The 72089-nt window shown below is 36.7% G+C and overlaps 1 protein-coding gene across 1 annotated transcript; it reads right to left on the reverse strand.

The window, feature by feature from the left end:
* Positions 1-24273: 24273 nt before the first annotated feature.
* On the reverse strand, positions 24274-60179 carry LOC119775267 (the record flags this gene model as incomplete). The annotated part of the gene is made up of 13 exons (XM_038273183.1): positions 24274-24721; positions 26183-26246; positions 26356-26511; positions 40003-40171; positions 43037-43251; positions 45601-45927; positions 46186-46256; positions 46823-46878; positions 46983-47104; positions 50278-50375; positions 52680-52839; positions 57661-57871; positions 59958-60179. Coding segments are annotated over 13 exons (1950 nt in total), but the record flags the coding sequence as incomplete, so codon positions are not given.
* Between the last annotated feature and the right edge of the window lie 11910 nt (positions 60180-72089).

Consider the following 72089-nt stretch of genomic DNA (forward strand, 5'->3'; position numbering starts at 1 on the left):
ATGCTGTTGATGAGAAAAAAATTCTATTAGAGATCCGATTATTATCTTTTTTCCTAGAAGCTACTGCATGTAGGAAACACAGAAAACAAATGGAAGCCAATACATAGAGTATTTAAAAAAAAACAAAAAACGAAGTCTGCAGATCAAAGGTTGTTGGGCTAAAATAAAATATGAAGAAAATTTTGTCCTGCCTTCATTTAGTTATGCTTTTGTGAACACAGTCCAGAGCAGTTCACATGCACATACATAATCAGCAACTGCAGAACCTACTCAGCTCCAGCACTTAACTGCTAAGTAGATGAGAATTTTTAAACTCATGTAAGTGGATCTATTGCCTTAAACAGGGTTGACAGTACAGATCAGACACTCAGTTTCGGCCCTTGAGGCCCGGTGTCCTGCACCTTTTAGATGTGTCTCTGCTTCAATACATCTAGTAGGAGATCGAAGGTAAATGGACCTCATTTTGAGAAATTTACAGATCCTGAAAGAGTGGAGTCTGAGCTTTCGCATGATGTCAATTGTGTAAATCTGAAAAGAAATAAAGAAAAAAAAAAAGACCATCTGAATGTTGGGGCTCTCCAAAGTACTATAAGAACAACATATTTTTAGAATCAACCTGAAAGCCAGCAGGGTATGGAATACCTGGAGAGTCACTGAAAAAGAAAACAGCAATTTTATTTTTGTATTTCATTTTCCACTATAAAATACTGGAATTTAAAAATGTATTTTCAATTCAAGTTTTTAAATAAAGATTAAAATACCAAAATTCATAACTCATAATGAAACTAAATAGCAGCCACTTTCTTACCAACTACATGTGCAAAAGTTGTTGTGAAAAAGAGAGTAATTACTGTTAAGAAGAAGATTGAAATTAACAGCTTAAGATCAATGCGGTTTATTGAAGCTTCATCCCTAAATTCTTTCCTTAAGGTTTTCCATTGACTGGCAAAACCAGATTAATGATAGTACTCAGGTTTAGTTCAGATTATCAATCTGTGACTACTCCCATCAAATCTAACGAAGGGAGATCTGCAGAACTAAATTAAACAGCAGCAGATATAATGAGAAACAATAACATACACTTTTACTCTCTGCTGTTCCTCTTTCAGCATTTTCTTTTTCCTTTTTTTCTGGTTTCCATCACTTTAGTCCAGGCCTGTGTCATGTGTTAATTTCTTTAGAGTATTTTTTGAAGCATTGTTGAAAGACAATGCCTGCCATTAACTTGTTTATTTTCACTGAAAATGTATTTATTATTACTTTTTACAGATTCAAGTTATTTTGTTGACCGTTGTAGGATTTTCTTGAATTAAATGAGGGGTACCAACAATTTGTCTACGTGTATATAAGATGAGCTTTATTTGGTTTAGATTTTTCAATACAAACACATTTTGACTGATTGAGTATGATGAACTATTCCATTTGTCTGAACATGTTGAGTGATGCAAAGAAGTGTAGAAGTAATCATTTATTAAATTTGGTATTATTATTTTTTGATGTTTAATTGCATTAAAAATGACATTTTGTACTCAGAGAAAGATGAAATATGTCATTCATAACAGCTTATGTACGTATATGCAGGACTTTTTTATGTCTTAGTAAGTAAACTGGAAGCATGAGAGCCTGTGATGCAAAATTAGTGGGCATAAATCCATGTAGTTTTTTTAGGCTTCCTTCACAGGAAGCCTTCACAGCTTATTAATATGAGAAGACTAATTCTTTTTCGGGAGTTGAATATTTTAATCAACCATAAGCTCTAAATTGTTCCACTAATCAATACCTTTATCTTGGGGATGGAGCTTGTAATATAAAAATTGCCCAGAAGCAGCACACACTGTCAAAAATGGAGGATATTGTTATGTTAAATATGACAGATGCATATTGCGAGGATAACCATGTTATACAGACACTTGTGCCCTCTTTATGAGTTAGTGGAGTCAGTAAAGATGTGCTTTCAGGTTAATGCACTTTCACTTATTTGATTGTTGGGACAATATTACCCCAGGATTAAATTAGCATTGGCTGGGCGAACCATAATTTCTTGCTGGCAGCTACTTTTGTACCAATGTCACATTAGACAAAAACCACACAGACAATTCCTTCTGACAAGAATGCCTACAGAATGGGAGACGTTTAGCAGCCTTGGAAACATCAAGATGTGTATAAACTCAAAATACAATTTTTTTCTTTTCTTTGGTCACAAACTTTAGTTTGTAGATACATGAGCAGCAAACGAACACATACTGCCAAAAAAATCCTACATTTATAAGACCATTTTAGAATACTGAAGAATATAATACCAAGCAGTGTGAATTTTTGAACAAATGAGTTTTGAGTCTTCATTGAAACAGCGGGAGGGAGTCAATGTTATGGATGTGTGGTGGGAAGGAAATTCAGATGGAGAGCGCAGACTAGATGAATGCTCCACTTCATATAACTCCAATGCCAAACTAATTTTATGCCAAATAGAAGCAGTTCAAATGCAGAAAAGTATAATTAGGTCTGTTCAAGCTCATAGATACATTCATTTACAGATTGACCACTGGTATATTAAAATGAAGTCAAGTTCAGTTTATCATGACAACTCATGAATGGGCAATTCTCCCTGCAAATGTGTGCCATAAATGTTAATATGCTCAATAAACCACTTTACACTTTAAGCAGACATTTTCTAAAATACAATGAATTAAAAAGAAAAATAAAGAGTTGAATTTTTTAAATACAGCTGTAATGTAGGGGTATACGCCCCAAAGGGTGGTGTTGTTGATGTAAGGGCATTTTCCTGGGTGTTAATCTTGTGAGGGAATGAGTTCACACTCATTAAAATGCTCCACAAGATGCACACGACTGCCTGAAATAACAGAGATTATGATTAACCTGGCAGATGAAGTAATGTTCATCTTACCAAACCCTCTCATTATTTTAATTTAGTCACACAGTAACTGTATGTACTGTGTAATTATTACCTCGTCTTTGAGGTATATGTCTTAGCAAGGGTTAACTCAATTCATACCTTAGCCTTAAACCTAAACCCAACACCAAGAAGAGAACGTTTTCTAACAGGGACCAGTCATTGGTCCCCACAAGTACCTATAAGTCCCCAAAATATAGCATATTCCTGGGAATTGTCCCCACAAAACAACAAAATCATGGAAATTGATCACATCGTTAGACTGCTGAAAATTGTGTAAAATTGGTTATTTTATTTATATAAAAATATATATATGTTAGAACTTTAAATATACAGTCATGTGTTTATATTACAATTTTTTATGTATTTATTACTGTTTTCAAGGCTGCACTTTATAAAATGACATTGTCTAGAGTTGTTTTAAACGAAATGTCTTTTTGTATACACTTGTGTATACAAAAAGACAAAATAAATCTGTCTAAACATCTAAAAAAAAGTCTAACATACCCACACACACATAATCCAATTTGTTGAAGGTAATATAAATACTTGGATTAATAAAGTTAATCCCACAATTAGGTCTCTGTCAAGCAGCTTCACTTTTACACTAAAATATGTGAAAGAGAACCAAAAAAAGAAAAAAAAAAACTATTCAAATGTTATGCATTGACCGTGTACCTCCTACAGTCAAAGCTAACAGAATGCTATAATGGAATGGTAGGAAAATTATTGCATGCAGAATTTTCTTCCAAAGCTTAACATTAGGAGGTTGAGTGGAAGAAAAAGTTGGTATCAAAAGGTAAATAAGCCCTTTTAATGGTGATGAAGAGAATGGTGAGGTCAAGCATTTTCTATAATTTGTTAAGGATTCCCAATGTGTGGGAATGTGGTTGGAGTTTATGTTGCCAGAACCAAGACTACAACACAAAATAATCCAGAAAATAAACTACAACTTTGACTTTCCTTGTCTTAAGCTAATTCTAAGAAACTGTTAGAATAAGACAAAAAGCATAGAGAGCTGCTAGATTTTCCAAATCCTTGTATCAAAATGATTTGAACATTTTATTTGGAAAGTATAAAGGTAACCATAAAACTTTGAAAATTATGAGTTCAGTCACTGATTCTTAAAATGCAGCTTGCACATTTTTGTAACTTTAAACTAATTATGAAAAGAAACCAATATTCTTTTTTTCTGAATATATACTGAAATCGTATCCGGTAATGTGAAGCCGTATCATTTATGATCTCATCTTGTGAGCTTATTACACTACTTTCCCTAAATTGGTCTCTGTTGACTAGATGAATGAGCCTAGCCATCAGGCTCTCTCTGCAAAACCTTCAATTATGTTTAACTGCAGTAATTTCAGCCCAGGCGTGAGAAAGCAACATAAAAAACAAACAAATTTTTTTTGAAATATAGGAATAATTCCAGATAATAACCCTTAATCATTTGTTCTTTTTTTTCTTCCCTTAAAGAGAAATATGAATGTTAAAAACAGAAGCCATAAAAGTCTGTAGAAAGTTCCGTTTTTTTTCTCCCCCCTGTACTTATTAGACATAGTGTTTTTTCCCCAATGGAATCATACTGGTAAAAATTTGGAATGTGACACAGGTTATAAATTCATCCCCCCTTGTGTTTTCCATAATTGAAATTTGCAGTGGGAGAAGTTCTGCAGTTGTATTATGGTTAAGCATTAGTGACAGTCAGTTTACATTACATTAAGTAGGAGACGGAATGCTGACATGTATAAAAAAGGAAGCAGTGCTACATCTCAGGTAAGAACCTCTAGGCACACTAAGATCATAATGAAGCGCTTAAAAGGTGGAACAGTGATATCAGTTATTGCTCAGTGACCCTGCAAATGTTTTTTTGTTGAATTTGCTTTTGCATAGGATTAGATAAATGTTTACCTAATCCATCTATCTATTATTTCTTTGCAAACAAGAGCATTCTGCACTTAACCTTGCAAACTGAATTATCACAGTATTTGTGCATTCACAAACACTCAAGAATCCATCTTTTAACGCTCCCACTACATCCACTTGAGACTGACCCAAATAGGGTAAGCCTATGAGGTTGCAGTATTATGAGTTAAAGTGGGACATATAGCTGTAGCAAAAGCAAGAACTGTCAAGCGCACAGCCAAACCAAAACAAACATGGCTAATACGCATGCAAATCTGCTGCTGTTACTTCTGGTTTGTCAGAATCAACAAATTTTTTTTTAAAGAACAGTAAGACCGTTACAAGCATAAATCTGGTTTCTCATGGCTGCTGATATTTTCATTTGTTACTGTAATTGGCTAAAATCAAACTTTGATAGGTGGCACTGGGTGTTGGCCTAGGGAGAGTTGGCCTGATTGGCTGGGGCATAGAGCTTGGAATCCTGAAGATGTGAGTTTGAAACCCACTCCCACCTGCCAGTCTGGGTCCCTGAGCAAAGATTCTTAACCCCACACTGCTCCCCAGGCACCGCAAATGGCAGCCTACTGCTCCCCAAGGGGATGGGTCAAATGCAGAGGGCGAATTTGTTGAGCTTTACTTAAGACACTGTAATGAGAATAAAAAAGCTGGAAAATGTTGCCTCTCCTTGCAAACGTCTGGTTAACATCCCTTCTTTCTCCAGACAAGTTCAGGGTGACCATTCTCAGATTAATAATATGAAGAACTTGTCTATTCTAAGTGCTACACATTAACAATCTGGCTTTCAAAGTTACCGTATTTTCACGACCAATAAGGCGCACCGTACTAAAAGGCGCAGTCTCAGTTATGTGTCCCATTTCTGTATTTAACACACACATAAGGCGCACCGGACTATAGGGCGCGTTTTTTATATACAGGTAGGCCTACATGTACTCTACTACCTTTAAATACCTCTACTGCGTATTTAAAAATACAGCGGGGGCAAAACTGAGTATGACTGTGCTTTATTCATGTATTTATTACAAAGTATTAATCAAACCTGGCAGCTGGCCGTGAGACAGACACATCGCAGATGACACAGCGCTGTGGTCACTCCTAAATTAACTTAAAATCCTGGAACCTGCCAACGGAATATGTTCGCTTTTATTACCGGTATTCTGGTGCCTGCAGTTTAAATTATTTAGATGAAAAACACCTGCCAGCCACCGCGTGAACCCGGAGGCTGCCCAGCCTAGAGGCTGCTGATGAAAGGATTTCTACTGTCGGTGCACCGCTGGTATGTGGGGGTCTGAGCGGCTCCGACAGAAATAGATAATCTGGATGAACTGACTGCAATTATTAAGTTTTCAGGTGGACTTTCTCACTTAAAAACATATTAAAACTACTTTATTCCCACTGATCACAGCAAATATAGCTGCAAGATTTAGATTATTTAGATGAAAAAACACCTGCCAGCCACCGCGCTGAAGAGGAGGAGACCCGGCCCAGAGGCTGCTGTTGAATTAAGTTTTCAGGTAGAAAAATAGAGCGCGAGCAAAACTGAGTATGATTGTGCTTTATTGATGTATTTATTACAAAGTATTAATCAAACCCATCAAAGTCATCCTCCTCTGTTTCTGAATTAAACAGCTGCGCTAAATCAGACATGCCAATTTCCCCTTCTTCGCTGTCAGAGTCACTTTCCGTGCAGCGCAGCTCCTCAGAAATAATGCCGGCTTTTGCAAAAGCTTGAACAACAGAGCCAGCAGACACGTTAGTCCAAGCATCTGCAATCCATCCGCAAACGGTGGCGTAACTTGCCCGGCGCTGCCTTCCACTTATCCTGAAACTGTGGTCTCCGTCTGTCATCCATCGCTCCCACGCCGCTCGCAGCCTTACTTTGAACGGCCGCTTCACACCAATGTCGAGCGGTTGAAGTTCCTTTGTCAGACCCCCGGGATAACGGCGAGCACAGCGTTCATTTGATTCACCTTTTTTTTCACATCGGCTGTGAGATGGGCACGCAGCGATGGTGATGCGTGGAAAAAACCACCTAGTCTCCTCACATACACCTCCCTCAGCCACGCTTTCATCATCTCCTCATCCATCCAGCCTTTTTCATTTAATATCATATGTCATCAGAGCGCTGTGTCTGTCTCGCTGTCAGCTCCCAGATCAGCTTCTCTGATTGGTTGATGCGGCGCGTCCAGCAGCAAAACTTCAATTTTTCCATCTCGAGCAGCAGCAGCGCGTTGGCGGTGCGTCAGATGCTTAAACGCTCCCGACGTGCTGCACCAAAACGCGCTGCGGGACCTTTTGCTGCACCTATATGCGCGTCAACCATTGACTTTGCATGTAAACTCGCTGCTTCTGCTGCACCTGCTGGGTCCGGTTCACACCAATGTCGAGCGGTTGAACAGCGAGCACAGCGTTAATTTGTTTCCCCATGTTTTTCACATCAGCTGTGAGATGGGCACGCATGGAGTTACATATTAACAGCGATGGTGAGGGGTGGAAAAAAAACACCTGGTCTCCTTACATTCAGCCACTCTTTCATCATCTCCTCAATGAGGTGGTCTCAAAAGTCGCAGTTACAACACACATAGGGCGCACCGCACCATAGGGCGCACCGCACATTTTGAGGGAAAAAAAGACGTTTAAGTGCGCCTTATAGTCGTGAAAATACGGTACCTACTATAGTACATAAGAATAGGTAAACGATTAAGCATTTACAAATGTCTTGATTATCTATTTCCCAGCTAATAGGCATTACTTATTTAAATTCTTAATTAAGAACATAAGCACCTACTGTATTATTTGATATTTCATAAGAGAATAAGGAAGCAAAGAAGAGAGACTAAATTAGTTTTGTGTTGGATTGCTTTTGTGTCCCCACTGTCCTCTTAATTTCACTACATTTACTTCTATGTTCCTGATGGTTTTCTGTTACAGTCTCATTCCCAGAAGGTAGATGTAGCTTTGTATTGCTCACTGCCATGGTTCCCAAATGGGCTGTGCCGTCGTATACCTGTTCACTTGCATGACAAATTCCAACCACTAACATATCCTGTCTGCGCAATAAAGAAGCAGAAGTGGAAAGAGGTTTACTCAGGGTCCTTATTGGTGGTAATACTTTGACAGCTTAAGGCTTTCTACAAACTTTATCATTTCTTTACTAGAACGAGTGAGATAAAGAGGTTTTGAGGTGGCATAGTTTTCTATATATTTTTTTATTGAATTTTATCTGGTTTATAGATATGCATTATTTTAACTTGACCACACACTTTTTGAATTAGGTTAGTTTTTGGTTAGTAAAAGCATAATTAGCAATCTCAAACTTTCTCTAACGTTCTTTTTTATTAATAGTATAGTTTGTCATCAGAGGGGGAAAAATTACATGTTATAAAGTTCCAGAACAAATCCTCAGCCTTTTGTTCATAGGTGGTTCATGCTTAATTCATGCATAATTGTGTTTTTAACATGAAATACCTAACAGATAATCCAAATTATTTTGAGACCCAGGTTTGCATTTGGGATGCTGATTCTACTATATTGCTTTATTTTTAATTAACCATCATTTACTTCTTTGATTAAAAATAGTAGATATCTTCTTCTCCAAAATCATCCACTGTAGAGTCATTCAACAACAGTTTTTTTTTTTTTTTTTTTTTCCATATAAACCACTGTCCAGGCTAGAAATTAGGGTGGTATGATTGATGGCTAAACTGAAAGTTTCCTAACAGTTTGAAGTTGAGGGAAGGAACATATTTTACAAAAACAGAAAACTGCTGACCTGAACACAATTCTTCTGGAGACAATAAAGGGAAGTTTAGTACTAGGTTATAACATTTCTTACCTTTTTTCTATTGACCTGTCTCAGCTTTTTAATATACTGCAGTTCAGAATACAGAATAAGTATTTCTTTACTGCTTAGCATTAATTGGCACAGCTGCATATTTCTGGACTCTTCTGCCCTGCCCACTCCTTTTGCATCTCAAAATGACAGTTTTCCTTCTACTTTTGGAGGAATGCAACATTCTACAGCTGTTAGTAATACTTATTTTCTTTTGTGACTTGTAATTAAATAAACCTATTTATTCATTATTTTAGTAACAACTCTGGTTCTCAGCCGTTTGGGCCATGTTTCCTTTGTTTAGATATTTTCTGATGTCTCTTATGGAACTCTCATGGCTTAGTTTTTGCACATCAGTTGAATGTTTGCTCTCAGGGAAAACAATTTTAACAGGAGCTACAAAAAGGAGCTACACAGAGGTTGCAAATCTTTGGCACCCCTGAGGGAGAACAAAAAACAGTTTGAGGGTCTATTGTATGTAAACATTCAACCATAACTCTTCAGATTATGAGACTGGTTCATATACCACATAAAAATGGTGGAAGCAATACTTCATTTATAATCTGCCCTCTGTATAACAGAGTCTCCATCTTTGACTTGCTCTCCAAGCATTTCCCCTTAAAAAAAAGGCCACCGTAAAAAGTCTATTAAGAAAGACTAGGACAAATATATATATATATATATATATATATATATATATATATATATATATATATATATATATATATATATATATATATATATATAGTGGCATTTATGAACAGAGCAAAAATAATGTCTTTCATCTTATATAAAGAAAAAAACCCTGTTTTCTAAACACTAAATGACATCATTTTTCATTGCCTTGGTTACTTAGCCACCCTGTGTCCGTAGCATCTCAAGGGGGACCAGTTTCAAAAGCATTGGATTCGCCGCTGGGGCTGCTTCCTCCTGTGCTGCTAATTAGCACTCTCATGGCTTCCCTACAGTGTACCGTGAAGTTGGTAGAAAAACAGACTTGAATATAGAATGAAAGTTTGCAAAGAAAATACAAACAGAATTTAAATGCATCTATATTCTGTCATCTCACATTTCCGTTGAACGGACAGAATCTAACACATGATGAAATATTTATTGAAATAAATTAACAGCATCACGGAGATCTGGCACAAGCCAATAGACTTTGATTTGTCATTTAAAGAGGCTACAAAAAACAAGGCATACATAATACTGTTATGACATGAGGCTTTGGCTTAGGCCATAGTTTCAGGTTATTTAATAGACTTGAAATTACTATTACATAAGATCAGGTGAATGTAAAAATACTGGCGTTTCTTAAGTCTCTGAGAGGCTAGAGTTGGGAAACAGAAAGACAGATACAGGGCTCAGCTGTTGCAATAAGAGCCCAGCATTGATCAGTCATAAAGAGGAAGAAGAAGGAAGACCTGAGCCGAAGGGAAGCCTCTTGATTTGCTGGTTCATCTACACTCTGACCCTCATGTGTTCTTATGAGAGGTGGATCATGGCTGAAAGGATGAGATCCTGGATAAAAGCCTCTGACATAATCTACTTTCTCAAGGTGGCTTGGTCTTGTCCAGCTGATAAAAACCTGTTGCTCCCCTGCATCTAAAGGAGTCAGCAGAGGTGGATCAGGCATCTGATCAGGATGGGCTCACCTTCTGAAGTTGTCTCTGTGGGAGGAGATGCTGAGGCAGATCCACGGGCTACTTGAGGGATTATTGCTTATTTAACAGGCAGGAACTGGGTTCCACACCCATTTGCTTTCAGATTTACATTTATCGCTTAGAAGAAGGAATTTACCTTGGTGACAGATATATCTCCAAGATTTTGATTACAGTTCACATAATAAGAACATGTCATTTATGAATAATTAATGGCTTCAAATCGAAAGAGTTTGAGATAATTTGAAGTTGCTCAGATGATGAATTATTCTACTTCCTGGAGTTTTTCCTCTCCACTGTCACCATTAGCATGCTTAGTGTGAGGGATTGCCTTCTAGTTGATGTAATCAGCTGGTTCTACTTAGCAGATGTGTCAAGTAAGGAAGTACAAATACTTTGTTACTGTAATTAAGTACACTTTTTCTAATCTATACTTTACTTCATTACTTATTTTTCTTCCTATTTCTGACTTCTACTCATTACATTTTCACACAAGTATCTGTACTTTCTATTCCTTACATTTTTAAAACAAATGTTACTCATTACTCCTGGCTTCGGTTTAATGTTTATGAATATTTATTTCATGTCATGTGCACCATCCAATGCAGATCATTGGCACCATCCACGTCTAGTGAAAACTAGTGTAATTGGATGAGTCATATTGAGGTTTCAGTTCATATAGTGGCATGTGGCTGTTTTTTTTTTTTTAAGTTACTTTATACTTTTATAATTCAAGTAGTTTTTGGAGCACAAACCTTTTAGTGTTTTTAAACTGCGTATTTATACTTCTATTTAAGTAACAAATGTGCCTACTTTTGACACCTCTGCTCCTTAGATAGAAAACTTTGAACCATTTTGACTGTATGATCTGCTTGAATTGTCTCTGTAAAGTGTCTTGAGATGACATATTTTGTGTATTTGTGCTATATAAATAAACTAAATTGAATTAAAGGCAGCCATCGGAGGGCAGATGCATTGTGGTCATAAAAGGATCAACATAATAAAATGCAGGTACGTTGTGGTGTTTAAACAAAGCCCAGTTTGTTCCAATGGGCCTTAAGTACACATAGAAAAATCTTCCCAACACTATTACACCACCACTGACAGTCCAAACTGTTAATAAGAGGTGGAGGTATCCATCCTCTACATGGTTTGCATAAATTTGTGGCTCTGGTATGTGTTGCTGCTGAAATGGAGCCTCATCTCATGGTTTTTCCTGTCTAATAATACGTATTTTAGTCTTAGTTTTGCTTATTGTTAGATCTGATTTAGAGCGGCTGCCTTCCCAGGCTTTATAGCACCAGCCTGTCTGTTCATCATTTTCTCCTATGATGCACTTTGTTTATATAACTCTAACAAAAAGATTCTGTTTTTACTGAAGCAGGACATGACATAGCAGATCAATTTAGGATATAATGGAAATCATCTTCCTTATCAGTGGGGGTACAAATTTAAAGCCAAAGAGTTTAAAAGTGTTGAACATAAGTGGAAATTGATGGGAAAATCATGGCTTAAGGACTTGATTTTATTTTCTATTTTCCAGAGAGAGTCATGGGGGTAGAGTCTGGGAGAAGGCCTTGAAGAAAATGTGATTCTAAAGCAATTTCAAATAGAAATGTGAAACACATGACATAAATATATTTGGTGATCTAAAACATTTATGCTGAGCTCAAGTTGTACGCAGTGCAACGGCTTTGCAGCAGCAGTGCGAGCGATGCATGGAACCCAAAACATTCAAATCATTATATACAGTCACACCAGACATGGGTCAACAAAGTGTTTCCTCAAAAATCGAAGTTCGGTCATGCGCTGCAGCGGTGTCCAGATCAAGCTCCTTTATTGCCCACGCCAAACAGGAAAAGCTGGACGTCAGACAGAAAAAACATGAATTTCAGAATAAAATCACACCACAAACCTATTTTAACTTGACCAGCAAAAAAAAACAAAACATAAAACAGACGGGTTAGAGAACGATAAGAAGGGATATTTTTCTGCACTGATAATGACTTTTGTCCAACAACTCACAGAAAAAACAGTAAAACCACAAGAACTTCTTTTTTTCTAAAATCATTTCTGCAGCTAGAGCTGCAGCAGGGACAGTTCAGTCACAGCATCTTTGTGCGGCATTCCTGTCCCACAACTTTACAGCAGCTGCAATGCATTTAGTAAGAGCCTGGGTATGACCGAAAAGCAAAAACAGATCAAATGTGTTGGAGGCAAAAAAGTTTTCACACCACATTTACATAGAAACTGTGATTTGTAATATTCTATTCCTTGTTTTAATATCAGATAGTGTTGATATGAAATCCCAATACATAAATCCTTTGATTTAAAAGAATGTCCTGAGTTTTTTTTTCTTTGGTTATAAGGGATCTAATGAAGAAATAAATAAAAGTGAGTCAGAGAAAATCTTAGAATTAGAGGGAAGAATGTTTATCCTCTCCGTGATCATGTAGCCGTCTGTCTCTCATTTAGCCCAAGGTTCTGATTAAGTCGTTTGTGTTTAAAGAGGAGGAAGCCTCTAATTCCCCTCCTTTCATCTAATTTAATTATGCACTGACATTCTCCCTTTATTCCTTGAAAGGATAAAAGCAGCTTAAGCTTTTATGTGGAGCTTTAATGACAGCAACGGAGAAACTTTACTCGTTGATTGCGTGGCCTTAAGTGTGTTTAGCCTTATCACACTGCTGTACCAAACATATGTGGAGGTACACCATCACAGGCACACAGGTTATTACAGAGCTGGATGCAGATGTTGTACACGCCTTTGCAGTTGAACACAAAAAAATCTTTTAATGTTTAACCACAGTGCAGTCGGCCAACTAAAAAGCTTCTCTGTTTAACATTCAGCTACACCACTGCCTCTGGGTGCATGTTGAATGTGCTGTTTTGAAGTCCTTGGAATGGTGGTCAGTGCTTAACACCCCTGCGTTGCAACAAGAAATGCTTCAAAAAGGCCGGTCAAGGCTTTTCTGTTTAGGCTTGCTGGGTTGTCTATATTTGGTGCAGGGATATATGTAGGTAAGGATTTTTTGAGGTGGGAAAATTCAGGGGTAAACCTGAAGCTACAGCATCATTTGCAAAAATCAAAGGCATCATAAGGCACCCTTCATTGGGTTATTTTGCACTAGGCTTGATCTACTTTGTCTCAAACAAAAGTTTAAAAAGCTCAGATTTTTAGATTTATTAATTTTTTTTGTTATTAACGCTTTGACTTTCATTGTAATAACCAGTTTTTCAAACTGAAGTGTGAATTGTAAAATGTGTTTGGGAATGTGTCAGATCATACATGTGTGCCAAGATGCACAGAGGATTTTTAGTAAAACAACTTTGGACACATAAAAGTCTGGTGAATCAGCACATAGCATATTGTGCACATTGTGAACCCATACTGTGAGTGTTTGAAAGCACAGCAGAAGTGAAGCTGCCTTGGTATAATCCTAGCTGAGCAGACCTCCTGGCACAAAGTAATACAGCATAGTAAATCAGTGTCTGGAGAACAAAATCAGTTAGCCAGAAATGGTGAGCTTCTATAATTAGATGTTAATTTAAGGGCAAAACCAGGACTAAATGGTGAGATTGCATCAGCTGTGGCACAGTGGGTAAGAGATGTTATCTAGCACATGGGAGGTTATGAGCTCCATTTCAGCCTCCATTCCAGCACATGTTCAAGTGCCCTTAGGTATGACACTAAATCCAAAGTGTTATGATCCTTGCGTGTGTAGGATTTGGTTTGCCTTTGTGTTTTGATCTAAGTTCTTTATTTTTGTTTGCAATATTCCATTCACATCTTGGTGCTCATTAAGCTGTTGACATATCAGTTAATTCCTTGTTTTTAGTCTTTTCATTTATTTGTTTGTTCTATTCTTTGTGCTTTTGGGTTTATTTCTCCAAGATGATTTAATCTTTTCCCTGTATGTTTGTAGTTTCTTTATCTGTGTCTGATTTCAGGGGCAGCATACTTTGAAAGGATGAGGAGGCCAAATATGTTCTCTTTTTTTCCTTATTTAAAGGATGGGTCTGTTTTATCTTTTGTGGCTCACCCTAATGATTCGTTGCAGGTGGAAGCAGAATTGAGCTGGGGCAGCAATCGCAGACAAGGAATTCAAAAATTGTGATATACAACTGGTATAAGTTTCTGTAACCTAAAATTAACTTTAAAGATACACTATATTGCCAAAAGTATTTGCTCACCCATCCAAATTATTGGAATCAGGTGTTCCAATCACTTCCATGGCCACAGGTGTATAAATTCAAGCACCTAGGCATGCAGACTGTTTTTACAAACATTTGTGAAAGAATGGGTCGCTCTCAGGAGCTCAGTGAATTCCAGCGTGGAACTGTGATAGGATGCCACCTGTGCAACAAATCCAGTCGTGAAATTTCCTCGCTCCTAAATATTCCACAGTCAACTGTCAGCTGTATTATAAGAAAATGGAAGTGTTTGGGAACGACAGCAACTCAGCCACGAAGTGGTAGGCCACGTAAACTGACGGAGCGGGGTCAGCGGATGCTGACGCGCATAGTGCGAAGAGGTCGCCAACTTTCTGCAGAGTCAATCACTACAGACCTCCAAACTTCATGTGGCCTTCAGATTAGCTCAAGAACAGTGCGCAGAGAGCTTCATGGAATGGGTTTCCATGGTCGAGCAGCTGCATCCAAGCCATACATCACCAAGTGCAATGCAAAGCGTCGGATGCGGTGGTGTAAAGCACGCCGCCACTGGACTCTAGAGCAGTGGACACGCGTTCTCTGGAGTGACGAATCGCGCTTCTCCATCTGGCAATCTGATGGACGGGTCTGGGTTTGGCGGTTGCCAGGAGAACGGTACTTGTCTGACTGCATTGTGCCAAGTGTAAAGTTTGTTGGAGGGGGGATTATGGTGTGGGGTTGTTTTTCAGGAGCTGGGCTTGGCCCCTTAGTTCCAGTGAAAGGAACTCTGAATGCTTCAGCATCCCAAGACATTTTGGACAATTCCATGCTCCCAACTTTGTGGGAACAGTTTGGAGCTGGCCCCTTCCTCTTCCAACATGACTGTGCACCAGTGCACAAAGCAAGGTCCATAAAGACATGGATGACAGAGTCTGGTGTGGATGAACTTGACTGGCCTGCACAGAGTCCTGACCTCAACCCGATAGAACACCTTTGGGATGAATTAGAGCGGAGACTGAGAGCCAGGCCTTCTCGTCCAACATCAGTGTGCAACCTCACAAATGCGCTTCTGGAAGAATGGTCAAAAATTCCCATAAACACACTCCTAAACCTTGTGGACAGCCTTCCCAGAAGAGTTGAAGCTGTTCTAGCTGCAAAGGGTGGACCGACGTCATATTGAACCCTATGGATTAGGAACGGGATGTCACTTAAGCTCATATGTGAGTCAAGGCAGGTGAGCAAATACTTTTGGCAATATAGTGTATTTTTTGGCAAGCTAAACTAAAATATCTGCTCAGTTGATTTTATTTAATTGAAAGAGAGATCTGGAGTTTTCCTGAGGAAAAATCCAGAGAAGGATTCTGATCCTTGGAACATTGCGTTTAATTCAGATGTCAGACATAATAAATTGATGTCCTGTATTAAAAAGGTTTCCACCTCTTCCAAGGTTTCTTTTGTGATGTGTGGCCTACTTCATATTATGTGCAATATTGTAAAATCCCTCCTTGATGTAATTTATTCTTCTGTGAACATGGAAGGTGTGTCTTCCCTTTAATGCAAAATACACACAAATAGCAATACAGTAAAGAGTGACTTTGCTCCGACTCTCATTATCTCCTGCTGCATACAGGAACAAACCATCAGAAGAAAATCTAAGTCCAACACAGATCATCTGTGTTATGATAAAGCCATGGCTCTATTTTGTATGGTGCTAAATTGCAGAAGCAAGCTTGGAGCGGATACATCCCTAGAAAAATGAAATAATTATATGATAATGTTCATCCAGGTCTTTTCTGTGAATAATTTATATGTCTGCATTTGTTTTATCCCCTCAACACACATAATAGTCTATTAAAAGTCTTCCTGTCCAACTAAGAACAACGTTGTCTTTGAAAACACAGTCAAACAATAATGATATCCTTAAAGAAAATGATAAAGTTAGTAATGGTAAAGGTTACCTTAACAGTGTTAAAAAATACAGCACTTGACTATAGAACAATATGTATGCAGGTTCTTTGCAGATGGGGTAACAACATCACTGACAAACTCATACATTATTTTTTAAAGATTTTTAAGTGTAACGGTGTGATTTACAAGATCATTAATGCAGTTGGTCAGATGTTCTGTCCCACTCAGTCCGGCCAACTGAGTTACGGCTTAATATGCCCCGGATATCCGTGGAAAAATCCCAACTTAATCCCTTGTCTTAGTTTTGTGAAATAGGGCCCTGGAGTTCCTTAAGGATTAAATACAAACAAGAATCAGAGAAATGGTCATGATCCAGACAGCGAAGTTAAATCCACTCAATGTTGTAAATTCTAAATTGGAATTTATAATCATTAACCCTATTTTTTCTTGTAAAAAATGCTTTCTACACAGAGCTAGTTTTTATTTTATTTTTTTTAGATTGCCCCTAGCTTCCACTTTTCCTCAGCTCTATGTAAATCATCAAATTAAAGAATGCTGAAGCATGTCCTGTATGATTTCAGTCCAGTTAATAATGAAAACTTTATTGAAATAATACTTTACATTTTTAAATGACTTTTTGGATTGTTGTACACACGTTTCTTAATTATATTATTAAAGACATCCAAACTTTTTCCTTTTCCATCTCATTGCTGACACAAAGTTTTTACTAATATCATGTTTAGATGATGGCAACTGTCTACACAGGAACTTATTTAGAGCCATTAGATAAAGTGACACAAATACCTATCAATAAACTGTTCATTTATTATTAGTTATAAATAAGGAGTTTGAGGCTGCCTAACTATAAAAAAACAAAAACAGTTTAAAATGCAACACAAAGGAACTAGGAGTCCACAGTTCCTGAAAACTGGAGGCTGTGGAGGTGGGTGGATTGTCTGTGTGTGTCATGGAGGACAGGGGGGGTCCAACAGGTGTTTCTCATTAAAACCGGAGGAAATCAGTCTAGTGCGGAGAGGAGGAAAGGAAGAGTGTTTGACAAGCTGAGCAGCAATATATTCCTGTGTTATTCATTAGTGTCTTACAGGCTGCTGATATTAATTATTCACTGTCCGGGAGGTTGTCTGTCCTCAGCATGCAGACATACACACAAGACGAACAAGCTGAGGGTGACAAACACACTATATCACCAGTGCCTGATTCCTTGTCTTCTTTAAGATGGAAAGATTCTTTGCCTCCCGTCATTGTTGCCACATGTTTTTGTTCGTTTGGTTTCTCAGTAGTGTTAGAAATCTCACTCTCTGTCTTGGTTTCATGAACCCAAATAATTGAAGCCCTTGTGTACAAGTAAAAAAATTCTAAAGACAGAACTATATGTTCGGCTCTTGTTGACACCAATGTACAGTTACAACTACTGCATGCTGTGTGTTAAGCCACATGTGAACTCAAGAAAAGGTCATCTTACCTGAAGAGAGAGAGAAATTACTAGATAAGATGTCCAGTGGTCCAACATCTTCTTTTCAGATTTAATGTTTAAATTATTTTCCCTTCTTTCTTGAATACAAAGTGGTTGAATAATGGTGGCATTGCACATTGGGAAAGGTGGAGTGAGGCAGTGAATAGCTACGTCTCACCTCTGGAGGCTTGAACTGACAGCTGCAGATATTTGGCTCATTGCTGTCTGTTCTTATATTGCAAATAAACATGTTGGATTACACATGTACAAAACTTACTTGTGCTCCATTACCCGTTTTCTGTTTATAATACATGTGTGTGACATATTTACAAAATATGTAAAGAATAAGGCGCTAACTAACTTCTAAGTGAATTGGAAGAATAGAAAGAAAGTTATGAACACACGTGAGTCAGGAGGTTATAAGACTGATTAATGGGACCTGCCTCCTTGAGCTTCATATGTAAAAAAAAAAAAAAAAAAAAAGATAAATAATACAAATAAAAAAGATAGATAAGACCAAATAAAAAAGTACTAATTGAATTTGACTATATTTATTGGTATGTTGACTGCTGTGGTATTAATTAAAGGGACATTGGGTAGGTTATTTGGCTTTTTATTTGGCAAAGATTAACTATTACTTTTATAAATACGTGTTCTCCAAATGTCAAATTATATCCCATTTTAAATGAAAGAATTCTCAAAGCTTTGAGTAAGGAGCTAATAAATCGTATGTTCACACTAGTGGGAATTGATCCATCCTGGAAGCACGATCCGTACCATCGGCTCATCTGCGCATCGAGATATATATCCGGGTCGCCCTCGATTTTATTTAGTAAAAAAGACCTAAATAATGTTTTTCCCTCCCCAAAAATAGTAAACGTATCAAAATGTAAAGTATTCAAGGTTCATTATGTATTTCCTGAGAAAATAAATAACTTAAAATCGTTTCTGTTTTATCACAAGCAGAGGATAATTCTCTTTGGTGTTTTCCATTGAAAAGGCAGACCATCTATACTGTTTGCCAAGGGGGAGAGAAAAGTAACACAGAAAAGAAAAAGTAGTTACAAGCTGGACAAAACTAGGGTCTATAACAGCGTAGTTTTTTGCTAGGTGGAAACAACTCATGAAGGAGCGGGTCTAGAAAATGGATGAAGAAGTTGCACGCTTTCTGCTGGATGGATAAGTTAGTTCAATATAGAGATGTATTCATTGTTTACTCTAAGAAACAGCTACTAGCTTTGACTAACAATCCAGCCAGATGAACTGAAGCTAGCAGGGAGTTAACAGAGTAATTTCCCTACTCCAGTGTAAACACTGGGCTTCCATCTGATCAGAGCCCACAGGACAAGCGATAGCAGTGAGAGTCGAGGGGTGTGTGGTTGTTTTTATTTATAAACTGCTGGTGTAGGTCAGAGGACGTTACGGTTACAGATAGATAGGCTCCTGACAGGACACGCTAACTTGTGCAGGGGGTTGACATCCTCACATTTATTTATGACACTCCACAGATTCAGTCTAAGGTATCGCTGCAAAGTCGTGTGTAATTCATTTAGCTCACCACTAGAAGGTGTGCCAGCGTTAAAATCTTACACTGGAGATTTAAAGTATGCAAAAAATAAAACTAAATGTTTTAATCAAAGAGCAGTTCAAATTAATTGTGGTGCACATATTTGATGCTTCCTGCTCAAGAAGATTCAGTGCATCACATCTCATGACCTTCACCACATGTCACCGTATCTATGTGTGCTAAGTATGTGTATGAGCATCATTTTTGATTAAACCACTGGAATAACTTGACCAAGTACCCAAAACTTATTGATCTTTAGAGTCTGTGATCAAGCACTGAAATAGGTAATAGGTACCATTCCAAACATGCACAAATTTAAATGAACACATTCTTAATTCCCACAAAGTGCTACTCTCCAAAGGCCAGACACATTTTAGATCTCCTGTAGCCTTTACCTGTCCTAATTAACCAGCTGAACCAATCCATCACCTAGAGAAATCCTCTAATTAACCTCCAGTACATCCCACCCCTCCACCAGCACTGCCTCGCCTCACCTGTCTTACAACCCCAGCTCCCTTTACTCACCCACCACTTTTAGCACTTCGTTGCACATGGATACCTCCATTAACCGTTAAACTGGACCTCGATAAAGCTCACATGCAAAAGGGAGGAGGTGACGAAGATGGGGAGGGGAGGGGGTTGCTCTTATTAAACACTTTGAGACCCGACAAAATCAATTACAGTGATGTATCGATTTGCCAGCTGGTCCTACTGATTCGACAACAGCACCCCGACTGCCACAGGGCTGAAGGCAAGGCAGGGATTGGAAAAGGAGAGGAATGAAACAGAAAGATGTGCACAAGGGAAAAAAGATGAGCATAGCTGAGCAGAGAAACCATGGAGACAGTGTGAAGGTGGGGAAGACTAAGGAGGAGTATGTAGGGAATGGTTTTAGGTGGAGTGATTGAATAGGAGTAAAAGGACAACGTCAGGAGCAGAGCAGAGATAAATGTAGGCCTGTATAAAGCAGGTAGTGAGAGTAGAGTGGAAAATACATTTCCTTATCAAACTAGCATTCTCCCTCCCTTAATGTCACTCCATTTCTCTCTCGTCCTCAGTTGACCTTTCTTTAATTTCTTTCCTCTACCACCACAACCTCTTTGTTCTTTATATTTCCTCACTTCATATCCCTCTCTCCTCCCTTCTATTATAACTCCCTCGCCTGAACTTTCTGTCCAGGGCAAAAAGTACTTCCATTTCCACCATATGGGGGTCATTTAGGCATAGATGAGGCTATAACCTTGAAAGTTATAACTGACAACTAAGTAAAAACTGGACAGGCTACAACATGAGAAAACACAGCAGGGACACAGTAAGGGGAAAAAATAATAATGCTGACCATGAACCGGGAATTTGCGTTTAGCGAATAGTGGAATCCTAATGCATCCTCTAAAAGTCTTTCTGGTGAATGTCCTACGTGTGCAAAACAAGATTGCCCATTATACCACACCTGTGTAACACCATACTGATATATCTATTCACAACCTGGGAATAATAAGGAAGACACACAGAAAGCAGCTAGCACGAACTAAGTAGCTGTGAAGCTTTTTTTTTTATATTTCACAAAGACATAGAAGACATTGCTTCTTCTTCCTATAATGAGGCACCAAGCTTGAAACAGACAACATGGGACATGATTAGATAGCTGCACTTGCAGCAAATATGCCTCCAACCTGAAAGCCAAAATGAAAAGGAGCCACTTATTCATACTGAGATGATGTAGTTTGCATACATGAAGAGATTTATGAGTGAAATTTCAGAGGACTGATGCTGTATGCTTCATTCTTGGCGCACCATTAAGGTTGAAGGTGGACACGCTTTAATTAATAATTTTCTGCATTACTAGGCATGACAACACTGACAGAATAAACTGAAATTAAAGCTACAATCATATAATGTTACTTTGGAATATCCAAAAGATACTGAAAGTGTGATCTAGCATTTAGAGTAAAGCACATTTTCTTCAGTAGGTGTATTATCTTTTGATGTTCCTCATAAAAATATATATACAAAAAATAAATAAATAAATCAGACCAGAATTACATCTGTAATGTAGTTTAAGATTTTCATGATCAAATTTTAAATTCAATTTGTTCTCAGTTCAACTATAAATATATTCAGTGAAACACTGGAGTTCTGATACAGTAGCTAGCTACCTTCCATAACAAATAAGCTTCATTGAAGGAAATAAAAGAGATTTTATAATGAGTATGGGGAAAGGTTGTTCAGAAATATTATTATTATTATTATTAATATTATAAAGCAAGAAAAGATCACCTTAATGAGAATTTTGTTTATGAAGAGTTTTAAAGCTTCTGATCTAAAAAGGTCCTGAGTCTTATGCCATGTTAAGACTGACAGTGAAGGCCAGGTTGTTATTACTTCATCACAATGAATCTTTGCTCAGCATTAGTTTTTTGTCCCTAAGAGTGTTAGAATACCCTTAAAAGGTTTCAGGTAAACTAAATAAAGATTTTAAAAAAGTTACATGGTGAAGTTCTAAGTTTAACTGGGCCTAAATTAAAGGTGTTCACCTGGTGATTAACTCGACATCACCAGGTAAATGTCTAAATGTGGGTGTCGGTGTTAGTTAAAATCTGCCAGCCAAGGCTTTGTGTTCAAACAAGAAAAGCCCACAAGCCCATTCTCCCATCATAGTAACATTTTGGTCCTCCTACTTGATTTACATAATTTGTGGAATGCTGCTAAAATTATCCCATCTACTTTCATCAGACTCAGCTCAATATCACCAATAGGGGCTATTTCAACATCTAGGGTTGGTAAGTGTTGCTGCTTGTCTAACCTTTTACACATGGTGTAAGGCATTGAGAAAAAATAAAAAAATGATCCATGGGAAAGGTGTTAATATACTGGTATCAACACACAAACATACGAGTCAACTTTTTATACAAACCCTAGAGAGAGAAAAAAGGGTATAAAAAATCTGAATAAGCACTACGGTGGTTAAATATTTTTTCCACTAAAAAAATAAATGAATATAAATTTAAAGACAATTTCAGAAACATTGTATACAGAGGGTAAAAATAGTTGGTTATGACTCCTTTAAGAAAACAAATTCTCCTGTGATTTATTATTTTGAATGTATTTTTGTTTATTTTTGTCTTTAATAAACATCATTATGTCATTATTACTAAAACACTGGGTTGAACAACCACATTTTTTAATGTACAATAATAATGTAGAATACATAAAATATGAGTTAAAAATCATATAATTTCCATAAAGTTCCTCTTGTTCCCACATGCAGATTGTTTTTTTTTTTTTTTAGTGCATAAACACTTTCCTGAATTTTACAAACATGCTTTCAGCAGCAAATCCACACAATTCTTTAGGCATAAGGATCCTGGTTGCCATTTATCATTAGGAAAATCTAAATGATTTTTATCAGGTAATTTTTATTTTCTGAAGCAAAAGAAAAATCAGACGTATCAAAAAATAATCATAACTCGTGGACAGAGCAGTAGAAAAGTGTATTTAACTATTAAAACTACCATTAGTTTTAATTCTGACTTTTTATATTCAAACATAATATTATTAGTAATTTTTTTGTGGTTTAAAAATTTTGATTTCAGGATCTTGGACAATTCTGTTGTTTTTTATGACACAATAAGAGTGGGCTTCCAAGTACTTTAATATAGACTTAAATGTCAGCTTCTTGAGTTTTACTCGTTCTGTCAGTAAATAAAGCTTAACAGACAGCTATAAATCTAACAAAGGTCACCCCTGCTTCTCTAAACTTGTTTGTATGTTTGTATGCATGTGGATGAGGGTCTGAATGAGACTGTGCTAGTGAAGGAGACAGAAAAGAAAGAAAGAAATGGACTGCATAGATCTCAGAGTTGTTTAAACTCAGCCTAGTGGTTCGATATCCATCAGATTTATGTCTCTGTTATTTTCCTCTTCTAAACATTAAGTGATAAACTCAGTGAAGGACACAATAACAAAGATCTACCATTTCACCTCTCTCTCCTTGTCTATCTCTTGGTCTCTCTGTCTGTCTCCTTCTGTCCCCATGCTATCAATCAGCCTTGTGGTAATTGCTGTTGGATTACAGGGCTTTTGCTGTCTGCTTCTAGCGATTAACGTCAGGCCCAAAAAATGCCCTTATATACCTCCACAGTTACTGAGTAAAGAGCAGAGCTGTGCGGACTCACATTTACCACACACAATAAGCAGTTCACAAACTAATTTGAAATTCCATCACGAAGTTAGCGTCTATTGAATTTCAGTTTTGGTGTGTGTTGGCTTTGTAATGCAAGCGTGATTTTCCACCTGTTTGTTCTCGTTTGATCCTCAAATGCATATCAGCTGGAGATAAAGTGGTGGAGGTTGGGTAGTGATCTCAGCCGAGGACATTGGCGGCCATGATAGATTAGGACTGGCTGCAGGGAATAATGGAAAACAGCGGAAGGGAGGAACATACACGCTAGCACACAGCGTTGGAGCATCTGCGCTTTCGCCGCAGAGACGACAAACCTGTTTGTGTGCCTGGTGTTATTCTTCCTCCACTGCTGCAAACATGCAGAGAGATGGCAGAAGCAGCACCCACTGGCACAGTTCCTTTTTCCTCTCTAATTTATCATCTACATGAGTTTACTCAGTACATACACGTGTATGTGAAGACAGTCTGACCTGATCCAGTGCCACCGTAACCTTATTAAGGAACAAAGTAGTGACAACAGAGAAAATGTTCTTCCTTACCCCCATAAGGAAATAAAAATCCTGTCTCCGTGCCAGCCGTCCCTCAATGTCTGTCCTTTTAACTCAAGTCTTAAAGAGCCCCAAAACAACCCTCCCCCCCCCACACTTACACACACCCACATCCTTACAAACACATAGTCAGAGGGTTCCAGGCAGGCACTTGCTGAGAATAAAGGAAAAGACACCATTTGTCTTCCCGTCACCTCCCTTCCCATCGTCATCCCTTGCATGTCAAATTGTGTTATTCCTTCAGCTAATCCTTCTAGAGGCATGCGTCTCACTGAAAGGCACAGAACACCCAAATGATTAACATAAACATGGTGCACAGAAGCGAGGCACACGCATATCGCATATAATTAGAGAAAATACATAACTTATTAAACTCTTCATTTTATATAAGTGTGAGGAAACGCATCTGCAAAACAACTGATGAAAATAATTAACATCAAATATGAACTTTTTTTTTTGCTTGTCTCTGCTTGACAGGGTGAGTCATGGCAGTAAGAGGACACTCTGTCGATCTCCATCTAGAGTCTCCTCCTCGGGGTCATGTTTCTTGCTGGGCACATCCCTAAAAGATCAAATCAACCAATTAAAGGTTGAACATCATCCACATACAGCACTCATTCCTTGATTAAAACTTCAGAAAAAAACTGGTGACATATTTCAGCAGGACACTGGCAGCTGGAGGTATTACTATTGTGTTATCTGTGCAACACTGGAAAGAAATCCTATTAAGTTATCATGAACAAATTTGCTGGAGTTGCTTTTCTAGGTGTGCGCTGCTGAAATTCAGGGCCTTGCTATTAAAAAGGTGTAATTTTGCTGCATGGACGTGCCAAACTTAAACCAGGTTATATAAGAAGTATTTTCTAAAAGAAAGGGATAAAGTTGACATTATATATGTCCATTATGTATGTCCTAAAATATCTATTGATTACTAAAGAATGTGATTGTTTTATCCAGGTCACATGAACATAGAAGATCAATCATGTTTTAAAGATATGTATATTCCCACAAATCCTGAATGCAAGAGCTAGGATTATTTTGCCAAGACACCTGCCAGAGACTTACATCTCCATGTCTTCTAAGGCCAAACTTTAAAAAAAAATCTGCAAATGGAAAAAAAAATAGCAATAGTTTTAAATATGTATTCTCAGTTTTAAATTTCTTTTCTTTTTTAGTTTCAAAATTAGTTTACAGTTTCTTTCTTTATCAGTTTTCCATATTTTTTTTCAGTTTAAAAAAATATTTTTCCATCTGTTGCCAAGTAATCATTCACTTTTTAAATTGGGTTTGAAAGCTCATAATATAGCACTGAAACAACACATTTGGGTCGGTATTTTTCCTGTTATATTTTAGTTCTACATAATATAAAGGTGATGACATTATTCTTTTGAGAAAGGCTCGAACATTCAGTGGGAATTAAGGGAACAGCACAAGCCTTGTTTAAATCTTATTTATCTCACAGATCTATGTTAGTTCACGCTCATGATAAATCTTCTTTAAGCTTTACTTGTGGAATACCAGAAATATACGTGTTGGGGCCAAATATCTTTACTATACTGTATATTGGTTTAAATTGGTAGAATTATCAGACAGTATATGATTAATTTCCCCTGTCACAAAGGCTACACGGATATCTAAGGGTGAAAAACTTGGATGAATTTAAGTTTTCTGCTTTGATAGCAGATGAAACAAAAGTTTTTGTCTTTGAAAAGTCTTTTAAAAGGAGGCAGATAGTAGTTACCTTGGTCTTAGATAATAATACTTTTTAACATTTTGTCGTTTAAATCCCAAATTAAACAGATGGTGTGAATGCCATATGCCACATTTGAAGGAAATTGGAAATTGCACATCACTAGGCACTAAACACCATGACTACAATGAAGCTTAGTGGCAATGACTGTACTGAAGAATTCTGCACTGTTATATTTTCAAACATTATGTTTGTAAAGAATAGGGATAACAGGATGTATAGTATACAGTTTGCAGCTTATGTGTTGAAAGTGGCCAGCTGAATGTTACATACCATTTAAAATGACCGCTCTCATCTTGGATTTCCTTCCCACTGTCTCCTGTATCCATTCCTAAATCTTGGATAGTTTTTATAAAAACAGATATAAAAGAAGATCAATCAGTAGTTATATGTCAGTTTGCAATAGCTTAACATGTCTTGAAGATATTGCTAACAGAGTTATTTACAGTTGAACTGTGTATTTGCCACAAGTTTTAGCTCCTGCTCCATGTTGTGCATAAGATGCGCAGTTATTTCATTGTCCAAATCTGGATCCTCACAGCCTGACAGCTCCACGCTACACATCACCGTAACCACTTGAGAGGCTTGGGATACTGAACAACCTATTAGACCAAATTTTGTAACAACACAGAGAGACAAACAGGAAGGGATAAAAGCATAGGGGGAAAAAAAGGATGATGAGGTATAAATTAAGGAGAAATTTTCAATGGGACTCAAGACTTCCAAAACAATTGTGAAAATGTTTTATATAAGAATTCTATATAAGAAATGTTTTTGAAACAAATTCCCCTAGAAAACACCCTAAATTATCAGAGGGTGTTAAAGAAAAAAAGCTGAGATTAAACCTTTTAAAAAATGGATAAATCAAGAATATGTTTACCTATTGTGTTGAGATAAAAGATTTTTGAATTCAAATACAGTTAAATATTCGCAATTTAATTGAACTGGACTTGCTTTTTTCAGTATTTTACAGAAAGTTCACACTACATATACAGATTACAAATTGAAACAAGTCCAAAAACATGCTAACATATAAGAAACATATATTATTCCAATAACAAAAAACACATTCAAGGTCAATGCTCTGGCTATAGCGTATACTTAACATTGTTGGTCACTCATTTCTACACCCTATTTATTCATAAACTAATTCAAAACCTTTGTAACACTCAGCTCTGACTGGCTGCAGGGCATCTATTATTTCCTAATAAAGAACAGCCACTTAATATTTCTAAGGAAACTGCTTATTCACCGTATTAAGTTAATGCACTGTATCGGTTTTAATCACTGGCATCAGGTGGCTGCCGGCTCCTCAATTAAAACTAAATTGAAAGAAATCTGATTACCCCATTTACCACAGTGATTTTAGTCATTCACTCCTTCACTAAAAGACCACACAGGATGGCGACTGCCGCACACATTCTGCAAGAGCAACAATGAACCTCTGAACTTTGTGTGAAATCTGTCATCATCTGTTGCATTCCTTCACTTTTCAGATTCATTTTACAGGCAGTAGCTGCCATGCAGTTGTAAAAGGCATAATAGTGATGTTCTTAAGGCATGACTGATACACTAGTTAGTATCACCAGTTAAACAACTGTCAATAAATATTGAAACAATATGATGATATTCAAAGTTTTAAAGTTAATAAGACCTCTCCACTTTTTATGGCATAATGATGAACCATGTTTCCCACTCAGTAAAATACATTACGTCATACAGGTTAGTCATTACACTGTCTTCACCACTCAGAGGAGCCTTATCAATGAGAGATTGCTCCTCCCCAAATGCAGGACCAGCACACAGCTGAACTCCTTTATTCCCCAAACCATCAACTGTACAAATCCTCTTTTGTGGTAAGGAGGAGGTGATAGGAAGAGGGTCAAGGGTCAGCACCTCCATCCTTGGTCATCTTATGAAAAAAAATTACCTATTGTCACTCATGTAAAATATTCTTCTCTCTCACTGTGCAATAACACGTGCCAACTACTGTGTAGCCTGTTTAATTTGTTTTACTTATTTATAAGGTGAGTACATTCCTGCAGCACAAGTGCAATAACCCAAATCAACTACTTTGTAGTCTTCTCTTAGCTCTCTACTGTGCAGATATTTTTATATCTAAGGGAAACATATTCCAGGACATTACAACTTTTTTCTTTTTTTTTATTCTTTTCGGTACTATGTACACTCTTTTTATATTTTCTGTCGTAATTTTATCTTTAATGGCATCTTGCTTTAACTCGTTGTACTCTATATAACCTACTGGAACGAGAAATTCCCTGAATGAGTAATCCCAAGGAATAAATAAAGTTAAGTCTAAGTTTAAGTCATGCATAAGAAAAGGTCTAGCCTGTATTTAATGATTGCCAATTGAGTTCTTTCTTAGCTTTGAGCATTTTCCAAAGCAAATTTCTTTCAATATCATATGAATTTGTCCCTGTTAGATCATAGTCAGGCCCTTTGAAGATATCACTGAGAGTGAATATTTTACCAAACTTCCTAAAATATGTCATACAGTTTAATGCCCTTAGAGGAAGAGAAAACTTGATATGATTTGTGAGGCGTGTATATTTATTTATTTTGACACAAAGCTTTAACTCTTGTTTTCGAAAGAAAAATGCTGTAGATTGATGGATGCGATGACAGACATAATGACATGCAGCTAAAAGAATTCTTTGAAAATAACTACAGAAAATGTGAGTGTTAGGTGGAGATAAGGGGAGGCACACAGGAAGAAAGCCAAAGGTAGAGGGAATGTGACTCTGGCTACAAAGAAAGAGTGGTAGACAAAAATGATCACAACAGTTAGTGGAATGAGTGGTGTCTCATCCCACTCCACTGCGAGCCACATCAAATTGAATCAGATTGAACATCCATCCCCACCTGCTCACTGTAAATTACATTGAGGCCCCCACTGAGAAGCTATGATAGTGTGGCTGAGCATGTGTATGTCTGTAGCACACTGATTTCTCATGCTGCTTGCTGTCTAACCAGTTTCAGCTCCTGTGTTAAAGATTTTACTCTTTCAATCTTCTTTTGTCTCCTCATCCCACCTTCTCTCCTCCCTCTCTCTGCTGTTGTCCCCGTCTTCAAGCTAGCTTAGAACCTCCACTTAGCATCACCAACACCTTTACTGTCAGAGTAAATGGCATGGGCAAAATGATTTGAAAAGTGCAGAGCCGCAAACACCACTGAACATATATACCCCTGCACCGAAGTCATTACAGTTTAGAACAAATGTTTCCTGCCAAATTCATTATCTATTATAGCAGAATGTAGTTTGTTTTGATTCAATGTGATAAACATACTTCAATGGGTGTACTTTTTAAGTACAGAAGTGGGCATTGCATTTGCATTTAGCCGCTACCTATTTACCTGTAAAACAAAATTAGATCAACCAATTGCCTTCAAAAAGCATCTAATTAGTAAATAAAGTCAATCTTACAACAGTTCTTGGAAGTTTTAGACACAACATTAATAAATAGAGTGAATCAATTATTAGAAATGCATTTAACAAATCTTTCTTTTGTTACAAGTAGCTATAGAAAAAATTTTCTGAATAAAGGACATATGATGCACTGCTAGCAATCTGATATACCTAAAAATACGCGCAACTTTTGCAAGGTTGCATATATCTGAAACAGGTTTTATGACGTGCATGAATTATACTCTCTTAATATACTAGTTTAATATATATATATATAATATATATATATATATATATATATATATATATATATATATATATATATATATATATATATATATATATATATATATATATATATATATATATATATATATATATATATGCAACTTTCAATAGTATTTAGATGCAGTTTTTGGACTTTAAACATAAAACTGAAATACCATTGGTGTCGAGGGAATCAAAGAAAGAAGACAAAAAAAGGGTACACCAAATAACTGCAAATTTTAAAGAGTTTATTTTAGGGGAATTGTTTTCAGGAATTAATTTCATGCACAAGGAATATTCAGCACAGATGTCTTCTGTGAATCTTTTAAACAAATGGAGCACACTGAGAAGACAGCAGAATGAAATTCCTCTTCTTTAGCTTCTTAGTGCAAATGAAGAATGTTAAAATTAGATGGTTAGTGCTCCTGTTAAATTCCTAACGCATCAAGTATGTCAACACGTTGCCTAAGTATTCTAATGATAAAACAAAGTAGGAAAGTCTTCTAACACATTTTATGCTGGTAAAACCTTGATGCAGGTTAAATGGCATCAATTGACAAAAGCCACAAAAGGAAAACATGGAATATAGCAAATTGAGTGATTTATTTTTAGTCAAGGCTAAATTAACAAGTAAATTTCAAGCTGTAAAAGTAATTATAAATCCTGAGGATGCAACTATTTTAAAGTGTTTAAAATGTAAAGAAATCATCCTGTTTTACTTCTTTGGTGTTTAATAAAACTATGTTAATTAAGTATAAAGTTAGAATAAAAAACTAAGCTTATCACAAAAAACATCTGAAAAAAAACACATTCCTACTAGAAATGTTATTTGATAATCACTTAAGCTGTTTTGCAGATAAAAGACTATAGGCTATTTATCGGGGTGGCGGTGGAGCTGGTGACCATCTCCAGGCACTTTCTCTATGGGAGAAATTGGGCGACACTTGGACAGGTCACTATTCTATGACAGCATTGCAGTAACTAAAAAGTGGAATATAATCTAACAAGAGTAACCTTTTTCAGTGATTGAGGGACAATGAAGTGTTCACAGTGTCATAAAGCAGTAAAATGTTAATTAAGAAAAATATGTTTTTGAAAATTTTGATAGTTCAATATTAGGATACCATAGAAAGCAACAACAAAAAAAGTTTCACTGGACTTCTGAGTGAAGAAATATTAGGTCTACAGATTGATGTCACATGTATAACATGGGGAAAGAAATTCCTGCCTGTCATTCAGTGTTGTCAGGCTTGATCTTTTATCATTTTTGTTTCATGTTTTCTGACAATGGTGGTGACTGCATTCATACATTTTGAGTTTTTTTTTTTTTTTCCAATAATTTTGTTAAGGACAGCTTTGTGTTTACACCTTAAGGCATTCTCTCTCACTCTACTTATTTTCCTGAGAGGAGGTCACTCAGGACAAACTGTTTAAATGAAGCCTAGACGGACTATCCACTGAAGAAACTAAATTACTAACCCTCATTCATCAGAGGCTCATCCACCTCTGACGCAAGCCAATCAGCTTTGAACCGCACCTCCACGAAGCCCAGTCAGCATGCAGAATTCATCCTAAAAACTCTTAGAAATCCACGACTCAACCTGCTACCCAGCTAAAATGCAAGCAGTTGTAGCTCTATGTCTAATTTCAATTCAGATGACCCTGATTCAACCCACCTCCATCCCTTCTCCATCATTGTAGCTAATCTACATCTAGCTTTTCCATGGTGCTTCTTCAACCTCGTCCCTATCAGAGTATAATACCTCTGGGACTCTTACTGCATCCTCGTCACATCTCAATTGGTCCAGCAGAAGACCGGCATGTTAAGCCTGTTTCTGGGGATTTTTTTTCCTGTCCACTTTCGCTTCATGCTTGCTCATCATGGACATGTTCATGCAAACCTGTGTTTATCCAAGCTGGACATGTATTCTCCAGGTACTCTGAGTCAAGCACAAGTATCAGCTCACGAAATCTGCTGGATCTAATCAATACAGCTGAAGCAGATCATCTTGCCAACCAACCGTCTATGGACTGAACCAACTTCATCTATCTCCACTCCACCACCAGTTTCAGGCCTGGGGGGGAAACATCCCTTTTCTCATACACCTGCTCATGCATGGTAAAATAAAATTCAGCTCTAATGTTTCCTGTCGAGATCTAAGTGCCAAAGACTTAAAATAATTGTATCAATAAAATTCTTCTAATTGTCTTTTTCTTTCTGTGTGATTTTTCAGATTGAAATAACACTTCATTATATAAAATATATCGTAGATCAAGGACATCACTCTCATTCCATTCCCAAATCTTTGCCAAGAGCATAATGAAGATGACTTTTTATCCTGACAGTGTAACTGTCCCAATTAGATAAACTACTTGGGACAATATTAGTTCTGAAACGCAACAGGCAGGTATTACTTGGGTTTAACAGACTCACAGATCATAATCCTAACACTTTGTAGAAATATCATTTTTAATAGTTCTAGCATCCGCAAACTATGATGTCAACTTAAGAATGAAAATGTGCAAATGTCAAGAAAACTTTTCAAGAGCTGAATTTTGTTTCAGCTTACACATCACATCATACCTGATGAAGTGGGGACTTAGGACTTAATGCCGACACTTAATCAAATGGTACTTCAAATAATCAATTAAAGAGAGTGTACCCAGTTATACAACCCAACTATGGGGCATTTTGTCTTTTTTTTCTTTTTTTTTGTTTAAAATAATGAATTTGTCAATTTGTGCTTTGACTGTATGTCACCATTTAAGATAAAAAAAATGTTATCGACTGAATAAATGTCTAATATTTGATAAAAATACAAAAAAAAAACAGGCACTTTAGATTGGTATAGGTCGGTAAAAAATATATCAGTGTTTAAAAAGTACAAACCTGGTTTGCTACTACCCATATCTTAAGAAAGAATATGATCAAAATCCTGTGACTAATACCATAAAGCGTTATCAGGACATATTTGGTTTTTTGTGTCAGAGTGGTATGGTGCAATATGTTTAGAAGATTTTGATACTCACTGCTAGGCAAGTGCGGCTATGAGTTAAATTTGGTAAATTAATTATGTGGGAAATTAGATTGATACTGTAGGAATAGAAACGACAAACAGGTGGTGCACAGGTTGCCATTAACTGTTCAAGGGCACACAGAAGAAAATACATGGACACACATGTGAAGGTGTTTACCAGATGCTTCTAGTTCATTGGCTGAAATTTCTTCACTCTTGGTTAAATACATTTAAATTCACTTTGGCTCTGCAAAGCTGTCCTTTAATGCTTCACAAACCAGGTATTCCTCAGAGCCTTGTTCAAGGCTCATGATAAAAAAAAAGTAAAAATAGGTAAAATAAATCTTGCTAATAATATAGGTTTATAATGCAAAAAAATGTATCAGCTGAATAATCCAAAAGATGAATTGTTGATCATTGAACTCATCACATTTAACTGAATTATTTTTGATGATTAACGATATTAAACTTACCATGGAAAATGTGAAACTAACACAGATTTTAAGCTGCTTTAAATTCTATACATATGACCTGGAGAGAATGTCTTTATTGGAATACAACACTGGGAGTTGTATCAAAATTAACAGTGATAAAACTATGTTTTGGTATTTGGTTTTTTGTTGCTGCAAGTTATACATCTAACGCAGTATTTTAGAAACATCATACATTCAATTTTCACTTTTCTCTTTAACTATCTGCATGAATCAGTGGGCTTTTGGAAAATACTACATAAATATAACTAAAGGTGAAAAATTTAAAAAAATTCAAGAAATTTCTTATTTGCACTTTCAGGTGAGTCTGGTAGTGGAGAACAACAGTCATTTTCAGCCCTATAGAACAAGCAGCTACAGCAGATTGCATTTTCTGTTTAAAACAACAAATCCCATCCCATTCACAAAGAATTTCAGCTCCTTCCCTTTTCACAAAGTTTCTTAGTCCACAAATGTAGGACAAGACATTTGAAAAACTTTTTTGGTCCTACTGCTTATATTAAAAGGCCCAAACACTCTTAACGGACTACATATTTATCTTTATTATTAAGCCTCACTCTGCTCTTCTGTCGTTTTATTGGATTTATGCAGTCTGGAGCATTTTAAGCATTGTAATATTTGATATATTTTTGGTTTTAAGGAGAGCAGTTGTATTTTATTGTTTTACCAGCTGTGTATTATTGTATTTTCAAATACAAGTTGACCTACATGTACAAATATTTTTGATCGTTTATAATAATATTGCCTTTGTTTTGTCATAGAAGCTAAAAAAGTCAATAACATGACATAATTGCAGTTAAAGGAAGTCCATAAGTGAATGCCATAATGAGTGGTGGACACTGAAGATCACATAATTAAAATAAATTGCTTTAACCAAACAGTGATACGTTAATAATCAAGGTTTCGCCCATCAGTAAAAAAATATAATTACAGTATCTTTTCTTGCTGCAGTTGACAAAAAATCAATAAAAGCTAGGCTTTAAGGTAAATTAGTTAAACCACAAAGAGCAGAAAAGCTCCCAAATGACTTCTACAATATGAAGTACTTATTCATGCTGACAGAGCATTGACAAACTAAAACAACAAGAACAGCAAGAAGTAACAGAGGTCAATTGTCAAATCCTACCCAAGCTTTTTGTGTACACCAATAGTTTCCAGTTCTAATATAACATATAAGCCTATTGTCAGTTATTGAGATGTATGAAATTTATGCAGACATTTAAATGAATGTCTCTATTTACTGTTGTATTTAACAGTATTAAAAACAAACCAGAATGGCTTAACAGGACTTTCCAGCCAATGATCATAGCTTTAAAGCAATTACTATTTTTTTTCATCTTCCTCTCCAGTGGTCAGCCAATTAATTAATGTTATTGACTGGATTGTGCAGCTTCTAAGTAGTCTAAATCAGCGAAAAATAAATAAGAAATTGAACAAAGCTGTCACTTTTAGCCAGCTAGGGTTTTTTCCTTTATCTATTCCTCTTTAGTTCTATCTGTATTATTAAAAAATCTACTGATCAGTTTTTTTTAGAATTCAGCTTATATTGTTGTACATTACATGTATTTGCATGGCTCTGCAGAGCTCATAAAAAAACAACTTGATTTTGCCTATGTGTTGGCTTAATCTACATCTTGCTTTTGTTGTCCTAGATCCACATGCAACAAGAAACCACTGACCAGCAGCCTTGTATCCACACCAATGACAGCTCAGAGCCGAATGGAAGAGGGAATATAGGGAAGGCAAAGGTGAAGACATGAGATCCGTTAAACCTCAGTGGGAAGAGAAATAAAGGAAAAAGATGGAGGGCAATAAAGACGTGTGAAGTGTTGTCAAGGCGATGCAGCTCTCCTGTTACTTTTCATATCCATTATGTTTAGAGCTTTAATAACAGTACCGATTCCGAACCTGAAGAGTGGTTGGTTGCATGGTGCAAGAAGAGCTATGGGGTTAAATTAAATGCAATAACTGTTAAGAATAGAAAAAAGGGACAATCTCAGTAAATTAGGAAATCACTAAATAGTTCATTAGAGCAATTCAATTCAGCATATGGGACTCAAACATTATATGAACTTGTTGCACATACAATGTTTAGTTTTGCTCATCTTATTATCTTGACTACAATTAATGAGAAGCTAGTCTTCACTTCATGAGGCAGCAATTTCCATCAAGTAATTGCAGGAACAAAGTCTTTCACTGGGGAGGAATTTCTGCTTACTATTAGTAAAACAATTGCTTTAATTTAGCTATACTGGATTTTTAAGCATTAGGGCCTTACCATAGTGAGACAGACAGACAGACAGACAGACAGACAGACAGACAGACAAGCTGACGGCTTCATACTCTTAAGGATTTTTTGTTAGGAAGCTTTATTTTATTCAGTTCCACCCATTGCATCAGGTTGTCAAGGTCCAGCCCCAGACTATCACATTGTGTTCATGATTTTATTTTCATGAAATGCTGTTTTACTTCAACACTGTGTATAATGGACACACACACTCCCACAAGTTCTAGTATTTGGATCATGTTTATCAGAAGTGTCCAAACTGTTACTCTCATATAGATGCATTTTTTACCCAGTCTGATAAATCACAAATACAAGCCTTCACAAGAGAAAGTCTAGGTCTGAGTCCTTTAGATGTTGTTGGTGACTTTGTGAAATCCCTGTTGCTTTCTTGGAAGTAATTTGCATGGGCTGGCTACTAATGTGAAGGTTCCCCAGCATTCTATTTGAGGATATCATTTTTTTTTTTTTTTTTTTTTTAGTTCTACGGCCTTAGAAATGGTTTTGTCACCATCTCTAAAAAAACAGATGTCAATGTCAAGTCTCGGAATGTAAGACCCAAAATTCAAGCAGAGAGAACAGAAGTGATTACAAAAAATGCATTTTATTTACTGCTAAGTAATCTGCGGCTCGACGCCTGGGACAGGATGACTGGACTCTCTGTAGAGAAAGAAACTTAGGTTAGTGACCACGAAACTCTGGCGGGGAACAGTAACAAGCATGTGAGTCACTAACCTGGTTTTTAAATTCAGTCCAAGCCCAGAGGAAGGAGTGGACCCCTGTCGGATGATTTCTACACAGTATGCGGCGGGAGCCGTCCAGAGAGTTCCAGGAGTGAGGCAGAGCAGACTGACAAGCAGAAGCTGGCAGATGAGGAAGAGCAGAAGTAATAATCCGAAGTTGGTGAAGATGCGTGAGAAGATGTCCAGGCAAGAAGATCAGAGATCCAAAGAGGTACGCAAGGGAAATCCAAGCGGGGGTCAGGAGACAGATCCAAGGACGTTAGCAGGCAGAATGCAAATAGAAATTCAAAGACAGGTCCAGCAAAACAGATCACAGCAGGGCAAGCAAAACTCAGAATCCAGGAGCAGAAAAATGTCAAAGTTTCTGCGGTTACAGCGACCAAAACAAAGCTACGGAGCAGACTGAACATCAGGAGCACACTTCGTCTGTCATTGTCTCCGATTACGGCTAGATGGGAACGGCTTCTTTTATTTTTATGCTGTTTGTATTTGATTTTATGCCAGTCACATCATTTTACTTAATCGTATTTACCCGCCCGGACGGTCCGCTGGGGTGGGGGTCGTGATTTGAATACGATCAAGTAAAAAACGGTCCACCCCCCGGCCGGTCCGTCCGCCCCGCCGGTCCGCGAAAATATTGTCTGACATATAGCGGTCCATGGTGCAAAAAAGGTTGGGGACCGCTGCGCTAGAGGACTCTCATGCATGGCTCAAATAATCTGTCTCTGATAGCTGGGAACAAGAAGTTTAAATAGGACCTGGAACAGGTGAATTTGATGAGTGAAAATGAAAACTGGGCAGAGCTAGGAAGGTGGTAGAAATGAACCAATAATCCAGTCATCAGTGCCAGGATCATGACATTGACTTTTCTCAGTTGTTTTGTTTTAATTGCTTTAGATTCAAACATAATAAACTGCTTTTTGAGATGTATCACCTATTTTATGTTATCAAGCTTAGTATTTTCATAATTCTACTGGTTACATGGTAATCCCAGTTTGGGTACACCAAGTGAAACCAGAAAATAAAAAAATTAATCACAGTTAATTAATTAAAAAAACAAAGAGGACAACAGGTGGCATGGTTTATATTACAGTTTTTCCCTCTGAATATATTAAAACTGGGTTTACTTATGTATATTTGTCTCATATTAGAATTTGTTTGATACTGAACTGTTAAAAGTAAAAACAAGAAGCAAAAACAATAAGATATATCATATATTTATATTGCTGTACATGCATTACCCATGGCTAACTTAGCAAGAAATTCTCATTCATCATGGCTTGGGTAAGACAAAATCAGTAGTCCAGACCTTTTGAATGATGCTTAAATGGATTTAGCTTCATAATCCTGTTAGGACTGTAACCATCCCTGATGTGTTCATTGTTTTCTACCACATCCCCTTTCTTCACTAAATATCTATGCAAGATGGTTGGACACAGCCCTCTGAAAACTTAAAAAAAAAAAAAAAAACTCTAAAAAGACCCAGCTTTTTTCAGAAGCCTAGAGCTTTTTAAAGCCCTGGTGGTGTTTCCATACACATTAACCTGGGTAAATTCACTCCCAGGGCTTTACTTTCCTTGGCCTTGGTTCCACCACAGCCCTAGTACTTTGCATCTTTCCTGGGGCTTGTTAAACTGGTGGAATCTTGTACAGCAGTATACCCTGCAGTGTTACTCTACCAGCAGCAGTAATAACAGATGAGGATAACTGCAAAAATGTTTTGTATACCTCTAACTTGCCATAAAAATAAGTTTGAATATATTTTTAGCATGAGGCTTCATTAGATGAAAAGACTGACACCTCAGTAGTTCAGTGTAAATGCACCTATAAGCCTATTCTCCTTAATTTACTTCGGGTCAGAAGTCCCCACGCTCTTTGGCAGATGTGAAACAAAGCTTCCCATTTAAAATGGGTCCGACCTAGCAAACAATCAAAGCGTTATATTCAAGTTGGATTTTGTGGATACTCAGAAGCAAATGGCATCCAGCTCAACTAAGAAACCAAAGACAAGTCCACCTAAGAGGAAAAACGTTTTAAAAAATCTTGTTAAGAGCACTTATAAGAATAACAAGATGAGTGGTGCAGTTCTGTTTTTTGGCTACAGGTGGCAGTATTATGAGAAATCTCAGTAATGCCTCTTTGATAAGTACAATTTTCAACAGCTTATTACAGCCACCCATTGGACTAAAGTTCTTAGCCTGAATTAAATCAATGTCATAGGGTAATGGGAAATGCAGCCAGATAAATTCCGAGGGATTCATATTAACAGAGAAAACAAATCCTAGAGATTTAACTTCCAGGGCTTTTGGTGAAAAACAGGGCTATATTTAATCTATCTGATCTATTTGATCACTCTGTTTATATAAATCCCTTAGGTGAACACAGTCAAAAAATTAACTGGATAATCAAACAACATGATTAATTTTTCAGAATTAAATTAGGAAAAAAACACTTTAAATGATACTGATTTATTGAGATGTTCATGTAACATCTGTATTCCTTTTTCTAATCTATGTTTTCTGTATAGCATTAAGAATTCTAAAGAACACAAGGGGTAATTTCATAATCATTATAGTTTTTTCAAAAACTGCCCCGTTTAATGTTTTTTTATTACATCTGTACAATATTTGTTGTTAATAAGACAACTCAGTTTTCATATACTGCAGTGCTTTGAATGTCAATGCGCTGTCACCTCGTGTTGTTCGTCCATCTGTTCAATGGCTTGAATGGAAAACTTGAGAAATGCCTACAAGGTATGTATTATGAGTGTCCTCTTCAACTAAAAATGTTCAGAGTTCATGACAACCTCTTAAAACGGATTTTTGTTCACAGCTCACAAATGTAAAAATAAGGGAAAAAAACATCTGTTAAATTTCTGATAAGGATGAAACTTTCTCCATCTAAAAGGTTCCCTTTTCCAGTGTTATTTGACAGGATAATTTAGAAGCAGAAGGAAAGATAATTTGACTGCCTGTAGGAAACCAAAATAACATCTTTCCGTTTTAACAGCTAATTAACCATATGGCCAACAGACAACAGTTGTCTATAAGCAATTTATTTTATAAAAGCTTATTCACAGAACCATTAAGTACTGTGAATAAAAAATACTTAAAAGAAAACTGAACAAATGTTTAAACTAGATGGTAACTAAATCTATTGTGTATAGAAAAGAGGAATGTGTGCTATTGATTTAAATGAAGGACACAGTTTTTATTATTTACTTTTGCAGCTACGAGAGATACAAGAAGGAAGAGATGTGTCATCTCTGTATGAGTTATTCTGATAGACAATAAGTATTCAGTGTCAGCAGGGGTTCAGGGGTGAGGTTAAGTGATAAGGCTTGGGTTTAGGTCAGTGTAGTTCTGTTTCAACAAGAACTGAAGTGGTAGAATACAGGTAAAAACAAGCAGAGTGAGTCAGAAGCCCTAGCAGGAAACCATACACATACATAAAAAAGCACATCTGAGAAAAGCTCCCCTTGGACCAGTGAGAAGTAAATTGTCTTTTGTCCCCTACTTCCCATCTCTCTTGTTTCGCCAAGCATCCAAAACTCCTTTGGGTTTAAAACTCATTTCCATGTCTCTTGTAAGCTCAACATTTTTTACATATTTGTTGAAAATCCCTTTATGAGGCCTTTGTGATATGAATAATGCTTTCAAATTGGAAAGCATCTTCAGGCAAAAGTTGGACACAGAGGTAATCTTTACAATCTAATCTCTCTCAGCACACAAAAACAGCAGTGACACTTCCTGATGCATCTTACAGAAAAACACGATCCAGATTGATGAAATCCTCTGAAAGATAGGCATTAATATTCAAAAACAACCCTATACATATCAAAACACGTTCCGCTTTTTAACCAACCTGTTGGGTCCGAGTCACGCTCTAGAAATTGGCATGTGTGAAGTTCGTCACAGAGTGTCTGCTTTGGTGAGTCAGGGCGACTGGTATCCATGTCAAAACCTAAAGGCGAAAACCCATCCAGATCACAGAGCTGCTCAGATCCAAACTCAGCAGTCTGGTTTCGCATCACCTAAGGGGATATGGGAACAGATGGAGGGAGAGAGAAGAATGGAGGCCAGAAATAGATGGCAGACATAAAAAATGAACAGAGGAAAAACATTTGGTGTTGGAATGAGAAAGTGAAGATAAAGGAGAGCAAGAAAAAGAAGAAAGCAATTAAATTGATGTTGGAACTTATTAAAACAATGATGGCATAACAGTAATAAAACAAAACATGAAAATAAAGCAAAAAAACAACAAGAATAACCAGCACAGTAAAATTAATAGCCTGTCTTAAAACTCATTTTCTTTTCCCTGTCAGTAATTGAGGCTAAAATAAAATTTCATTGTAACTTTTATGAACCCAAGTAACTATGGTGAATTGGTATTTTTCAATGTTGAGCGTATAAATACATATTAATAAGACAAAGTCTTTTAATGAAGATTATTCCCCTCTCTCCCTGTTTCCTTTGTTTCCACTTGATGAATTGATTTTTAATTAACCCCTGGAGCTGACAAGAACATCTCACAATTGTGTGTTTGCCGTTCCTCCCATGCAAGTGTCCTCCTGTGGGACAGGAGAATAGTGAGCAAGCTCTGTTTAGTTAAGATTAGATCTGATACATTAGCATGCTAGCCTTGCATGACACTGCAGATGGGCTGGGAGAATGTAGGGAGAAAGGCAAGTGGGAATAGCAATGCTTTGAGCAAGGTAGGAGCAGGAATGAGGAAAGAAATTAGGAAAGCAGGGTAAAAGATATTCAATGAACTAGCAGGAGACCAACAGTGATACTGCACAACGTGAAATGAATTATATTTTTTTAATGCAGACTAATATATTATGTTCTAATGATGACTGGACACCTTACATGGACTGCAAATGCAAAAAAAAAAAAACCAAAAGGAACAAAAGATTATTAAAAGACACACGAGGGAAAGAGAAAGTACAAGAAATGAACAGGATAGGAGACCAGAAAAAGCCTTGTGCAAAGAGAGAGAGGGAGAGAATTAGAAAAGAAAATACTATCTAATCATACCAGGAGCAGTTTGATTTGGGTCCGGAGGGTCCAGATAACTACCATCTCTACAATCGTGAACATCATTATTCAAGCTTTTTTAATAAAGCACTGTCTGCACCTCTTTTTTCTTTTCATTCCTCTGCCAAAGTACAACGGACTTGTGCCATTTAATGGTAGATTACTCATTTGAGACCGTTCAGATAGTTCCGTTTTAATCCACTCTGTTTCTGCTTTCTTTTGTCAGTGGGTTTCACCTTTACACCGCAGATTAATGTTACCCTGAGCTATAGATAAATGATGTAGAGTAATTAGTTTGATACGGATATTGTTTTATAGTAACTTAAGAAAATGTGGGTCACTGAAATCTTTTTTTTTTTTCAAGCGGTGATTAAATCCAATGTAATAAACTTCTAGAACATTTTCATCTTTCTTCTATGACAGCACCTAACACATATCTGAAGGGAACTTTAAAGTGTTGCAAATCATCTTATTTATTTACAGAATATTTACATAATGAAAACAACATCCAGACATCAAAAACTCCCGTCGATATTAATTGACTAACCTAGATCAAAAGATTTATATGATTTGATTGCACTCAAGCATGGAAACAAGAACAAGCATATTTAAAACATGTAGTAAGTTTAATAAAAAAATTGATAGGATCAAATTCAGAGGGCTCTTTTTTTTATATTAGCACAATATCGCTGTTCCAGCAACAAGCATAATTTGCTGAAAACAAAAATTACAACGAGCCAAATCAAAGGACACCTTTAAAATACATGTGTCATGAGCCATAAGTCATTAAAGTGACCTAGGAATTTAACTGTCAAAAGCATTTCCGACAAAGGACACTAATGTCACGGTAACAAAGAAAAAGTAATATGAAAGTTTTTAACTAATTTGATATTCCTAGATTTATTTATGTCAGCTGTATTTTTTTTTACTCGTCCATGTGTACCACCTCATCACCAAAACAAATTTCTTCAATAAATCATTTTCTGATTCTGATTCTTGAAGCACACCAAAAATAAATATCACCCACCCTTTAATCTGCATCACAAGTCTATACACCATCCACCATCCATGGTGTCACCTTAGATTTTGACTACAGTGTTGCTTCCATAACCCTTAATTGCGCTGTGGGTATTACCCAGGTTTGCTGACTCTCCTCTGCTATATGCTGTTTCTACAGCGACCAGGACCACAGTGTTAAAAAAAAACGCTTATTTTGTGAATTATGCATTGAGACTAGCTCATCAATTAGCCTTTGATACTGCAGGATGATGAATATAGCAGATAATGAGTGTAGCAAAAAAGGTTAAAACCTGAGTAACAAAATCCTTTTGGCAGAGGATTTAGCGCAGAATATTTTTGTTATGTATGTTGTAATATGCGTTTGTCGAAAAATAAATGATTTGCTCCCTTGCTTTTCTAACAATGAGCTGAGACACTAAAACTTTTGTTTTAATGATTTTATTCTCTCAAGAATATCTGATTTAAGATACCACTAAAAAGGGTTTTTATAATTGTTTGAAAATGAAGGTGTGGCAACCTCTGAAGTTGACAATGTTTCTTCCAGACCTATGGTTATAATGATAAAAAAAGAAAGTGTAGCTGCCCTTTGTCAAGGATTTTAAGCTGAAATAATTGTGGTTCTAAACCTATTTAAATATACCCTGATGTGTTAATTTACAGATTTGGCTATAATTTTTCTCCATCCATCCATCCATCCATCCATCCATCCATCCATCCATCCATCCATCCATCCATCCATCCATCCATCCATCCATCCATCCATCCATCCATCCATCCATCCATCCATCCATTGTCTCTATTTAGCATGGAAATAAAAAAAAAAGTCATTAAAATTTTACCATCTGTGGTTCTTGCTGCTGTTCTTTGTCTATATTTTCCAAATCTTTTTCTTTTGTTTCCTTTGCAGGTCGAAATGAATCATCTGGGTGACACATTTCCTGATCGTTCATTTCTCTTAATTTCTGGCTTGGTAGATGAGTCGGAGCTTTCTCTCTGCAGGAATCTTCTTCACACATCAGGCTAAGACCTCCCCTCCTCATCTCATGCTTGCTGTCTTTAAAAGAACACCAAAAATAGAATAAAAGTTACTTATGATTTGAAGCAAAAAAGGCAAACAAACATTACACATTTCTTTTTCTACGGCTTGAAACATGCTAAAGTTTCAAGGTGACCAGCAAAATGGACTGTCCTTGTTTTTCATGTCTTGAACCAAAGAAGAAGAAAACATTTTTATATCAAGTATTCAAGAAAATGGTAATGTATGATGTAAGTGTCCTTGACACTTTAAAGCTCCAATAAGCTGATAAAGTTGGCATTCAGTGTCTCTCTGGTCAAAGAGCTGAAAGATGTAGTGGAAATGAATGATGAAAAAGATGAAGGAGAGCATAGAGATGATGGATGAACAGAGAAATATCGGTGGACATGTAAAATAAGGGGATGGAAGTGAGATAAAGTCGAGCTATTTTGAGAAAGTTGTGAAAGAATCAACCCTTTCAGTTGTCACAACTGCAGCAGACATTTCTTGTTCCTATATAAGTGGTAAACAGTTAAATAAGTTTCTAATTTCTAAGAATGTACAGAATTGATTGAATTCTAACTCTGCTTTTTCTCCTGTTCTGGGATCTCCTAATAATTTCTTTAAAATGATATGCTGAACAGAGGTCCAGTCTCACAATATGCATCATTATGACATTGGATAACTTCTTTAGTGCATGAAAATTTTTGCATTAGAGATTTGGTTTCTTCTTTATTGAGATCGGAAACTAAATCTGAAAAAACAACCATCAATTATACTTCTTGTAAACATGGTAAATGACTTTATTCCTGTAGATTTTAGAAATGTAAACAGAGTGGTCTTTAGATTAAGATTAGGAACTCACTGCCCTGTGTTGATATAACACCTACAATACTAGTAAAGGATTATGTAGTGTTGCAGTGGTGACAAAGAAATAAACATGACTGTTTATTGTGTTTGTATTACTTTAGGACCGTTATTTAGAGGGCAATTACCTTTCTGTTTGTTACAGGTTTATGTGGGATGTACAATGAAAAACAAATGTAAATCAGTTTTAATAAACAAAAAAGGAAATTAAAACAACATTTTTATAGATAGATCTAAATTTGCTTTGACAGCCCCAGGGAGTAAAAGGAACTCTCACTGTGATATGTACAAGCTGTTCCCTGTTAACCGTGTTTAAGCAGTGCCATGAAACTGTTATCCTTTTGAGATTTATTTGCTGCAAAAAACTGTAATCTATCATCCTTAAATACAGAATATTTTTCTGCTCTCCTGTTTTGTCATTTAAAAACTGCAAGATAGAAGTATTCGATGTGAAACACCAGGAAAGTTAAGGGAAGTCTTTTTATAAACCATATCTTATCATTTATATTGCATCAGACTCTATCTATATAGTTATTTCTCACAAAGTCTATCTACAGTGATGATTTTTATCTTTATTGTCAGCAAAGCTGGAAGGCTGGGAGGGGGGAGTTGTGGCCTGTGGTGAAAGATAGTTCCTCAATAGTGAAATATTGTAAGAATATTCTTTTTAAAGAAAGGCCTGTAAAATAATCTAAGCTTCATATTCAAGTTGCATGAAACTATTTTAATTCATTTTTTCCAATTATCCTTGCAGAATTTCAGAGTCTAAAAACAGTTTGTCCTCTGATGCAGGTAAGGTAAGGTAAGGATACCAGCTGGTGGTCAGCATATATTAAGTTGCAAAAGCATTTAAACTCTATAAACTATAATATTTTTTCACAGTACCAACACACTTTCTACCATATTTCTAATGGCAGTTTAAGTAATAGGCTCGACAGGGTCCAATGGTGAAGTAAAAAACAAAGAAATCATGTCTCTCCGATTTTTACAAGTAAAAATTACATGGAAGCTGTGTAAAAGGCTCTACACACTTGCAAACAGACATGATCAGATATACTACAGATAAATGTGCTAACATAGGCTAAAAATACAATTGTTGTGCGCCGTTTATATTCTGAAGCCTTCCCTACTTCTACAGAATCATCAGTGAAATTTCAGGAGTGTTATGATGAGCTACGGTGCTCTTTTTTTAGATGATGGAGTTGATATGTGGTCACTTAAAACATTAAAAGTTCAGACTCTTCATTGTTTAGTGTTGCTTTATGGAAGAAATGGAGGACTATTGTTCGGCACCTGCATTGATGTTGAAATAATTGTCTCCAAGGCCTTTGATGTTAGCAGTGGTCTTACAGTATCAGTTGATAAAGAGAGTGTGAGTTGATTGCCTAATAGAAGACTATCTGGGTCACTGCAGGAAAGCTGGAATTGCTAAGGGGAGATTAGATTGCCTCTTGGTGTTTCATAAGGGTTCAGAGATGAGATTGTTTCTGCAAATAACTGGGAGGATTGTTTTTTCTGTACCTTGTTGTTGTGGGGTTGAGTGGTAAAACTTTGGCAATAAGAGTTGCTGAGCAGAGTCTGATGGAGAGACACTGAACGTAGACCTCAGAGAAAAAGGAGTTGATGAAGAGGAGAAAAGATGCTCCTCTGGGATGACTGACGCCGGGCCATCCACAACTGATACGTCTGTTGAAGTTAAAACAGGAGGCAGGGGGGGCATGGGAGTACTGAATGGGGAATCTGGTGAGGATGAGGAGAACTGTGGTGATCCATAGTTGGAAAATGGCGACTTGGCTGATTTCTTTGATGTTCTGGCAGCCTCCTGAGCAGATGTTGTACACACAGAAGCTGTAAACAGAGAAATAAAACAATTATATGACAGTTTTTGCAAAAACAATGCTAGAGGCTGAATTGGAAACACACTTCATTAAAAAATATATAACTATTTAATGATCTCAAAAAGGTATCAGATTAGGTTTTCTGCATATGATGAACAACAATGTCAAAAGACAAAAAATCTATCTCCAGTTATTAGTAGAGCACTGCATAATTTCATTGTGTAGTCAGTTCTGGAGTTCTGATCATCATTGTAAAATGGCTTCTTGCCTGTTTTGGGTTGAGCCGCTGTGATGGATGGTTGGGCTGGATGGAGAGAGGAGTCATCAGCTTCTGAAACCCTATGAACAAACAGGGCTTTTTAAGACTTTAACTCAGGTTCTTCCTGGAGATTTGTTAAACAGCTGAAACTCAGAAAAAATAAGCATTTCTTAGTTCACATCTGCCAATTGGTGGCCACATGGGACATTAAATGCCTTTTTTTTCTTCAGCATAACTCGTTGGATGCTAAATCAGACTTGCAATGTAACAAAACCTATCCCAAATCCCTTAACAACTGACTCCAGCTTCTACAACAGCACATTTTATTCATCTGAATGTGAATTGCACTAAGGGAGAACAGACAGTAATTACCTTCATCTCTCTTGTCTTAAAGAAAAAACATGTATTTTCAATCAAGAGAACATCTGTTGTACATTGGTTTCGTTACCAGCTACTCGTGACTTGTCATGAGAGGCACTTCAAACTCTAAAAACATTTAGGTTCACACACATCTTTTGCTTTTATGTTAGTGAAACAGTGTGCTCTATGTGCTGCTAAAAACATGTGTTCTCTATTTAATTAGGGAGCTTCTATCTCTGGCTATTATCTCACAGTTAAGAGTTTATTTTTTTAAACAAAGACATACATTCTGTTGTTATCCAACTTCTGTTCAGCAAAAGAGACCATCATATCTCTGCATATCTGTGCAGAAAAAGAGACACAATAAAGAAGATAATGTCATATTGTGACCCTCTGGGTAAATTTGTGAATATCCTTCTTAAGTTATCATGTCAAGTAACTGTTACATCATCCAAGTCTTCTATGACAAGAGACAACCCAGATGTGGAGACCTGTGGTCCAGCCATTTCCTTGCTGACTGGGACACTGAACAATGATGAGCAATACTGACGAAAATCCTCCTCTTCAGCTGTAAATATAAAAATAAAAAATAAAAATATAATTAACGAGGCTTGAAAATTGAGATATGGGGCATTTTTTACATTCGAGTTGAACAAATGCACATTGCTGTGAAATTAAAAATGGGTTAAGCACAAGACCAGTTTTTCATGGTTTAATTCAATTCACTCTGTATATATCACACTGATTTGCAGCAAATTTGTCTCACTTAAAAAAAAGTTTAACTATATGAATAATAAAAAAATTAACTATTAAGACAAAACTAAGTAGAGTGACTTTGGGTGTATTGGTTTGTTCTTTCTGTTAATATAGGAAGAAGAGGAGGATGAGTGGAGGATGCTTTGGGTTGTGTTTTTACTTTTGCTTTTTCACTGCTGTATTTTTCATTTTTCATTAACGAATGTTATCTTAAGGAGTCATTTGGAAATGAGATTTTTAAGTATAAAGTTTAAATGTTAACAGAAATATTGACAGTACCTAAATACAGTTTTGTGACTACAGTTAAAATGTCAAGAATGAAGCGGTGAAGAAAATGTTTAATGGGAAATGCTTTAATCAGCATGCTTTGATTTAATGGCTATTCATTAACCTCAACATGGCAGGTTTACTCTCAACATTTTTACTCGGTTAGTCTTCATAGAATGTTTTTCACTTTTTCCTTTTTTTTCTCGCTAGAATGACTTTTTAGCTATTTCAACTTTGAAATGGGTAAGTAACAAAATTGCTTCCTCATCAACCTGTTTTCTCTAATGGAACCTATTATTTGATTGTAATTGGAAGATGGCTCCACTGATCAAGAACCTACAATACAGCAGAGAGAGGAGCCGGGCTCCAAATTGTGAAATATAACAAAAAAATTATATGCAATTTGATACAAATATAAAAAAAATCATACTTTCATCTTAGCTGATATTAATTTTGAGGATCACTTTAAAGTTATACTACAAAGCTACTCTTCTCTGTTCTGAGTAGATAAATGCATGGTTCCTTACTCAATATGTTAATGTAAAATGGTAAGAGTTTGTATATTAGTATATTTGTATATTATATTATATATTAGTTTGTATATTTTGCAACCAAAAACAATAAAAAGGGCAAGTGGGAAGGACTCTGCTTATATACAACACTGCCAAATTATTGAAACGTAGCTGTTTCTAAGATTTTGTTACTGGAAATATTATTCCCTCAACACTCCAGATATCCACTGTTTAAGATCTAAGAAAATTGCTGTTTTAATGTCTGTGCTCTGTTTTAGACTCTAATGCTTAGATATTGGCACAGGGCTCTGTGCTTTTACATCCTGATACATGACAAGGCAGGTTTTCTCACTAGGACAAGAATTATCTTTATAATTATAAGAATTATCAATTTCCAGTGGAAATGGACAAATACATAAATTCATTTTTAATTTTTTGGCATATATATTTCCAAAGTGTATGCAACACTGTTAACCTGACTGCTTTTAGGTAGAAAAACAGGGTTTTTTTCTCAGTTTTTTTCTCTGGACAGTCATAAACAGTCACAAATAAATTAGTTTCATATTCTTCATCTCTAATGTGTATACCTAAAATGCTCCAAAGCAGGTTACCACTGTTACATGGCAGAGGAAAAGGTAACAATAAAAACACAACAGGGGGGGTCGTCTTTTAACCTTTTACGATGGTATCCTAAACCTTTTTTCAAGTGAACCATCCACATTCAAGTCTTTATTATGCTCTAACTTTTTTTAACAACTTGTTTACAAAAAAAGCAACCCCCATCGTAACTTTGATTCCTCCACTCAGAATTTAATAATTGATGAGTCTTTCTTGTAACTGTATGCAGAGAAGACAAAAACAGAAGTGTCTTTGGGAAATGTAGAGCTGTTCAGAGCTTAATAACCTATTCCTACCACCTGCCTCAAACCTTTATTCTAATTCATGAGCTTTACAACAGGTTGCATAGCCCTCCCCCCACCCCCCTCATGTATTTTTAAATATGAAAGGGAGAGAAACGAGTGTGTCAATAAATAATAGAAGCTGTTTACTCTCTACATGTGGGGTGAAACCCGTTCTCTGAAACTCTTGCTCTGTTGCTGACAGACCCATGTGGAGACATGTCCAACTAATGTAACTGGTTCAACCTTTGACTTTATGTTGTGTTTACTCAATGTGACGCATGAAGAAAAACAGAGGCTAGATCTGGGTCAACTGTCTTTTAATGTTTGAAATATCAAAAAGAAAGAAACTGCTGTAAATTCTTGAAAAAAAACGTGGCCACCTACCTCTGGCAACAGTTCACAAAGATATGAGTGTGTGTAGGTCTATGTGTATACATGTGTGTCTAGGATCATTTGGGGAATTTACCCCTAAGAGGCCACTACGTTATACATGTTACTGTTTGTGAACAGGACTACTGATTTAGTCAACAAAACAGTTGAAAAAAAGACAAATGTTTGAAATACACAGACTGGATCAAAGCCAAGACAAAAAGCTATCGATATCTTTAAGAATCAAATCCGTTTAATGGATGTTGTTCTTGAGTGAGTGCATTTCTAGTAAATAGTTTTGATCTCAGACAATTCAAAGACTGATAAACACAGGTAGTTGGATTTTGGAGCAGCTCTTACGAGTAGTTCTCAAAAACTACTCCAAAGAGTTTGTCTTATTTCATGAAGTAGAAAATGGATCTGGAGCTTCTGAAAGGTGGATTTATTGCAGGGCTACATCTCTTTTACCCCTTAGTTGTAGTTAGAAATCAGAACACTCCACTGACTGATGAGAGGCAGACAGTGAGCTGCAGAGTACAGACTGAACCCCATCTCTCCTTCCATGCCCTATCCGTTACTCTGTCAATGTTTGAGCCACCTTTAACAGCCCTCTACCTGCGCAATCACAGCCAGTGATTACCTGTCACATTGCTATGGATGGATGAGCAAGGACATCTAACCCGCTGAGAGAAAGACATTTTCCAATTGGTTGTTTGTATATCTGAATGTGATATGTGAGGAGGATGTGGGATTGTGCAAGATAGCTACTCTGTTGAAGAGAGGTTTGCTAGTTTGCTCTCATTGTCTCAAACACCAGGTTAGATGTGCAGCTAAAGCATCAAGATCTTTTTGTTGTTTTTTTCCCTTATTGTAAAAGAAATATCCATGAAAAAGAGAATGATGGATGCTAGTGTATGCATGTGCTTCAGTATTACCAGTTAGGTGTGTTGCCATCTCTTCCTCAGTGTCTATGGAAGGTAGTGGTTTTAAATCCATGCCAAAATCCTGTGATCGAGGACTTTCAAATGGAGTCCTGGAAACAAAAATCTGATCAGAAGATTACATCAAATAAAGGCAGATTACTGTATATGTAATGTAAGCTTTCTGTCCCTTTCCTTGTTTACAGGGACAAATGAACAGGACAGTATCTAAGATAATAGATCTATGATAAACACGAGTCTTGTTGATGAAAGTAATGCAAGCAGCACTCAGCTTCTCACCTGAAAAACCTCACAGCACCATTTATGTCAAACCATGATGCAACCTACCAGCTACAAAAAACTAAATTAACTTATGATTCCAGGTGTTTTATTAGCTGTCATGAATATCACAGATTTACAGCCCAAGTCCAACAACATGTCTTGGTCTACAGTAGCTTAGTTCAAATGGACTCAGGGATGGAAGAAAGGAGTTAGCCACTGGAAGCCACTTTGGTGACATTAAATAATGAACAAAAACAAACAACAAAAGTTGACCTAACAAATTTATACAAAGCATCTAAAAATAAAATAATCTTTAACGTTTAAAGAAAGGACAGACCCGAGTGCAAAAAGGAAATTAAGAGAAAGTGGTAGCTGTATTTATGGTAACAAAATGAAGCCAGCAATCATAGCAATAAGAATAATAACTATATAAGAAGAAACGCACCCCTTTTACAATAATTATATCTAATTTTTGTAATTTGCATATTTACTGCTAATGCTAGGTTATTGAACAGATAAGCCACCTTTTCTGAAAATAACAAAGTTCAAGAAGATGATGCAAACAAGTACACTGTTAATTGATTTTTTTTGTTTTAATTACTCTTTATTTACTAAAACTCAACTTTGATGGTGTGGGAAGAGATACCTCTCATATAAATAATACAATAGTTCTTTTTTTTTTTTTTTTTTTTATATATTTTTTTTATAATACAAAATAATTAATTATAATAAAAAATTATACAATAGTTCTATAAAAAAGCTAGAAACGCCACTTCAGCAAGAAACAGTTTCTTTAAAAAAATCTAATTGGTCTGTATTAATAGCAGAATAACTCCATGTTTTTGCTATAAATGTTTAAGCAGTTTTCAAGCTTTGCTGATAAAAATATTACTTTATAACTAAGCAAATGTCATGCATGTGTACTGTGCTGTCAGGGGTAAAGCACTTGAATAAAACATTTCCTTTTCTAAAATAAGCTAAACCAAATCTTACAGTATGCTAAAATTGTTTTTAAAAAGCAGAGGAATATCACTATGTGGGTTTTCAATCTAGAGTTTATTGGTCACAACCTGCAAAAAAGTCTGGCTCTTGGAGGAGGAATATGCACTCACTTATCCCAGCAACACAGCTCAGTCAGCGCAGTCAAAAGCCTGCTTTCTATAACCTGCAGGCCGTGCACAAATCTACTAAGGTGATAGACTTTACGACTCTAATATAGCTGAGCACTTTTAGCCAATTCTTTAAAGCTCTCTCCTGCTCTCTACCCCCTCCTTTTCCCATTATTATTAAAGCTTGTTAAAATTCAACCTCTCCTTTTTTCTCCCCTCCAGCCGGTAAGACTCTCTGTCTCTCCATTAAGCTCTGCTACCATCCCTGCTTCAGGGTTATTGCACTCCAGATTGGCTCTCTAGTCTATCCCAGAGTTAAAGGCTGCTACAGTTTGGGATGTAGGGCATTCCTGCTCCAGCAGAGAGAACGCACAGAACTCCACTCAGCTCTCTTTCCTCCTGACCTGCTCACAAGCTGACTAGTAAGGCCCCAAAAAACTGCTTAAATAAAAGTTATAATAACAGGACCTGCAGAAGCACAACCTGCAGACAGTGAACTGCACAATCGGTACAAAGAAATTGCTTTGTTCACTAGTGCCTTATAAGTGCTCACTATGAAGATGCAGGTGAGGCATGTGCCATGTTAAAAAGCCTGAGATAGGAAAATAAATATGTGTACAAGTTGTTTTGCCGTGTTCATGGTCAATGTAAGTGACAGAGAATGTGTTGCTGGAAAAGAAGCACTTGTGTAAAATGTTATTACCCGAAATGACAAATTGTCGAAATCACATTTTGTCGTATTATGCATCGATATGTCAAACCAACCTAATTTAGATTAAGCCATTTTGACACTAAAATTTATGTAGGGTGCCGGCATAAAGGGCAGCAAAAAGCTAATTAACTGTGCTGTATAAACATGTTGCTCATAAGCAGATCTATTGAAAGGTATCCTAAATATATAAATCTGATACATAACTACATATACAGTAAAATAAAAAAAGAAAAAAAGAAAATTTTACTTGTGGCAAAAATAGGTGGTCTTATTTAAATGGTTTGTGTGCTTTGCATATGTATTATTAGCTGTACCTGCGGTGCTTCTTGAGAAGCAGTCTTTCCATGTGGGTAAGGCTATTTTTTGAAAACTCCAGTTTGACAATGAGCTTTCCTTCTGCTCCTTCCCTTTTCTGTCCTTCAGCTTCTTTGTCTGAAGGGAGGTCAGTCTGGGTTGACGTTGCTGACACTAATGCTGGGAAAATATGGAGAGAGGGATATTGCAAAAAAAAAAAAAAAAAAAAGAAGTGATATAAATGTAGGAAAGCAAAAGCCCAAAGTAAAATAACAGTGAGTCAAAGACAGAGGATATGGCCGGAAAACATTATGAACAGCCTTTTGAAGACACCTTTCTTTAACAAGTGAGAAAACACCTCACCACCATGGCAAAAGTGCCAAAACAATGAAAGACAAAAGCTAACCTCACAAAAAGAAGACAGGACTTCAAACAATATAAAAAAAAGGAAAGAAGTGAAGAACATTTTATGATTGTTCTGTAGACATGCTGGATGTTCACGGTAGCAGCTTTAAATTGGGCCTTGTGTCCATTGGCCTTGCAGAAATAATTAGCACTGGAGGGGCTAGCAGCAATTTGCAGAGCAGAGTGAATAGACAGGAGCTGAATTTGTCCAAGCAGTAAAGCAGAAGAAAATAGAAGGTCTAATGATAAGCAAAAACACCCAGTCAGATGTTCACCCAAAAACAATCTAAAATAAAAAAGTATGCACTTAAATCTGGATGAAAAGTGAAAAAAATGCACTAATATAGATTTACACTAAGTAGTGGTAATCATTGCTATAAGGTGCAGTCCTTAATGATTTCATTTTAGTTTCATTATAATGCAATAGCCATTCTCTTTTATACAACCATGCTCAGCCCTAAACCGTCTGATCTCTATGAGGATTCATTAATTTAATAACTGATCAAATCAACAGGAAGAGAGAATGAAATACTAAGTAGAAAGGGAGGAAAAACAGAAGCTAGGTAGAAATGTAAGCAAAAGAAAGAGATAGATGGATGACCAAAATATTTTTATAGACAGAGTATATTTTTTTCATTGCAGTTGTGAAAACATCAACATGTAAACATATATTTGCACAATTAATCTACATTTAAATTCCAATTTACTTATAGACCTGGGTGTTTACTTGAGATAATTCACATCACTGGAGGACCAAAGCTTTAAAAATTTAAATTCAATGTATAAAAATAGGAGGCAGCCGTTCTCACTTCTGTGCTTCAAATGACAAGAATCCGTCTACAGCCTATATTCCTCAATTGAAAAACATAGTTTTCCGAGGAGGTAATAACTGCTTCAGCTGAAAGAGAATTAATTTAATTCACAAACTCTACAAATAAAGTAAAGAAGTATTCTTTCCCATAAAAGGTACCTGCTCAACATACCTACTCATTCATAATTAATCAGGAAATATCAGGAAACATCACAGCCTCTGGGACCGAGCTCATTAAGGATGGACTGAGGCAAAGTGGAAAACTGCCCTGTGGCCAGCTGAATCAAAATATGAACTGCATTTCTTTCCCTAAATAATGGATGTTGCATCCTTGGGGCTTAAGAGGAGAGATAATATTCATCTTGTTAACATGACACAGTTCAAATACTTTAGATATACTTTTATATACATGTAATGAGTAACTTGCAGAACGTTATTATACTGTATGCAGCCCCCTCCTGGAATTATGGTATTTACTAATGTAGCTGTATTAAAGAATGTAACATATGTAACTATACACTCACCGGCCACTTTATTAGGTACACCTGTCTAACTGCTCGTTAACACTTAATTTCTAAGCAGCCAATCACATGGCGGCAACTCAGTGCATTTAGGCATGTAGACATGGTCAAGACAATCTCCTGCAGTTCAAACCGAGGATCAGTATGGAGAAGAAAGGTGATTTGAGTGACTTTGAACGTGGCATGATTGTTGGTGCCAGAAGGGCTGGTCTGAGTATTTCAGAAACTGCTGATCTACTGGGATTTTCACGCACAACCATCTCTAGGGTTTACAGAGAATGGTCCGAAAAAGAAAAAACATCCAGTGAGCGGCAGTTCTGTGGGCGGAAATGCCTTGTTGATGCCAGAGGTCAGAGGAGAATGGCCAGACTGGTTCGAGCTGATAGAAGGGCAACAGTGACTCAAATAACCACCCGTTACAACCAAGGTGGGCAGAAGAGCATCTCTGAACGCACAGTACTTCGAACTTTGAGGCAGATGGGCTACAGCAGCAGAAGACCACACCGGGTGCCACTCCTTTCAGCTAAGAACAGGAAACTGAGGCTACAATTTGCACAAGCTCATCGAAATTGGACAATAGAAGATTGGAAAAACGTTGCCTGGTCTGATGAGTCTCGATTTCTGCTGCGACATTCGGATGGTAGGGTTAGAATTTGGTGTCTACAACATGAAAGCATGGATCCATCCTGCCTTGTATCAACGGTTCAGGCTGGTTGTGGTGGTGTCATGGTGTGGGGAATATTTTCTTGGCACTCTTTGGGCCCCTTGGTACCAATTAAGCATTGTTGCAATGCCACAGCCTACCTGAGTATTGTTGCTGACCATGTCCATCCCTTTATGACCACAATGTACCCAACTTCTGATGGCTACTTTCAGCAGGATAATGCGCCATGTCATAAAGCTGGAATCATCTCAGACTGGTTTCTTGAACATGACAATGAGTTCACTGTACTCAAATGGCCTCCACAGTCACCAGATCTCAATCCAATAGAGCATCTTTGGGATGTGGTGGAACGGGAGATTCGCATCATGGATGTGCAGCCGATAAATCTGCGGCAACTGTGTGATGCCATCATGTCAATATGGACCAAACTCCCCGAGGAATGCTTCCAGCACCTTGTTGAATCTATGCCACCAAGAATTGAGGCAGTTCTGAAGGCAAAAGGGGGTCCAACCCGTTACTAGCATGGGGTACCTAATAAAGTGGCTGGTGAGTGTATATTAAGGAGCAAAATCTCAAAATGATATATTCAGGAAAAAACAATGAAAATTTAAGCTCATTTATTCAGATTGTGTGTGATGGGGTCAAATTTTTTAGAAATGGTTTATTTATTTTTTATGTTTATCTTTTGTAACAAAATCCCAAGTGGCATTATTAACAAGAGTCCAAACAAAGTAAGATAAATGCAAATAAAGAACTTTTTGAGTTGGCACAAATCAGTAATTTCTTATTTCCCTGTGGTTTAAATATGAAACAAAGCAAAGACTGATTCTTTTGTTGAGTCTTCATAACTTGAAAGATATGAGAATGTTATACAATGTGTTCACTTTCAGAAGTCAATGGCTCTCAAAAGAATACAAGAGTACTGTGTTTGAACAGATCTCAATTTATTCTTCACATTTATAGTACAATTGTAATGAATTGTAGCTGCTTAATGGGATTTTGCTGACAACTGCGGTCCTACAGCCACTGTAAAGACTTGACTTATAGAAGTTACTGAAGATTCAAACAAACAAAATAAAAAACACAACAAAGATAAAATAAGAGACATTTAACTTTGGTTTTGTAACATATTCCTCAACGCCACCATCGTTGTTTTGTGTAGCAGGGTTACTCTCACCTGACATCCTCGGGTCACGACAGAGGTGTTATTCAGCTACTTGTTAGTCGATGAATAATCACAAAAGTTATGAAAATATTTTCTGAAGGTTGAAAAGCTACTTTGTGTTGGTTTAAATTGAAGACTATTTTAATCAGAAACCCAATTACAGAACAATTTATTTCCAAAATAAACTTTGGTTGTGTAATTATTATGCTATTTGTTTACTATTCTTCAGATGTGACTGATATTTTTTTATCATGGTGGATGAAACAGCTTTAAATAACATTCAACTTCATCCCTTAATATTTAGGTTTCAGTGCGAAATTGAGCATAAAGAAAGAGGGTCCAATTAAGTCTAGGCAAACTGATTGATCTGTTAGTTAAGAAGTAGATGGAGTTGTTAATCAGTGTCGAACAGGGTCAGTGTCACTAATGGTGACATGAAACAATACCTGGACCCTACAGAGATTGCACAGGCAGTACAACTCCACCAGGATGACAAATCAGTATGTGCCAGAGACAGAGTTTGCAGTGTCTTTCAGCACAGTCTCAAAAGCCTGGTTTAGACAGTAAAAAGAAAAGCTAAACATGCATCTATAATCAGAACCTGCAAAATGATCAACACGATTGGCTTAGTGGTGAGTTAGTGTTCCATGGAGTGACACACATATGTGTACAGGATAAACAGTGGCCCCCTAACTTCGATAACGTATCATAATGAAATCTTTAAACCCACTGATGGACATAAAATTACTTAATTTAATATTCAATTATATCCTTTTTCAATTGTACTCATAGACTGAAGGAATTCTATGAATTTTTAAATACATGGATTTTTTCAAATGTCATTCAATAATGAATTGATCTATTTATTTCAATGGTATTTTTAACCCTTTCATGCGACATGCATGTATTTTAATATATTTTGGCCCTCCATACATCTCAGGAATCACATCACAATGATTGTGAAAACTATCTGGCCGCCCTCACTTAGTGTCTAAGCACCCCCACTCTGTAAACCCAGTTTTTAGCACTGATTGTTTCATTCATGACTTCAAAATCACTTTCGTCAGAACTGGATGTTTTCTTTTTTATTTTCCTCTGTTTTGGTACTGTCATTTTCTTTCTACTTACTTATGGCACATCACTTTTTTTTAACTAAAATAGTAATTGTCTTTAATAAGCCTTTTTGAATCACCAGCACATTCACATCTTTTATAGGTCTAATAAAAACATGGAAGTCTCTTTATCTACATTTTTTGATGGAAATTATGATGCTATAAAATCCAAAGCTTTTGTCCAATAAGGCTTTTCCTATTTTGGGGCAGCATGGCTCTGTAGTGTAATAAATCCTGGATGCTAAACTTCTCAGTTTGCAGTTGTTACATCAAATAAAAATATAATATATTGTATTATGCCTACAACCACTTCTATAGCTCACCTGGTTTAAAGGGTGTCCACAGGGCATCAGTTGTAACAAGCTTTCTTGTTCCATCTCTCCTTTCTTTCCTCCACTGCATGACAGCCGCCTGAAAAGATCTTGCAGACTCCTCCTCATTATACTGTCCTGTAAAACTGGAATTGGCCAGTTCACTGTTATCATCTTTAATTAACCCCGCTGCTTTTTCCTTTCCATGTGTCACAACCAGGACCTACAACAAAAAGAATATTTCATGAGCTTTTATGTGATGGCCAAAATGTGATGCAAGCTCCCTACATATTCTCATTACTAAAAGTGAACATTCCTCCTGATCAAACACTAAAAGCACAAAGCTACCCACCATATTCCAAACACAAGGACAAACAACATAGCTTTTACAGTTTAAATTGTCTACATTTGTTATGCTGCTGTTCATTCATAATGTTAAAGGGATGAGGATCTTTCATTTTGGAGCCATAAATACTTGTTAAAAAAGGCTTTTATCAGAATCAAGTTAATAAAAGTAGAACCAATGATTAATTTACAGCACCGCATGCTGTTCATACAGAATTAGAGGAATGAAAATGAAAAAGTGGCAGCAATTTCCTGCTTCTGGAAATCACCATAAAAAAAGGAACTCAGTTTGGTTTAAAACTCTTAATTTTACATAACTCATAGACCCAAGTTCTACAGTGATGGATCGGTCAGTGGTTTCGCTGCCTAGGCCACAGGTATATAAAAAGAAAATTGTCAAACAATTTTTAAAAACTAATTTAGAACACTTCCTGTTATATCATTTGACCTGCACTGTATTAAAATGTAAACAACCCCCTCAGTTGATGGAGACCATATAAGATGAAAAAGAATATATTAAAAATGCAGTACATTGCCAAAGTATTCATACCCTTTGAGCTTTTTCCATTTTGCAATGTTATTTTCACGTATTTTAGTCAGACTTCATGTGATAGAGTAATATAAAGTAGCACAATGTAGCTAAATGGGAAAGAAACATCATTTTTGTATTATTGCTTTAACTCAGATGGAAAAAAGAAAATCTAAAAAAGTACCTTATTATCTAATCATTTTTTTTTATTTATGATATTCTTAAATAAATCAACTGCAATCAATTAACATCTAAAGTCAGCTTATTGGTGAAAAGTACACCTGCATTTAATCCTATATTCAAGGGAGAGAGTGCAGACCAAATCTAGTAATCCAGGCAAATATATTGAGAATGGAACTGGATTGTAAAGCAGAAAAAAAATGTTTCTTTCAGCAACTTATAAATAAAATTATAAAATCAAGTTTATACTGATCTAATAGAAATGATTTAGTCATTAAGATTAGTGTTTGTAATGTGACTAAATGGGGCCACGATTATTAGATATAAATACTCTGTAAAGAACTATAGAATGATGTACTATATTTTACCCACAAGCTTAGTATCTTGATTGAATCATATTTAATTCTGTATTAAACAAGCATAATGATTCGGTTTTGTTTGTTAGATGTACACAAGATGGAGATGAAGCAGCATATCTCTGAAACTTGTGACCTCAGTTGTTTGAAAAGACTACTGTCAGAATGAGGTCAAATTTGCTATGTGGTGCAAAGAGTATAATAATGTCAATCTAACTGTTCCTAACAGACCTGCACTGCTGAGGACCCCTTTCAGTCCAGAGGTACATGCAGTTCACAAGTTTGCCTATAGAAACAGCCTGTGGATATAGCGTCAATTAGGGGGTATTTGAAGTTCTTTCAATTGACTCGTGGAGTGCAGAGAGTAGATCTCACACTATGTAGAGGCTTGTTTGATATCTTTATAGTCCATCGTCACATCATGCGAACTGCAAATGGAATTTAATTTTACCCACAGCCAACTCCTTTTATTTTTTTTAATGCTGTATCTATTCATGAATGGAAGCTTCATTTATTCAAAACCCCAACTATAAACTAATAAGTGAAACGTGGAATGCTGCAATGGTAGGTATTTTTGAATAGCACAACTTGAAATGAAGGCATTTTACATATGATTACTCAGGTTTTTATGTCACAAATGATATTTGGCATGTGAACATATTCAGAATTTGTGCTGTAGGAAAAGAGATCTGCAAGCATTTAGGTTAGTCTTTCCATTTAAAATGGTTCTAAAGAGAATATTGAGAAATTATGTGCATTTTCTATGTGTTTATGCTACAAAAGACAAATATCAGAGTATTATTTTGTTGAATGTGTTTGTTTTCTCTATGCCTTAAAGTTATTGTAACTTCTTAAAGTTTTGATCTCAGCCCCTGATCGCCACAACAGGACGGACATACCTGGCTGTATTCATGAGAGTTTTTCATCTGTTTTTCCTTCATTTTATTTCCTTTCTCTGGAATCTCATCTTCTTGTCTGCTTATTGTAGAGGATGCGATGCTGTGATTGGAATCAAGGCTTGTACTGGAATCAGGATTAGAGGTACCGGGAAAAGCGCCAGGGTTAATCTGTCTCTGGAAGCAGCTGATGTCTTGGCTGATCACATGAGCCTTTGCGTCTGTCTGCAACAGAAGACCACAGTAAATGACACCAGATCAGTACTGCTTAGTTTAAGAGGCTGAAATCACAACCTATATGTAATCTATATTGAAAGATCATCAGGAAAAGCTCAGGTACCTATTGAGAGTTTATATTACCAAAATGAAGCCCAATTGTGGCCATCAAGCAGTGATGAATGAGAGAGAAAACTACTACAGAAGAGAAGAATACATAAGAGAGTACTGCACTCCTGCAAAACTGCACAGTTAAAACAAAACAAAAGAAAAATGTATTTGAAACTAACACATTACAGCAAACTAATGAAACATTTTCAACATGGGGGGATAAGATCATTTCAGTTAAAGCCAAAATTTGGTTATTTAAAGTTTATCCATACTGATGCCATTCTCTTGTGAAATTAACAAGGAATCTAACTGAAATGTTGTTCTTTATAAGCGGTAAAATTAGAGGAAAGATGCATAATGATAGTGGTAGTGAGATAACAGCTCTTTCCTAAATTGAAATTAACTTTAGCTTTGTTTGTTTTTTGGCTTTGATATTTTATTACTTGTATTTTTATCATTCTTGTGATGGTTTTCAAGTCAGGTTGGGATTTGGGATGGTTTTTATAGAGGTAGTCAGGTTTTACATTGTGTTTGGGCTGTAAACAGTCAGCTCTCACAAGCTCTTTAGTGCACCGCAGCACACCTAATGCCAACCACCCCACTTAACAACCTTCCTGAACTAGTTAGCCCCCACTGTTGCCACATATTCACCAAGGAAAGATTCTAGTTTTGTAATAAAAGTCCCTAGAATTCCCCAAATAACATCATCGTTTATAAGGCTTTGATTCAGCCCATAGGAATATCAACATCAGCGAGACAGACTGTGATTAAAACACTCTTAAAACTTAAAAATTAACTGTATGACATCATTTTAAGTATTTATTAATGTTCTACCTGAACCAGAAACTACATACAATCACCCTTGTCATGTTATCTATTCTAACTTAAAGACAGTTACTAGAGACACACACGGTGGATGAGGCTCTGTATGCATTAAACGCAGGGAGGGATGTTTTGGGGATGTTAATTAGTTTTGAGGTACCACAGAACAAAACTGAGAAGCCATACACACGTTACTCATTTACTCATTTTGCCTGCAGTTAGCTACAGAGTCTGACTGCCAGTAAGTGCTTTGGAGAAGGGAGGTGTTTTAGCAGCCCTCACTGCTCCCTGAAGACAATAAAGTCAGAGTGATTAGCGCTTTCACACTGTCATCAAAGTCCTGTCACTGTCATCCCTTAAAAGCACACAAAAAACAGCTAGATTTTCTGCTAGTTGCTTTCATGAAAAAGAGTTGCTAGAAAGGTCACAAAAAAGTAAACGAAAAGTCACTACATATAGAGACTAAGTACAGTAAGCACTGCATGAAAAGTGAGATTTTCGTCCCCGTAAACCCCCGTAAACTCCCGCAGATCTGCCTGATTTTCGTCAGTTTCCGACAATTTGCAACCCGTGCTTGTCCGCGTTTGTCGTGCCACAAATTGTCGGAAACGTACCGTGACGTATGTGGAGAGCGATCAGCTGTACTAATGGCCCTAATTAGCATATGAATACAGCGAACCCGCGCGGCTGGCCAAGTCTGGCTTGAATAACCTTCTCAGTATTGGCTGAAACCACTATTCTCAAACAAGTAAAATCGCTCGTGATTGGCAGCAAAACCACACGTGGCCACGCCAGGCTTTAATTTTCTTACTGAGTATTGGACGGAACCACTTCTTTTTAAACAAGTAAAGTCGCTCGTGATTGGTTGGCATATATATATATTTACATATAAATTTACATATATATATATTTATTCATATATATATATTTATTCATTCATATATTTATTCATTCATATATTTATTCATTCATACACTGCATGAAAAGTGGGATTTTCGTCAATATATGGCACTGTAGATTGTCGTGGAACTTCAGGTTAGCGGCAGTTTACGGCAATTTGCAGGCCTTGCCGTAAACTCCCGTAAATTGTCAGAAATTGACGTGGAATTTCTTAGGCAGTGTTCCCCCCATGCCTCCCCCCCATGGAATTCTAGGGGAGGCTTTAACATGTAAATGAACATGCTGTGAGCTATACAAATGCAAACCACGGTTGCAGGGGGGGTTTTACCCCAAGTGACATCTTTCTGGGTAAGAAAATCTCTGATACAAAGAGATCAGGCTCAGTATAGCCTCTTACATTTTAGCTTGAATTGATTTATTTAATTAAAGTATAGAGACCAAAACAGATCTTTAGCTGACAGAGCAATACATTTAGAGCAGTAATTATTTTTTTTTAAATTTGCATTTAAGATAAAAAATAAAATGTTGTCTGTCAATATGCTCAATTCACAATTACTTAAGTGGAAAAGTTTCAAGAAATGATTCTGAGATGATTCACTTTATAACATGGCGCATTATCCTGTTGGAAGTAGCCATCAGAAGATTGGTACACTGTGGTCATAAGGTCATAGGTCAGCATGCTAAATTGGTTTTAAGTGGCCCAAAGTGTGGCAATAAATATCCTCCAAATAGATGGTAGAAATAGATCAGGCCCAGTATAGCCTAATTATAGACTCTTACATTTTAGCTTGAATTGATTTATTTAATTAAAGTACGCTAGATTACTGTGTATGCAAATGTTATGTAAAAGAAAATACACAAAATAATTTACTTCAAAAATTAGTTTTAATCAGAATCAGTTGGCTGTAATGGTTAATTTTTTTAGATTTCCACTTTTTTTTTTTTTTTGTTATTGAATATATAAGAAAACAATAACAATCTCAAACAACAAGTCAATAACAAATATTTCAATACAAGAAGAAATATCACAACTCCTGCTTTTGAAAAATAAAATTAAATGCACAGGCTGGAACAAAGTATAAAATAAAATAAATAAAAATAAAAAAAATAATAATAGGGTTTAAAGTAAATTAATCAGTGGGGACTACCAACTGAAATTCTTCAATTAACTCAAACAATTTAATTGCATTTAAATTCTGCATCTTTCTCAGACATCTTTTGAAAAGGGAAAGTTCATTTTTGAGAGCAGAGATTGAGAGGGAGCATTTTGCATAGCGACATTTATGGATATAATACTTTGTTACAATTATTAGAATATTGATTAAAAATTCAAAATTTTTTTTCTTTAATGGATAAACCGAATTGAATGTTTTGCCAGGAAATAAAATCTACATTTATTGTTTTAGAAGACAGAAAGGTTCGAAGTTGATCCCATAAGTTTAATACTTCTTTACATTCATAAAAAAGATGTTTAGTTGTTTCCAATTGAGTTGTACAAAAGCCACAATTCTCAACATTAAACTTAAATCTCTCTCTTAAAAACTCATTTGAAGGATATATGTTATTTATTATTTTAAATTGTAATTCTTTATATTTAGGAGGAATTGGGAATTTCAAATAATTTGTCCTAATTTTGACTATCATAGATTTCTTAAAATTTTGTTAGAGAGCTGTGCTTTTTGTTCTTCCTGGGTACATATTATTTATAGAATATTGATTCAAAAACTTGTTGTTGCATTTATTATCTCTAATGTCCACCTGCTCAAATTCAATCTTATGGAGACAAACAATTGCAATTGCAAACAATTTATAGGTGCATTACCGCCACCTTCCAGAATGGAGCGACGCGAGCTCTTCTCGCGAGTCCTTCCGTATAACAATGACGTCGTATGTGATTGGAGGAGCCTGATGAGCCTTCGGCCCCATCGTCCAATCACGTGTGAGCTTTTGTGCACTACGACTTCTCGCGAGACCAGCATATTAGCAGACATGTTTGTGTTACTACACTTAGAAGAACTTCATCTCCATTTACTGTGTTTGTATTTTGTTGTTACGTGAACAATGGCTGCACGACGTCTCGCGTTCAACTCGCCTCCAACTGCTCTTAGTCCACAACTTTCGGCCAGCCCGCAGACTGACGAGAAGAAACTGCTGATTGCTATCAGCGGACTGTCTCGTCAGCTTGCCCAACATACTGCCGACATGAATGAACGCCTCACTCAGCTGGAGAATTCGATGCGCTCCAGGTTGTAGTCCATAGAGGACAAGATGGCGGCTCTGCAGTCGAGCAACTTTGCAGGATATACGAACTCGAGGAAGAGAAGACGGGTGCACAACGCCACGCTAGCGGTAAATATATGTTCGATTACTGGTAGCTATGCTAAAAGCAGCCTAGCTTAGCTAGGCAAGCTAAAGACAACCTAGCCTAGCTAGGTAAGCTAAAAGCAGCCTAGCCTAAAGCTCTTTTAAAGTGTATTTTTTGTGATTCACAGGAAACAATATGCCGTCTTAACAACTCGGAAACTAATTGCAGGCGCTATGAACCGGAGCAGGGGTAAGTTTTAAAGAATATGCGGTAAAAGGACATGGATACGGATTGATACCGACCATAGCTGTACTTTTTTTTTTTTTTTTCACAGACTACAGTCGCCTCACAATGAGGCGGTGACCTCCTATTTGCTCGGATTTGCACGATGTTGATAAAGACGACATTGTGTGTAAGTGACTTGTTTTAATGTTTTCTCCTTCCTTGTTACTGTGACTTGCGTTTGATTTTTTTTTTTTATTCATACCACTCTTATTTGTTTTCCAGCTGCCTGTAAGACGTATTATGAGACGGTATGCAGGAGCTTCAGATACACGCTGCTAGCCAGCACGCTGCGTACGGAGGCCGCCAGGCTATCTGCTCGGAGTCGGGCCAGAAGAAAGAGGGTAAGACTTTATTTGGTGACTATTTTTCAGGTGCATTGATAGATGTGTTGTGTCCATATGCAGTGCGCTGATTCATTGTTTTTTTTTCAGCTGCTGAAGGCGAGGCAGAGTGTGCTATCAGATGAGGAAGTGGAACTCTGTAAGTCCGCCACCGTCGACCTCATGTCCGACGAAGAAGATGGCGTCGTCGGCGGTGTCTCTGGATGGATTGTACGGTCGCCGCCATTTCGTAGGCCGGATCTCACTGAACTCTGTGTTAAGCTGCAGTCCCGGTTAGAAGCGATGCCGAAGTACAGGGCCACGCACAGTAGGCGTCTGCACATCGGACCTGCCTCGGAGGGAATGCTGCCTGTTACCTCCAACCCCGAGGAAGCAAACGGACCGTTCACGGAGTTGTAATTTTTAGATACGCATGTGTTTGGATACGCGTTGTATATAGTTGTGTGTGTTTTAATAAAGCTCTTTCTTTGCATAAACAGCTTCCTGGCAAAGCTTCATTTCCTGTATAAATTCATTCATGTCCTTGATGGTAGCATAATAATTGTGTAGTAGTGTAGGATAACATAAATACACAGCATATGAATGAATAAATATATGAATGAATAAATATATGAATATATATATATATATATATGAATGAATAAATATATATATGAATAAATATATATGTAAATATATATATATATGCCAACCAATCACGAGCGACTTTACTTGTTTAAAAGGAAGCGGTTCCGTCCAATACTCAGTAAGAAAATTAAAGCCTGGCGTGGCCACGTGTGGTTTTGCTGCCAATCACGAGCGATTTCACTTGTTTGAGAATAGTGGTTTCAGCCAATACTGAGAAGGTTATTCAAGCCAGACCTGGCCAGCCGCGCGGGTTTGCTGCATTCATATGCTAATTAGGGCCATTAGTACAGCTGATCGCTCTCCACATACGTCAGAGTCCGTTTCCGACAATTTGTGGCACGACAAACGCGGACAAGCACGGGTTGCAAATTGTCGGAAACTGACGAAAATCAGGCAGATCTGCGGGAGTTTACGGGGGTTTATGGGGACGAAAATCTCACTTTTCATGCAGTGATATATTTATTCATTCATATGGTGTGTATTTATGTTATCCTACACTACTACACAATTATTATGCTACCATCAAGGACATGAATGAATTTATACAGGAAATGAAGATTTGCCAGGAAGCTGTTTATGCAAAGAAAGAGCTTTATTGAAACACAACTATATACAACGCGTATCCAAACACGTGCGTTTCTAAAAATTAAAACGGTCCGTTTGCTTCCTCGGGGTTGGAGGTAACTGGCAGCATTCCCTCCGAGGCAGGTCCGATGTGCAGACGCCTAGTGTGCGTGGCCCTGTACTTCGGCATCGCTTCTAACCGGGACTGCAGCTTAACACAGAGTTCAGTGAGATCCGGCCTACGAAATGGCGGCGACCGTACAATCCATCCAGAGACACCGCCGAGGAAGGCGGACTTCCAGAGTTCCACTTCCTCATCTGCTAGCACACTCTGCCTCGCTTTCAGCAGCAGAAAAAAAAAAACAATGAATCAGCGCACTGCGTATGGACACAACACATCTATTAATGCACCTGAAAAATAGTCACCAAATAAAGTCTTACCCTCTTTCTTCTGGCCCGACTCCGAGCAGATTGCCTCCGCACGCAGCGTGTGGCTGGCTGCGTATATCTGAAGCTCCTGCGTACCGTCTGAAAATACGTCTTACAGGCAGCTGGAAAACAATTAAATGAGAGTGGTATAAATAAAAAATCTAACGCAAGTCACAGTAACAAGGAAGGAGAAAACATTAAAAAAAGTCACTTACACACAATGTCGTCTTTATCAACATCGTGCAAATCTGGACTTGCCGAGATGGGAGGTCTGTGAAAACAAAATGTAAAAGCTATGATCGGTATCCATCCGTATCCATTGCCTTTTACCGCAGAATGAAAGCATATTCTTTAAATCTTACCCTTGCTCCGGTTCATAGCGCCTGCAATTAGTCTCCGAGTTGTGAAGACGGCGTACCGCTTCCTGTAAATCACAAAAAATACACTTTAATAAAGCTTGTTCTAGAAAGGCTACTATTAGCCGCTATTAGCCGGTAGCTTAGGCTAGGCTGCTTTTAGCTTAGCAGGCAGTAATCGAACATATATTTACCGCTAGCATCTCTTCTTTGAGTTCGTCTTGTTCGATGCAGAGTCGCCATCGCGTCCAAGAGGAGTTTTACCCCGAAATCAAGAAGCTCCAGACCGCTGCACAAAGCAAAGCATACATCCTCCACTGTGGCTGCACACCGCCGTTCTGAGTTTCTTGGAGATCGTAGGGAGCATGCGCGAGATGAACCAGGGTGTCCGCGGATCAATAAAAATAATTAAAAAATCATTCTTTTTTTTTTTTTTATCAAGGCCTTAATTGGCACTAAAATTATTTAAATATGTTTATCGAAGTATTTATAATTCTTTAATAAAAAATGCTTATAAAAACAATTTCGTCAGATATATTATATCGCTCCAGGCGGAGAAAAAGCTAGAGGATATATATATACGTATATATGTGTGTGTGTGTGTTTACATACATACAGGAGTCATGGAACTCTGCTTGCAGCTCCTTCATATTTCATGTACACTAATAACTTGTGTACATGGTTCTTGATGATGGCATTAAAATCATTTCAAATAGCATTAAAATAGCATTAAATTAGAGTCACTCATTCCTGTATGAACCCTGTGAGTGCTTAATTTAATATGACATATTAAAAAAATCCCACCATCATCCAGCATATGTTCAGTTTCTGCCCAAATATATATGTAGATTTTTGTAACGGGGATAAGGATAATTCAAAACTGCTTTTTTTTTAATGAACTTGTTAACTACTTCCAAACTCAGCATCTCTTTTCATTCCTGTAATAAGAAGTTTATTTTGAATGGATTTGATTAAAGTTTAAGTCTCTCGGTATAAAATAAATATTTTGATGGAGATGAGAAATCTGCTTCCTCGTTGGTGAATAACCAATAGTTTGGATCCAATCATTTAAATAAACGGTGTTAGTTTTTTTTTATATATATATATATATATATATATATATATATATATATATATATAAGAATTGTGCTATAATTTCTAGTCACAGATCTGTTGCTGCTATATTTTAATTTGACGAACCGGAATTTGTCGATGTTCTTTTTCCTGTTTGGTGCGATTGCAATTGCGGATCTTGACCTGGCCGGACCTTATGACCACAGTGTACCAATCTTCTCATGGCTACTTCCAACAGGATAATGCGCCATGTTATAAAGTAAATCATCTCAGACTCATTTCTTGAAACTTTTCCACTTAAGTAATTGTGAATTGAGCATATTGACAGACAACATTTTATTTTTTATCTTAAATGCAATTTTTTTTTTCATAATTACTGCTCTAAATGTATTGCTCTGTCAGCTAAAGATCTGTTTTGGTCTCTATACTTTAATTAAATAAATCAATTCAAGCTAAAATGGAAGAGGCTATACTAAGCCTGATCTCTTTGTATCAGAGAGTTTCTTACCCAGAAAGATGTCACTTGGGGTAAAACCCCCCCTGCAACCCTGGTTTGCATTTGTATAGCTCACAGCATGTTCATTTACATGTTAAAGCCTCACCTAGAATTCCATGGGGGGGAGGCAGGGGGGGAACACTGCCTAAGAGAGTCCACGTCAATTTCTGACAATTTACGGGAGTTTACGGCGAGCCTGCAAATTGTCGTAAACTGCCGCTAACCTGAAGTTCCACGACAATCTACAGTGCCGCATATTGACGAAAATCCCACTTTTCATGCAGTGAAGTTAGCAATAGTGTAGCCACCGTGCTGATGCCACGGCAACGCGATAAACAGCAAGATTGTCAGACAGTCGTTATAAAGACCAGTAGCCCACTGTTTTGGCTCTTCTGTTTTGCTGGCAATAATCCATCTAAACTAGATACCCCAAAAAACTGATGGGCTTGTTCTGAGTTGGCTTAATCAGATAAAGCTCAATCTGTAGAATTACTGACGCCTGCAAGTGATATTAGGTACATCATTTTACCATTTGTAGGTTAAGTGTAAAACGAGCTGCTTCGGTAAATGACTGCGACTAATTTGCATGTAATCGCTCCCTGCATTAATGCTGTGCTGATTCTTTTTCGAAGTGATAATGTGATCATGGTAAACTACTGGGACATATGTATCAAAGGGACTTGTCAAAGCCACTTAAATCCAATTTATTTCACATTCTAACACCTGGTTTGTACTTTAATAAGTATCTTTGCAGTATATCAGGATTCCTAAAGAAACTAAATGACTGCTTTATGGTTCACTAATTACCCATGCATGTTAACTAGCAACTGAAACAAAGTAGCTGATGAGTTTATATATTCTTTTACCACAGGAAACTACAAGATAGAAAGATATATATTTAAATCTAATAGAGGACAGAAGGTGGTTCCTTAGAAATTACTAAATAAAAATTGTACCTAGGTCTACATTAATGTCCTTACCTAAAGTAGGCTAGAATGATATTCTTCCCTGCAATACTGCTACAGGCCGAGGTACTGTGGTACCATGACGTATTCATACTGCAGTATGAAGTTGTGCCAAAAGCCGGCAAATGTGGTCAACAAGAATTATCATTCTTATTGTTAAATATTAGACAAGAGATTTAGCACTCGCAACTCTTACTCAAATTAAAGCAGTAAATAGCAAGAGAGGCCTATTTAAAGTACATTGATAGCATAAAGCAAAGGGGATGATGCCAGACAGCTCTCTTGACCCGATTTAGAGGGCAACTCCTAATCATTTTAAGTGCTCAGACTTACATTCCTGATCTAACCTTGAAAGTAAAAACAGAGAGGTCTGTTTTAAGGAGTTAAAGAATGCTTCCCAATTTTATTTAAACAAATCCACAGACTTTGGACAGAAGTGTGTGCATCATGACAAAAAAAATCATAAAAAAGATCAAACACAACGTATAACACATAAAAATGGGTCTTAAATTAGATGTAATCAGCTATGTCCAGCATGATCAAAGGAGAAAATTCAAGGACACTGCACTGGATATATTAGTCTGTACAGTAGGACTTGTACTGTAGTGAAAGAGATAAACACTGAATTGTTGATCTTTTTAACAACATCAAAAAGGATTTTGATTTTCACCCTGAGCTGTTTTTTTCTTTTATCATTTATACGTTCTAAACCTAAACTGAGACTGTTCACTGGACATAATTTGTTTAGTTTTAATTTATGGGTTGTTAAGATGTTTCATAGCAAATAAACAAGAAAGTACAAATATTAATCTGGCAGTACCAAGTGGTAACTGTATTGTATAGCAAGATGGAAGTTATGCTAAAGGTAGTTTGCTCTCCCATGGCTTTTTTTCTCTTTTTAATTGAACACTGCAGGCATTGTCTTTGGACTGACCACTAAACAGTTTGAATGAATAGTCTGTCCAAGCGACTCAGTACAGCTTTGAGGACATGTGAGTCTATGGTGAACGACAAAGTACAACACTGTGACGCAGAATTAGTCACACTGGTAAAGTTAATTATCATGACATTACCATCAGGAACATGTCCGTGCTTTATTAATGGCCGAATAAATGGTTTCTTTCACTGCATGAAGTAAGATATAGAATTCAAGGCAACACAATCGCAATACGTGAGTTCCTATGCAATAAGAAAAGAGAATCAGCTCAATCTTTTAAGAGACTTTCAAGAAAAATGATTCAAGGAACTTTTTATTCAGACCATAGGATTTTAACTCAACTGATATTAGCTTGATCATTTCCAAAAAAACCTCACCTCTTACTGCTATGTTGTAATAGGACTGTAAGTACAATTAGAAATTATTTTCCAAGCAGATTAATCTGTTGACTATTTTTTTCAAATTAATCAATCAATAATGAGTTCAAAATAAAAAGGCTTAAAAGGAGATTTTTCTGTATATGTGTGGGTTCATGTTTTAGACTCTGTATACTCAAGGTAATGATTAGCCAATTACCATATTAGTTGACAATTATTTAAATAATTTATTAATCAGTAATGATCAAGATTTATCATTTTAGCCCTACTTTGTTCTCTACTAACTTTACATTGACCTTGATTTCTGTGTCCACACACCGACTCGCTGTTCTTTCCATCAGCAGCTTTGACAACAGGACAGTAAAGATCATTAATTCTATTAAGCGGCACAACTTCAACAGCTCCTCTAAAGCTTAGCTGATCTCTGATAGGATCAACCCTCTGATAAAAAAGCATCTACGGGTGCTTGAGCCTGACAGTTATCCAGGCAACATGGAACAATTCTGAAGCCCTGTAGTGCTTTATAATGACTGACACTGACACACTAGAAATTGGATGTGTTGCACCTTCACAGACATACATGATGCTTAAAAAGTTTCTATCAAGTCCAATCAAAGAAACCAAGCAAAAAAAAAAAAAAGCACCAGGTGACCTTTGCATTAAGCTAGTAGTTTAACCTACAAAACCCATTTTTAAGTGTGGGATACCTGCTAACCAAATGATGTCACACGTAAAGCAAAGTTATTGGGTGGTATAATTCTTCGTAGAGGAAAGACATACTATAAAGATGTTTGATCCAGCAAACCCCAATGATCCTCTGCTTATTTAATGTAATTACACACTCCAAATCAGATTTATTGAAGATTATACCAAAGTAAGTGCAAGTGAGAAAAGTCAGAAAAAAATTTTTTTTGAGTCTACATTATTTCTGTCCAAGATAGCGATGTGCAGCCTGTTGGATGTATTCTGTTTATGCGTTGAGTGTATGATCTCAGGGGAGGCAAAAAAAAAAGGTCTTTGGCCATTACACTTGCTTTTCAAGATCCCCTAATAGCAAATCAAAAAAGCCTGAACAGACAGCAGGTTGCTAAAGCTACCCTTTTTTTTCTTTTTCTGACCACTTTCCAACTGTGTTTACAGGTGCACTTTGATTGATTTTGAAGGTTTGAGTAAAGATAAAAAAGGGGCTTGTCAGATAATCTAAAAGCATCTGAAACTCTCAATGTGATAGCGTAATTGTAGTGCAGTGGGTTCAATTTACAAACATAAAACCCCAAAAAGATGTATACAAGAAATTATGGCTTTGAAATTCCAATTTATCATATCCATG

The sequence above is a fragment of the Cyprinodon tularosa genome, unplaced genomic scaffold (assembly GCF_016077235.1).
Source record: "Cyprinodon tularosa strain WSP-4 unplaced genomic scaffold, ASM1607723v1 ctg86, whole genome shotgun sequence".
Taxonomy (NCBI): domain Eukaryota; kingdom Metazoa; phylum Chordata; class Actinopteri; order Cyprinodontiformes; family Cyprinodontidae; genus Cyprinodon; species Cyprinodon tularosa.